We start from the raw sequence: 56,074 nt of genomic DNA on the forward strand, positions 1-56,074 counted from the left end.
ATGGATTATGGAAGTATAGCATATGGATCAGCAGCTCAGACACCTTTAAAAAAGTTAGATGTAATCCAGGCCCAAGCCCTAAGAATATGTCGTGGAGCACTCAGGCCCTCTGTGGTGGCAGCGATGCAGGTAGAGTTGAGAGAGATGCCGCTGAATTTAAGAAGACAACAGCTATTCATGACATATTGGGTAAATCTACAAGGACATACGTTTACACATCCTACAAAATTGGTGCTCCTAAAGTGCTGGGAACATGAACAAAATCTGAATACAAGCTTTGGATGGATAGACAATTGCATGGTGAGAGAGACTGGGTTGTTTGGGAGGGAGTTTATCCCCTCTGTGGTTCTTCCTGATATCCCACCTTGGTGTCTTCCTCAACTAGTGTTAGATCTAGGGTTGCTTGAGAGGTTAAGAGATGTTGAGGAAGTAGTTGATTCAGTTGTAAGTTTACATTTAAGGACACAATACGATGCTTTCTTGAATATATTCACAGATTGATCTAAGGACCCTAAAACTGGGAGCACAGGAGCAGCTTTTAGTGTTCCTGAGTTTAGGGCGGCAGTGGCGCAATGAGCAACAGATCATTTATCTGTTCACACAATGGAGTTGTTGGTCATACTATTGGCTCCAGCGTGGGTGGAGGAGGCCAGACAGAGCAGTCATCTGCTCGGACTCCTATGCAGCACTGATGAGCTTAAATTCATGTGTGTCTCAGAGCAGACAGGATGTTTTGTACAAGGTTTTGCAGTGTTTGTATATGGTGAAACAGATGGAGAATGTGTGATGTTCCCTCTGCATACCAGCTCATGTGGGAGTAGAGGGGAATGAGGAAATGGATATTACCAAGCAAGCTCTTAAACATCCTTATGTTGAGATGGATTTGTCGATCAGTAAAGCATAAACCAAGGGATTAATAAGAACAGTGGTTAAAAATAAGTGGCAAGAGTTGTGGAACAGGGAGCGTAAGGGAAGACACCTGTATAACGTCCAGGAAAAGGTGGGGGCAGGAAGGTCCTCAGGCCGAGAGAGACGGGAGGAAAGTGGAGTCACAAGGCTGAGACTGGGACACACAAGGCTAAATAGTACATTGAAAGTGGTGGCGAAACATCCGACTGGCAGTTGTAATCATTGTCAAGAGAAGTTGGAGGCAATGTTCTATTTCAGTGCCAGAAATATGTGAGAGAAGGGGAGCGATTGTTATTAGATTTGAGGAGTAATGGGGTTGAAGAGACAGGATTAAGTGAACTGCTGTGGAAATCTTCAGGGGATGTAGCATTGAATTATGTGTTTCGTTTCCTTAAGGAGACGAGATTATTGGGTAGGATTTAGACCTTCACTGTCACTGGTCTACACTCCAGTCCAGTTGGTGGCGGTAATACACCTTAAAGTTGGTTGCCAACCGCTATATAAATCTCCCAGAAGAAGAAAGGACCTGGAACAATACCCCACTCCGGGAAGTATTTTGCTTGGCCAACAAAAAAAATCTGCTGGTAGGAGAAACGTGATATCTCAGCCCGCCTGCCTCGTTCTTCGTCAAGGTAGTTTACAATCTGGCTAGCTAGCTAACAATTTAGCTAGTCGGTTTATTTATTTTAACAACAGATTGCACAAATGTGAAGAGTTTAAATGCAAGGCAACCAGCCAGCTAAAAGTATTTGAATGAATGCTGCGGTGGATGTAGCTAGCTACAACAGCTAGCTAACGTTAGCTGCTAATGCGTATCCATTTGGTCCAGCTCGCTGTTTCTTGTCAAGTTTATACAATGTTACACTGACTGACACCCTCTCAGTTGTTACATTTTACATCACCCAGTCGTCGCGCACTAAATTGTGACATGCAGTGAGCAACGTTACAGAACATAGAAGTAACGTTGGAAACAAACGTATCCAGGACATAAATTATTCCCATGGCAGCCCCAGGTCTGCAACCCGGGTCCTACGTCTAGTTATTTTATTTATTTTTTATTTCAACTGTATTTAACCAGGTAGGCTAGTTGAGAAGAAGTTCCCATTTGCAACTGCGACCTGGCCAAGATAAAGCATAGCAGTGTGAACAGACAACACAGAGTTGAGCTAGCTCAGCCACACAGTCCAAATTGGCTATATCGTAATGGAAACAAATTTATTTTGGGCCTTTAATGGAAGTTTAGGTAGGGTTAGTCATAAAGTCAACGTTGTGGTTTGGTTTAACAGATTTTAAGATAAATTGTAGCAATAGGCAGGGTTTATTAATGGTTGTGCGCAGTGGCGTCAGTTCCGCTAAACCAAGCGAGCTAAGGCCCCGTTACATGTCACCTTGTCAAACCTGTTTTACGGGTAGTCAAATTCTCAAAGAAAAACCTCCATGCAGAGCATGTGTGTTAACTTATTTTTGCATTTGCTTGTCTGCATTATTCTCCAGGGAAGGAACAGTGGTTAAAAATAAGTGGCAAGAGTTGTGGAACAGGGAGAGTAAGGGAAGACATCTGTATAACATCCAGGAAAAGGTGGGGGCAGGAAGGTCCTCAGGCCAAGAGAGAAGGGAGGAAAGTGTAGTCACACAAGGCTAAATAGTACATTGAAAGTGGTGGGGAAACGTCCGATTGGGCTCCAGAGTTGCACAGCGGTCTAAGGCACTGCATCTCAGTGCAAGAGCATCACTAGTACCTGGTTCAAATCCTTGCTGTATCACATCTGGCTGTGATTGGGAGTTCCATAGGGCGGCGCACAATTGGCCCAGCGTCGTCAGGATTTAGCCGGAGTAGGCCGTCATTGTAAATTAGAATTTGTTCTTAACTGACTTGCCTTGTAAAATAAAGGTTAAATGTATAAAAAGAGAAACATGCAAATATTGAAGCATTAATCAACAAAGTGGCTCTGAGAATATTGAAACATTGTATCAAGGAAACAAACAACAATAGTATCAATCAACAATATCATCGATACTCTTTTATCCTTTGTATATACCATAAGGATCAGGCAACATGCACTAACCACTCCTGGGACATTAATAGAAAAAAAGGGACTCGTCATCTAGCTCTAACGACACTCCAGATATAACTCCTTTGGCAGGGTCCTGTTCCGAAGATGAATACAGGTTTCTTCCGACATGGGCAATTTTGCTAGACCCAGTGCATGCTTCTATTCTTCATCTCCGTAATTAACTAAAACAAGACCACTTCTAGTCACTTTGATTGAATCCACCTTTCCCACTGCTCTCTTCACGGTCCTCGATAGTACAAATGTACCTCCCAAATGAATCTTGTCCAGAAAACGCAGTCCATCTGAAAAGGCTTTATTGGAACCATCTTTGTCTTCCACTATAACTTTTGCTAATTTCGTCCCATTCTTCGATTTCTCCATTTTCCTTTAATTGTCACACACTTCACTTGCCGCACTTTCAGATTCAAGCAACATTTCCATGGATGCTGACATTTTTTTAACCTTCATCCATCCTCTCCTCAATCAGGCCACTGAAGTATATTAAGAGCAGCAGTTCAAATCTTCTTCTTTGGGATTGGGTCAGGGGATCGCATTCAACTTAAATGTGCATACACTGCCACCTATTGTACTAAAGTGAGGCCAGTCATGGCCTACCTATATTAAATTATCTTCATTATTCCTGTTCCTAAAAATGTACCAACACCTATATACCACTATTTCATAAACGTATAAATTACCACCCCATTAACTCTTCAACAGTAAAATCTCATGCACCCAGCTACTTCTCTGCAGTTTCCACCTAAACTCATTAACAACCCACTACTAACAGCCTGGGAGGTCAGCACACCACCCTTCAACACATCCTGTAATTAATTTGAAGTCAAATCTTGTGTACCCAAATACTTACCTGCAGCTGCCACCATAACATCTATTTCCTGTGATTTAGTTTCCACTTCTGCAGTACAGTTGATAACCATTGCAATGAACGCTAAGACGCCAACCTAACTGAAGCATAACTCACTCTGTACCCTATCCCTCAAAACTGGCACAAATCTACTACTCACTGGGATCCTCTCAGGATCCCTCACCCTTGACCCATCCTCCTGCACTTTCTTCACTGCCTCGGGATATGACACCCTCTGCGCTACTCTGACCTTTGCAATTTCAACCTGCTTCAATTGCACCGGACATTTCTGATCTCCAGCAACATGAGCACCCCTAAAATTGACAACTTTATCCACCGAAACTTCACAATCCTCTGTCCCATGCCCTCCTGCACACTTCCCACATCTTTGAATTTCCCTCTTCACACTGCTGCAGCATGACCATAAACATTGCATCTGAAACAGCGCGGTGGATTCTCCACAAAAGCTTTAACAGGAGAACGGATGTATCCTAACATTACATGATTTTGTCTGGTAGAGACTGACTCAACTCAAAAGAACTGACAATGACTCCTCTGGTTCAGCACGCTCCCCACTGGGTCTGTCGAACCAAACGGCGGGCATCGCAAACACCCAGATTTTTCAACTTCAATTGCTCCACCTCTGCACTTAACGCTACCCCAGAAATCACTCCTTTCAATGGTGCCCTATTCCTAAGAGCAAAGCAAGAAACAGATCTTGACCCAAGTTGCTTGACACAAAGTGTCTTCTCCCGCTGGTCAGAAGTAACACGAACAAATATCACAATTCCACTACAGGTTACCTTCACGGATTCAACTACACCCAACTCCTTTCTTACCCACCGTGAAACCACAAATGGATCCACATAAAGGCAAGGCTCCACTTTCTGCAAAAATGTACTACTACTGGTCCAGATTCCTCTTTATCATGTCTTATGCCATTTTTCCTCAACACACATCTTCCCACTTCACTTGGCTGTTCTTCCTCACTGTCCATAACGATGTCTATCCATTCACCACGCTCTTTCCGCGCCTTCATCCGCCGCATTGCTTGCAAAGCACTCAATGATACCATTTCTCCAAAACCCAACGTCTGTTCCTTAGCCTACTGGCTACCTCTCCATGCTTCCTCAGTCTCTTTCCGTATGCTATCTGGTTCAAATATTACAATCAGAAACAACATTTATAGGACACATGAGCAGAGGACAGGTGCTTCTAATCAGTGTAATTGGTCCTCTGCATATCAGGGATGGCCTCTAGTCTACCTGTATGTGTTAAAATCACAAGGAGAAGGAAATATAGATTTTTTAAATTTGTATTATTTCACCTTTATTTAACCAGGTAGGCTAGTTGAGAAAAAGTTCTCATTTGCAACTGTGACCTGGCCAAGATGAAGCATAGCAGTGTGAACAGACAACACAGTTACACATGGAGTAAACACTAAACAAGTCAACATGCAAAGAGCAGAAAAGTAAATAAATAAAAACAGTATGGGGATGAAGTAGGTCAATTGAGTGGGCTATTTACCGATGGACTATGTACAGCTGCAGCGATCGGTTAGTTGCTCAGATAGCAGATGTTTAAAGTTGGTGAGGGAGATAAGTCTCCAACTTCAGCAATTTTTGCAATTCGTTCCAGTCGCAGGCAGCAGAGAACTGGAAGGAAAGGCGGCCAAATGAGGTGTTGGCTTTAGGGATGATCAGTGAGCTACACCTGCTGGAGCGCGTGCTACGGGTGGGTGTTGCCATCATGACCAGTGAACTGAGATAAGGCGGAGCTTTACCTAGCATAGACTTGTAGATGACCTGGAGCCAGTGGGTCTGGCGACGAATATGTAGCGAGGGCCAGCCGACGAGAGCATACAGGTCGCAGTGGTGGGTGGTATAAGGTGCTTTAGTTACAAAAAGGATGGCACTGTGATAAACGGCATCCAGTTTGCTGAGTAGAGTATTGGAAGCTATTTTGTAGATGACATCGCCGAAGTCGATCGGTAGGATAGTCAGTTTTACTAGGGTAAGTTTTGCGGCGTGAGTGAGCTTTGTTGTTAAATAGAAAGCCGACTCTAGATTTGATTTTAGATTGGAGATGTTTGATATGAGTCTGGAAGGAGAGTTTACAGTCTAGCCAAGCACCTAGGTACTTATAGATGTCCACATACTCAAGGTCGGAACCATCCAGGGTGGTGATGCTAGTCGGGCGTGCGGGTTCAGGCTGCGAACAGTTGAAAAGCATGCATTTGGTTTTACTAGCATTTAAGAGCAGTTGGAGGCCACGGAAGGAGTGTTGTATGGAATTGAAGCTCGTTTGAAGGTTAGATAGCACAGTGTCCAAGGAAGGGCCAGAAGTATACAGAATGGTGTCGTCTGCATAGAGGTGGATCAGGGAATCGCCCGCAGCAAGAGCAACATCATTGATATATACAGAGAAAAGAGTCGGCCCGAGAATTTAAGGGGGGGCAAGCATGGCCAGCCGTTGAAATGCTTGTTGAAGTTTTCTATTATCATGGATTTATCGGTGGTGATCGTGTTACCTAGCCTCAGTGCAGTGGGCAGCTGGGAGGAGGTGCTCTTGTTCTCCATGGACTTTAGTGTCCCAGAACTTTTTGGAGTTAGTGCTACAGGATGCAAATTTCTGCTTGAAAGAGCTAGCCTTTGCTTTCCTGACTGAATGCGTGTATTGGTTCCTGACTTCCCTGAACAGTTGCATATCGCGGGGACTATTCGATGCTATTGCAGTCCGCCACAGGATGTTTTTTGGCTGGTCGAGGGCAGTCAGGTCTGGAGTGAACCAAGGGCTATATCTGTTCTTAGTTCTGCATTTTTTTGAACGGAGCATGCTTGTCTAAGATTGTGGGAAGTTACTTTTAAAGAATGACCAGGCATCCTCAACTTACGGGATGAGGTCAATATCCTTCCAGAATACCCGGGCCAGGACGATTAGAAAGGCCTGCGCGCAGAAGTGTTTTAGGGAGCGTTTGACAGTGATACAGTGATACCGTAGCAGATACAGGCAATGAGGCAGTGATCGCTGAGATCCTGACTGAAGACAGCAGAGGTGTATTTGGAGGGCAAATTGGTCAGGATAATGTCAATTAGGGTGCCCATGTTTACGGATTTAGGGTTGTACCTGGTGGGTTCCTTGATGATTTGTGTGAGATTGAGGGCATCTAGCTTAGATTGTAGGACTGCTGGGGTGTTAAGCATATCCCAGTTTAGGTCACCTAACAGAACAAACTATGAAGCTAGATGGGGGCGATCAATTCACAGATGGTGTCCAGGGCACAGCTGGGAGCTGAGGGGGGTCGGTAGCAGGCGGCAACAGTGAGAGTAATTTTTAAAATTGGAAGTTCGAACTGTTTGGGCATAGACCTGGAAAGTATAACAGAACTTTGCAGGCTATCTCTGCAGAAGATTGCAACTCCTCCCCCGTTGGCAGGTCTATCTTGACGGAAAGTGTTATAGTTGGGTATGGAAATCTCAGAATATTTGGTGGCCTTCCTAAACCAGGATTCAGACACGGCAAGGACATCATGGTTGGCAGAGTGTGCTAAAGCAGTGAGTAAAACATGTGCTCTGGTTAGTCACGTTGTTTGAACTGGCGAGAGCTATTCGAGCTGAAGGTTAGCTGATGACCGCTGGCAATGGTTTGCTGACTGATAGCTGGTAGTTAGCTGGCTAGCTTCAGTTGAGGGATTCCAGATCCGAAGTAAATATACATACTTTAGAAAAAGAAAAAAAAGCAGATCCACGCTACATTGGATGAGGTGGGTTGCAGGAGAGTATTTAGATGTTGAGTTTTAGCAAAATATTTTAAAAGATATGCGAAGAAAAATATGTTAAAAAAAACGATATATACAAGGGACAGGACAAAGACGTCTGACTGCTACGCCATCTTGGATCACATAGAGCATAGTATAAGGGCAATTGGGAGTAATATCAGGCGTGAACGTTCATGAGTCAATTGCCTTGTATCGACTCACTTGGGTACATAATATCAACAGGGCGGTTCAGGAATATTGATATTGGAACTAGTGATGCACCGATATGAAATTTTTGACCGATATCTGATATTTTAGGTACACAATTGTCCCAGCGTCGTCCGGGGTAGGCCGTTATTGTAAATAATTTGTTCTTAACTGACTTGCCAAGTTAAATGAAGGTTAAACACACACACCACACTGACCAAGAAGTTATTTTGTTGGCAAAACAACATCTGTTTCAGTAGCTATATAGTTAGCTAGCTAACTATAAAGCTAATTTATAAGAGTTCTTATTTGATTAATGGTGGTTGGACACATCTGTGAAGCTAGCCACAATAAGGACTAGCCACAATTGTGGACTTTGTGGTTAGCCTTCAAAATAAAAGTATGGCATAATTCTACTATTTGCATCACTGTCAATGACATACTTTTATTTTGAAGGAAAACTGCAAATTCCACTATTGTGCCTAATCCTTATTGTGGCAAGCTTCACAACACACAACCCAGTCCTGTCAGCGTCACTAGCCAGATGAAGCTAGCTGGTTAGTTATTTATTTTCATGAACTGAAGTTCAATTTCAATAGGTGAACAACAAGTGGCAACCAAGCTAATACTTACAAGTATTCCTTGTATTGGTGCTAGCTAGGTAGCTAGCTACCCCAGAACTTGCAGTCAAACAAATTATGCTTTATTACCAACACGGTATTGTAAACACATCGTTCGTGGCCAGTGTTTGCTTGTTTGCTGACTGTTTTGTACAGCTTCTACCCCCCCCAAGTCATAAGACTCTTGAACAGCTAATCAAATGGCTACTCAGACCCCTCTTTTATGCGGCTGCTACTCAGTGTATTATCTTTGCACAGTCATTTTAACTCTATCTACATGTACATATTACCTAAATTAATTAACCGTTGCCCCTGTACATTGACTCTGTACTGGTACCCCCTGTATATAGTCCCGCTATTGTTATTTTACTGTTCTGTATTATTTACTTTTATTTTCTATTTGGTTTCTATTTTTTACTTAACCAACAATGCAGTTTTAGAATAAAGAAGTGTTAAGGGCTTGTAAGTAAGCATTTCACTCTAAGGTTCTATACAACACCTGTTGTTTTCGGCGCATGTGGCAAATAACGTTTGATTTGATAAAAAAGGCACAGCATACCAACATCAACCTCATTCCAACTGTAAAGAATGGTGTAGCGAGCCTCATGGTTTGGGGCTGCTTTGCTGCTGGGACAGCTTTCTATCAGATGGAAAAATGAAATCCCAAGTTTAACAAAACAATTGCCGGAGAATGTAAGGCTATCTGTCTGCCAATTGAAGCGGAACAGAAGTTGGGTGATGCAACAGCACAATGACCCAGAACACAGTAAATCAACAACAGAATGACTTCGACAGAATAAAAAACAAGATCTGGAATGGTCCAGTCAGAGTCCTGACCTCAATCCGATTGAGATGCTGTGGCATGACCTCGAGCGATTCCCACCAGACATCCCAAGAATATTGCTGAACTGAAACTGTTTTGCGAAGAGGAATTCCTTCTGACAGTTGTGCAGGTCTGATCCGCAACCACAAACATTTGGTTGAGGTTATTGCTGCCAAAGGAGGGTCAGCCAGTTATTAAATACAAGGGTTCACATACTTTTCCCACCCTGCACTGTAAATGTTTACCTTGTGTGTTCAATAAAGACATGCATTGTTTTAGTTTAAGCAGACCTTTTGTCTATTGTTGTGACTTCTTTGCAGAAATCCAGGTAATTCCAAAGGGTTCACATACTTTTTCTTGCCACTAACTGTTCACCCAATTCTTAACCCTGTCCCTGCATCCAGCGACTTGAGGGAGATCTGTCAAATGCTCAGTCTGCTATGCTTGAATCTGTTCACCCAACGACCGTGGTAAAGATTCAGCATGTTCAACCAATAACTGCTGATGACACTATGCCGATTAGCTTGGATATTCTCTCTGACTTTAAATCTCATATGGGGCTTGGGCTGTTGCACTTAACTATGTGCAGTATTTAAACACCTTTATGATAGACATTTGGGTATGAGATACTAACCCTGAAATTGGTCTCTGAAACGTGGTTAAATTAATTTAGTTCATATTATGCCATTTAACTAAATGGTTAGAACATATTTAGGTGCGACAGGTAAAAAGGTGGTGGAGTGGCCATTCATGGTACATTTAAATGTTGTGGTGGCTCAATCTCTTAAAGCTGAAATATGTAACTTTTTGGTAGAATCAACCAAATTCACGTAGAAATGTTATAAATCTGTCACTCATTGAAAGCGAGTTAAAGAAGCGCTAGATCTGTTCTGTGTGCACCATTTCTATGCTTACCGTTCTTAAATTTTGTGTTTGCGTCTTTTACTTTCAGTTTTGTACGCCAGCTTCAACCAGCTGAAAATACAATATTTTGGTTATGGGAAAATATATTTCAGAGATTTAATGGTACAATGATTCTCTACACCTCTTAAACTCAACTCTGGACCTTTTTTAAGCCAGTTCCACTGCATTGTTCCCCTCTAATCAGGGACTGCTTTAAACCTGGGACACCAGGTGTGTGCAATTAATTATTAGGTAGAACAGAAAACCAGCAGGCCCAGGACCTGTAAGAGATGAGTACCGCTGCGCTACACTATAGTTGCTTGTTTTGTCACAAACTGAGATTAGGTAAACTTAGAACTCCTCATGGTGGATGAAGTTTAGAACTTTAACTGATTTACTAGCCCCTTCAATGGTTCTTTAACTGGTCATTATGTGTGATTTTAAAATATTGATTAGTTATCCTCAGCCTCAGATCATTTTAAAGAGTATCTTTATCGATTTCAACTTAAAAGGATACTTCAGGATTTTGGCAATTAAGCACTTTGTCTACTACCCTAGAGTCAGGTGAACTTCTGGATACTATTTGCAAATCAAAGTTCATTTGTCACGTGCGCTGAATACAACAGTGAAATGCTTACTTACAGGCTCTAACCAGTGGTGCGAGGGGGGGGGGTGTGTATATGTAAGTAAAGAAATAAAACAGTAAAAAGACATTGAAAAAAGAGTATCAAGGCTATATACAGACATCTTTTAGTCAGGCTTATTGAGGTAGTATGTACATGTACAGTGGGGAGAACAAGTATTTAATACACTGCCGATTTTGCAGGTTTTTCTACTTACAAAGCATGTAGAGGTCTGTAATTGTTATCATAGGTACACTTCAACTGTGAGAGATGGAATCTAAAACAGAAATCCAGAAAACATTAATATTTGGTACAGAAACCGTTGTTTGCAATTACAGAGATCATATGTTTCCTGTAGTTCTGGACCAGGTTTGCACACACTGCAGCAGGGATTTTGGCCCACTCCTCCATACAGACCTTCTCCAGATCCTTCAGGTTTCGGGGCTGTCGCTGGGCAATACGGACTTTCAGCTCCTTCCAAAGATGTTCTATTGGGTTCAGGTCTGGAGACTGGCTAGGCCACATTCTTACGGGGCCACTGCTTAGTTGTGTGTTTCGGGTCGTGTGTTTCGGGTTGTTGTCATGCTGGAAGACCCAGCCACGACGCATCTTCTTTGCTCTTACTGAGGGAAGGAGGTTGTTGGCCAAGATCTCGCGAAACATGGCCCCATCCATCCTCCCCTCAATACGGTGCAGTCGTCCTGTCCCCTTTGCAGAAAAGCATCCCCAAAGAATGATGTTTCCACCTCCATGCTTCACGGTTGGGATGGTGTTCTTGGGGTTGTACTCATCCTTCTTCCTCCAAACACGGCGAGTGGAATTTAGACAAAAGCTCTATTTTTGTCTCATTAGACCACATGACCTTCTCCCATTCCTCCTCTGGATCATCCAGATTGTCACTGGCAAACTTCAGACAGGCCTGGACATTCACTGGCTTGAGCAGGGGGACCTTGCGTGCGCTGCAGGATTTTAATCCATGACGGCGTAGTGTGTTACTAATGGTTTTCATTGAGACTGTGGTCCCAGCTCTCTTCAGGTCATTGACCAGGTCCTGCCATGTAGTTCTGGGCTGATCACTCGCCTTCCTCATGATCATTGATGCCCCACGAGGTGAGATCTTGCATGGAGCCCCAGGCCGAGGGTGATTGACCGTCATCTTGAACTTCTTCCATCTTTTAATAATTGCGCCAACAGTTGTTGCCTTCTCACCAAGCTGCTTGCCTATTGTCCTGTAGCTCATTCCAGCCTTGTGCAGGTCTACAATTGTATCCCTGCTGTCCTTACACAGCTCTCTGGTCTTGGCCATTGTGGAGAGGTTGGAGTTAGTTTCTGTGTGTGGATAGGTGTATTTTATACAGGTAACGAGTTCAAACAAGTGCAGTTAATACAGGTAATGAGTGGAGAACAGGAGGGCTTCTTAAAGAAAAACTAACAGGTCTGTGAGAGCTGGAATTCTTACTGGTTGGTAGGTGATCAAATACTTATGTCATGCAATAAAATGCAAATTAATTACTAAAAATCATACAATGTGATTTTCTGGATTTTTGTTTTAGATTCCGTCTCACAGTTGAAGTGTACCTATGATAAAAATGACAGACCTCTACATGCTTTGTAAGTAGGAAAACCTGCAAAATCGTCAGTGTATCAAATACTTGTTCTCCCCACTGTAGGTATCGTTAAAGTGACTTTGCATATATGATGACAAGAGAGTAGCAGAAGTGCGTGGTCCTTCTGTAGCTCAGTTGGTAGAGCATGGCGCTTGTAACGCCAGGGTAGTGGGTTCGATTCCCGGGACCACCCATACGTAGAATGTATGCACACATGACTGTAAGTCGCTTTGGATAAAAGCGTCTGCTAAATGGCATATATATATATATATAAAAAGAGGGGTTGGTGATTTTCCTAAAATGGCCATACATATGGTCTCATTTCTGCATAATCAAATGTTGCACTGGCAAAAGAGTAGGCTCGGTGCGCATGAATTGCTCGTTTGGTGCAGCAGACTGCAGGGGTGTAGTGTTGCCAGGGCATCCTATCAGCCACGGTGTGTTTCATTGACCTCTTTACTGCATCTATCCTTCTAAGGTTCCAAATGTTGCACCCCCACTGACCTCATATAGCATTGACTTCCACAGAGAGCTTGTATTAGATGTGCAAATAGCTTGTGATGGGAAGAGGTACATGACACATGCCAAATTGCCTGGGGTGGTGACACTATATGCACTATAGCAAATTAGCTAACGATTTTGGCATATTTGATCATTCAACTTGCATTAACATCCTGTTTGAGTTGTGTAGCTCTGTCAGCTCCATATTGTGCTCTAGTAGAAGTGGCTCCTTGATATATCAAGGGTCAGCTGAGCTCACCATACACCTCCTAACTCATGCCTTTGTGTGTATTTCCAGGCTCACCATCACCATGGATGACCTAACCCAAGCTCTCTCGGCCAGCTTCGCCGTCTCGAAGGAGGCCAACAGCACAGCGGCCCCCCACCCACGGATGGCCCAGTACAAGACCAAGTTCAGCGTTTTGGAGCAAAGCGAACGACGACGGCGCTTTCTAGATCTGCAGAAAACGTTAGTTCCCTAACCAATTACAGGCCAAGTCCATACACAACTTGGCCTATTAGCCCCTAGGAACTTCATATGGATGTGGGCAGCTTCATCCTGCCCTCTAATAGGCTATGTGGTTTTGACTGAAGCGCTGTAGCTGTTAACAACTTCGTGACAGGGGGCAGTATTGTCACGTCCGGATGAAATGCATGCCCAAATTCAACTGCCTGCTACTCATCCCCAGAAGATAAGATGCATATTATTAGTATTTGGATAGAAAACACTCGAACGTTTTAAAACTGTTGGAATCATGTCTGAGTATACCAGAACTTATTTAGCAGGCGAAATCCAGAGGCCAAACCATTCAGATTTTTTTTTTTTTGAGGTCACTCTCTTTTCAATGGGTTTTCATTTGGAATCCAGATTTCTAAGGGACCTCCTCGCTTCCACTGGATGTCAACAGTCTTTAGAAGTTGGTTGAGATTATTCCTTTGTGTAATGAAGAAGTACGGCCATCTTGAACGAGGGTCACTTGAAGTGTATTGTTGACCAGAAAGCATGTTTCAGTTTGTTTTCTTCCTGTATTGAACATGACTTAAATTTTATCAGAAAAAATACCTAAAGTTGTATTACATGTTTCAGTTTGTTTTTGTAGTCTTTTCTGGGACCAGTGTTTATCTGGCTGGATTCATGGAATTAATTGAGCAACAGTGTAGCTTTAAAAAAAGAAGCTTTGCTATCTTGCATGTGATTTAATTTGAACTTGTTGATTTATTTTTTTATAGTAATTTATTTGAATTTGGCGCTCTGCATTTTCCCTGGCTTTTGGCCCGGTGGGACGCGTCCCACATCCCAGAGAGGTTAAGCCTGTAGCCATATCAGACTCATTACAAAAGGTCAGACAGTTTAACGGTAATTTATATCTGGATGAGTCGGAAAAGGTAGCCCTTACCTGGAAACTGATAAGCTTCTAATTTGGAATGCAGTGGCTGTACAGTAACATGCTATACATGACATCAGAGCTCAGAGTCTCCACTTCACAAATCTGTATATGTTTTGACTGACAGCCGTTCTGAATTTGAGCACCACACAACAAGAAGTTGCCCCCATCCCTCCAGCTAATTGGGCTTTTGCAAATGTTTTGTTTAGGGATGCACCAATATGATATTTTTGGTTGATACTGATATCTGATATTTTCTTTGCCAAATAAAACGATACCGATAACCGATTCTTTTTAAAAAATGTTTTTTTTAAGCATTCTAGTACAGTTAAATAGTTGAAAAACACACATTGACCAAAAAAGTTGTTTTGTTGGCATTTACTTATGTCCCCATTAGCAGTAAAACATAATCAAAACCTATTTCGTTCACTTACTTGCTGTGCTGTTTCGTTTGATCAGTCTCAACCAGGATTTCATCATACATATCAAGAGGTGAAGTTTCAGCTCTGTCCGTGGCCTCTTCCTCGGTGCACACTGTCACTGTGTCCATTTCCATCTTGTCCAGCTGTGTGTAACATTCAACGTAAACCCTGTTTCTTGTCTGCATCGAAGTAGCAGTCTTTGTACCTAGCATCGAGCATGATGGTGAGGCTCAGAGAATACCGCAAATCGCTTGTTCACAGCCTCTAGTAGAGTACTTTACCAAGTTAACCCCACGGTCTGTCGGCGGTTTTGTTGAGCAGGCATTTCAATGCCATGACAGAGGGTATCACGTCTGCTGCAGACACAGTTGAGCTTATTTCTCGAGTCCGTTGTTTGAATGGAGCGTTCATGTTTTCAAGTTTCAAGCATGTTCTCAAATGCCATTGAAATGGCAGCAGTGGTATGAGAACCAGCACATTCTTGAGCATGCAATCTGGCTTCCCTCAGTACGAAATCCTCGTCGACTCACTGTGCTGTCAGACTCCTCATGCTCATGGGGCGGACATCGCAGGTCCAAATGTCAGCCGTGAAGCTAATAGCAGTGACACTCATAGCAAGAAGTACATGGATGTGAGTGTCAACAATTCTGTGTAACTCCGGTATGGCAACATCTGAAAAATAGTGCCTACTTGGTAGTGTGTACCGGTGCTCGACCAGTCGGCGAAAGCCAACATCATCCACAACAGAGAACGGTTGATTGTCAATGGTAATAAATTCCATGATCTTGGCATTAATGGATTTCGCCTTTGAGTTGTCTTGCTGAAATGTCCTTACTCTTTAAAATGACTGCTCGATCCACACAGCAGACATTGTGGGCTAGGTTAGGAATGCTGTGTTGCACATGTAGCGCTATGTTTTTCTTGGCATCATTACTTCATCTACCTACGTTTATATAGGTATGCACGTCAGCTTTGACATCAGTTTTACACATCGCCGTTAAACTAGACATCGGGCCAATGTTAAAATTTTTAGCTTATATAGGCCGATTCCGATAGGCTCACCGATTTTTATATCGTGCATCCCTAATTTTGTTGTCTGGGTGAGGGAAATGTTGTAAATTGTTTGATGTACAGTTACAAGACGAGGTACAGTTACAAGATGACATGGTGTTATACCCTGGGTTGTCCTGAACAGAATGGTTGTATGTTGAAGAAAATTTGTTATGGACCAAGGATCTAAATGCACTCATGACTCCATTCTATGCATACCAAAATTACGATTTATTTCTCTGAATTGCTTAGTGGAAGCCTAACACTGTAAGATCGTATTTAATAATTTAGCTAGTAATGTTGGCAATAGAACAAGCGTTCAAATGATGCACACCTGACCCAAATTGACATATGCAGAACCAGTAAAAAGTGTGGACACATCTACTCATTCCAGGGTTTTTCTATTTTTGACTATTTTCTACATTGTAGAATAATCGTGAAGACACACACTATGAAATGACACATGGAATCATGTAGTATCCCAAAAAGTTTTTAAAAATCTAAATACATTTTATTTTTGACTAGCCACCCTTTCCCTTGACAGCTTTTGCGCATTCTCTCAACCAGCTTCATGAGGTAGTCACCTGGAATGGATTTCAATTAACAGGTGTGCCTTAAAATGTAATTTCTTTCCTTAATGCGTTTGAGCAAATCAGTTGTGTTATGACAAGGTAGGGGTGGTATACAGAAGATAAAAATAAAATATTATTTCATCTTTTATTTGATCAGGTAAGCCAGTTGAGAGAGAGAATACTGGAGTGCAAAAGAGCAGAAAGACAAACAAATATGGGGATGAGATAGGTAGTTGGATGGGCTATTTACAGATGTGCTGTGTACAGCTGCAGCGATCCGATCCATAAGCTGCTCTGACAGCTGACGTTTAAAGTTAGTGCGGGAGTCTCCTAACTTGAGTTTTTTTTTTTTTTTTCCTTTTTCTTAATTCGTCCCAGTCATTGGCAGCAGAGAACTGGAAGGAAAGGCGGCCAAAGTAGGTGTTGCCTCTGGGGATAACCAGTGAAATATACCTGCTGGAGCTACGGGTGGGTGTTGCTATGGTGACCAGTGAGCTGAGATAAGGCGGAGCTTTACCTAGCAAAGACTTATAGATGACCTGGAGCCAGTGGGTTTGGTGACTAATATCTATCGAGGACCAGCCAACGAGAGCTTACAGGGCGCAGTGGTGGGTAGTATATGGGGCTTTGGTGACAACTGATGGCACTGTGATAGACTGCATCCAATTTGCTGAGTAGTGTTAGAGGCTATTTTGTAAATTACATCTCCGATGTCAAGGATCGGTAGGATAGTCAGTTTGACAAGGGTATGTTTGGCAGCTTGAGTGCCATATTATGGCAAGAACAGCTCAAATAAGCAAAGAAAAATGACAGTCCATTACTTTAAGACATGAAGGTCAGTCAATCCGGTAAAGTTCAGTCGCAAAAACCATCAAGCGCTACTATTAAACTGGACCGCCACAGGAAAGGAAGACCCAGAGTTACCTCTGCTGCAGAGGATAAATTTATTGGCGTTACCAGCATCTCAAATTACAGCCCAAATAAACGCTTCAGAGTTCAAGTAACGGACACATCTCAACATCAACTGTTCAGAGGAGACTGTGTGAATCAGGCTTTCGTGGTTGAATTGCTGCTAAGAAACCACTACTAAAGGACACCAATAAGAAGAGACTTGCTTGGGCCAAGAAACACGTGCAATGGGCATTAGACTGGTGGAAATATGTCCTTTGGTCTGAGTTCAAATGTAACATTTTTGGTTCCAACCACCGTGTCTTTGTGTGGCTGCTCCAGGCTGTGTAAGGGCTATTTTACCAAGAAAGAGTGTGATGAAGTCCTGCATCAGATGACCTGTCCTCCACATTCCCCTGACCTCAACCCAATTGAGATGATTTGTATTAGCATCTGAGGTTATTCATCAATAACACAGACCCCAAAGCAAATCAGGGGGAGAAATGTATTTGAGCAGGACAAATCATAGGTGCTATGCTGAAAAGTAGACGTTCAGTCTTCCCTGTCCTTCAGTATTTCTCCACAGGAGAAGGTCAGGATGCCACTTTAACCCCCCCCCCCTAGCATGCTGTTGGTCAATCAGCAGTCGTTGCAGGACAACTTGGCCAATGGCCAAATAACAATCCCACTCCAGACTCAATGTACAGACCAATGAAAACGTGGCCCACGTAACTCTGTCATGACTGACATCTCACAGATGTTGAACTGAAAACCAACTCCTATTGATTGTTAATCCTTGTCCTCTCATCCCCTGCGTTGTGTATTTATCTTAAAAATATTCTTATTTGGGGTGAGTTGGACTGCAGTGAAGGAAAAGCAGGTAACAAGTGCTCAGCATTTGTGGGAACTCCTTCAATACTTTTGGAAAAGCATTCCAACCCTATCATATCACAACTTGATTGGCTCAAACGCATTAAGAAGGAAAGAAATCCCACAAATTAACTTTTAACAAGGTACACCTGTTAATTGAAATGCATTCCAGGTGACTACCTCATGAAGCTGGTTGAGAGAATGCCAAGACTGTGCAAAGCTGTCGTCAAGGCAAAGGATTGCTACTTTGAAGACTTTCACACTTTTTTTGCTTACCACATGATTCAATGTGTTATTTCATAGTTTTGATGTCTTCACTATTTTACAATGTAGAAAATAGTTTAAAAAAATAAAAATCCTTGAATGAGTAATTTTGTCAACTTTGGACTCTTACTGTATGTAACACTTCAGTTTTTGTTATTTAAACTTTTCTAAAAACCTGTTTTTGCTATGTCATTATGGGTGTGTTGTGTGTAGATTTGAGGGGGTAACAATTTTAATAGATGTTTGAATAAGGCTGTAATGTAACAATGTTTAAAAAGTCAAGGGGTCTGAATATTTTCAGAATAAACTATCTGATTGACATTGCAGTGGCATAAGTGCCTGAAATTAATGGTGTCCCGCATACAAATTCTGTGACGTTCAAAACAACTCTGGGACCTTTCTGGGACGATGGTTACAAAGTTCAACAACCACTGTCAATCCCAAAATGTTAAATCGTATGGGACTGATGGAAGAGATCCGAACACTTAGCTTAAAATGTTGATAAACTATTATTTCTAAGCGCAAATGTACCAAAATGCAAGTAGCAGGAAAACATTGTTCCGATGCGCACTGCACATGCCAGTGGTTGCAAATGACAGAGAATAATTTGGAGGGTAGCTCTAAAGATGCATCAACTAGCATGGGTTGCTAATATGGCTATTATTGTGACGTTGGCTATTGAAAACGTTGACATCCTACATTATATTTGTGAAATCTGACTGGTGTTTAGCCCATCTCTTATGTAATTAAAAGGAAAGTTTGGATTCATTTTCTGCTGCCTCCCTCATGTCAGCATCGGTGTGCACATGAGGCTATAGCCAATGCACATCACCTTTATCATGTGGGACAATTATTTAAGCACATTTAAAGCAACTATTTTCAAATATTATTCCAATGTTGGCCTTTTTAGAGGTACATTTTTTTTTGTTGTGTATTTCTGGCTCAGTTGACAGACCCATTCATCTATTTCAGTAGGCCCTGTACTCTTATTTGCCTATTAAATCACTGTTATGCACAAAACAATGAACCATTACCATTGTGTGTTCTCTCCCAGCTTCATGGTTTGAAAGAGGTGCGTAATTCCAGTCCATATAATAGGCCTACAGTATGCTTAGCCGAATCACTGATACAATTCCTGCCTCAAGGCTCTGCCCCTTTCTTTGTGTGCTGTCGGGAGCACCATTCGGACTGATATAAATTGCTAGTTGGACCATAGGGTGGGGGCATTACAATGAGTTTGGTCTGGGGCTGTTGGAACCGAATCTATTTTATATTTATAGCTAGCTTAACAAGTCACCTAATTAATACAGTGCCTTGCAAAAATATTCACACACCATGGATTTGTTCAAATTTTGTTACGTGGGATAAAAATGGATTTGTCATTTTTTTTTTGTTAACAATATACACAAAATACTCTTAACATTGAAGTGGAAGAAATATTCTGTCCCGATACATACAGCATCTGTAACATCCCTTAGTCAAGTCAACTACAAAGACCAGGAAGCTTCTCAAAGCCTTTTTTTTTTTTAAAGGGGCCGTGATTGGCAACAATAACAAATCAGACATTGACTATCCCTCTATGCATGGTCTAGTTAAAAAATTGTGCTGTGCATTGTATTATATCACCCAGATACCTCAAAGATAGTCGTTCTTCTGAACTGAGCTGCAGGACAGGAATGAAACTGCTCAGGGATATTACCATGAAGCCATTGGTGAACTCCATGGTTGTGATGGGACAGAACTGAAGATGGATCAACAACATTGTAGTGACTCCATAATAATGACCTGAATGACAGAGTGAAAAGAAGACCAATCTAAAAAATTATTCCAATACATGCATCTTGTATGCAACGGCACTAAAGTAATACTGGGGGGAAAAAACATGGCAAAGGGATACAAGTTTTGGCCTAAATACAAAGTCCTATGTTTGGAGCAAATCCAACACAACACATCGCTTAGTAACTGCCACCTTATTTTCAAGCTTGGTGGTGCCTGCACTAAGCTAAGGACCCTGGGACTCTGCTACTGGAGCCTGGACTTTCTAACGGGCAGCTCCGAGGTGGTAAGGGTTAGCAACACATCCGCCACGCTGATCCTCAACACGGAGGCCCCTCCCATGACTGCGTGGTTAACCAGGGCTCCAACATAAAGTTTGCTGACGACACAACAGTGGTAGGCCTGATCACCGACAACGATAACACAGCCTATAGGGAGGAGGCGAGAGAACTGGCAGTATGGTGGCATGACAACAACCTCTCCCTCAACATGATCAAGACAAAGGACCTGATCGTGTACTACAGGAAAAGGAGCACCGAACACACCCCCATTCACATTGATGGGGCTGTAGAGCGAGTAGGTTGAGATCTTCATGTTCCTTGGGGTCCACATCACCAACAAACTGTCATGGTCCAAACACACCAAGATAGTCACGAAGAGGAAACGACAATGCCTATTCCCCCTCAGGAGACTGGAAAGCTTTTGCTTGGGTCCTTAGATCCTCAAAGTTCTATAGCTGCAACATTAGAGATTGAGGGAGGCAGCAGATTTATGAATCTTTATTTTTGAAATAGATTTTATTACCACTTTGACATTAGATATTTTACAAAAAAATGACAATTCAGTCCATTTTAATCCCATTTTGTAACGCCATTCAATTGAAGAAATCCAAGGGGTCTGAATACCTTCGAATGACACTATGCAATTTGCCAACACCACCGGAGAGAAACTGACATCATTACTAATTACGTTTCCATTTCCCCTTGACTTCATGTGTGCTTTCTTTGTCTTTAGGAAAAGGCTGAATTATGTCAACCATGCACGCCGTCTGGCTGATGGGGACTGGACAGGGACAGATAGTGATGAGGAAGCAGTGGTGGTGGACAGAAAGGAGGAGGAACAGCAGAAGGAGAAGGATGCAGAGGATGATGGGATGGAGATTGAGAGGAAGAAGTTGCCAAAGTACTATGCCAACCAGGTCAGCAATATTTCTGACAATGCATTATTTTACCAGAAGCACATGACTTGCCAAAGTAGCATTTTCCTTCTGCCAGTATTTATACATCTCATTTGTTTCTGAAATATACACATCCCTTTAAATGAACTGGTTAAAGCAGTTAGGCAGGACAGAAACAGTTTTATGACAGTACTGATTTTATGATTTGAAAAGGTATTTTACAGAAAATGTATTTGTGTACTAAACTCTGTAATTCAGTCTAAATAAATCACAGGAATCCTAGTAATGTAACTGAACTGAGGTTTCCCTTCCTGTCCAGCTCATGCTGTCAGAGTGGCTAGTGGACGTCCCTCAGGAACTGGATACTGATTGGCTCATGGTGGTCTGTCCCGTGGGGAAGCGCTCTCTCATCGTCGCCTCCAAGGTAAGGACCAATCAGTGGTTCCCTTACATGTCACATTTGTATTTATTATGGATCTCCATTAGCTGCTTGCAAAAGCTCCTCTTCATGGGGTCCAGCAAAATGAAGGCAGTTATACATTTATTTATTTTCTCCCCAATTTCGATCTCGTCTCATCACTGCAACTCTCCAACCGGCTGTGGAGGTCGAAGGTCGAGTTATGTGTCCTCCAAAAACATGACCTGCCAACCCGCTCTTCATTAACGCCTGTCCCCTTAACCCGGAATCCAGCTGCACCAATGTGTCAGAGGAAACGCCTGTTAACTGAAGAGGTCAGCTTGCAGGACCCCGGCCCGCCACAAGGATTCGCTAGAGCGCGATTAGCCAAGTAAAGCCTGCCCCTAACCCGGACTCTGCTGGGACAATTGTGTGCCGCCCTATGGGTCAGCCGATCACGGCCGGTTGTGATACAGCCCGGGATCAAACCCGGGTCTGTAGTGAAGCCTCTAGCACTGCCAAGCAGTGACTTAGGCTGCTGCGTCACTCGTTAAAAATACATTACAGTACATTCACAACAGATTTCACAACATATTAAGTGTGTTCCGTAAGGTCCGTATTCTACTACCACATATCTACAACACAAAATGAATGTGTATAGTGCGTATGTTATTGTGTGTTTGTATGCATGTGTCTGTGCCTATGTTTGTGTTGCTTCACAGTCCCCGCTGTTCCATGTTTTTTAAAATCTAATTTGACTGTTTGCGTGAGTTACTTGCTGTTGAATAGAGTTCAATGTAGTCATGGCTCTATGTAGTACTGAGCGCCTCCATAGTCTGTTCTGGACTTGGACTGTGAAGAGACCTCTGGTTGCATGTCTTGTGGAGTATGGATGGGTGTCCGAGCTGTGCTCCAGTAGTTCAAACAGACAGCTCGGTGCATTCAACATGTACGTACCTCTCACAAAGTAGTCATGAAGTCAGTCTCTCCTCCACTTTGAGCCAGGAGAAATTGACATGCATATTATTGTTAGCTCTCTGTGTACATGCAAGGGCCAGCCGTGCTGCCCTGTTCTGAGCCAATTGTAATTTTAAAAGTCCCTCTTTGTGGCACCTGACCACACAGCTAAACATTAGTCCAGGGGCCACAAAACTGTAGGACTTGCCTTGACAGTGCAGCGCTTAATTATGGACAGACTTCTCCCCATCCTAGCTACTGTTCTATCAATATGTTTTGACCATGACAGTTGTGCTGAGATTCATCCAATGGCATTGAGGAGTGTACCACCTCAGTCACCGGCTTTATCAATAAGTGCATCGACGACGTTGTCCCTACAGTGACTGTACATACATATCCCAACCTGAAGCCATGGATTACAGGCAACATCCGCACCGAGCTAAAGGCTAGAGCTGCCGCTTTAACAGGAGCGGGACACTAATCCGGGCACTACAAAACCTCTTGTATGACCTCTTATAGACTATATTAGGCACAGCCTTTGGAACTTTTGTTTTCCTAGATATGGCTACTATATTGTGATCACTACATTTCGATGGATTTGGATACTGCTTTCAAATACATTTCTGTAAAGATGTGATCAATATATGTTGATGATTTTATTCCTGTGCTATTTTTAACTACCCTGATTTGATAACCTGAACCCGGTTGCACACACTAGTTACAGTTTGAAGCTTTCTCTTGAGTGGGCAGCCTGATGCAAGCCAGTCAATATTTAAATCACCCAAAAAAAATATACCTATGTTGATATCACATGCATTATCAAGCATTTCACATATGTTATCCAGGTACTGACTGTTAACACATAGTGGTCTATAGCAGCTTTGTTTCACTTTAAAAAGTCAAAGAAAAGCATGTGTCAATGAGCATGTGTAAAGGTAAGTCGAGACTGCCTGATTTACAAATCACCTTGCATCGGAAATAAATCAAATCAGTTGGTTGGTCACAAACACAGATTTGCACGTTATTGCAGATGCATTGAAATGCTTGTGTTTCTAGTTCCCAAAAGTACAGTAGAACCTAGCAAGAAAATAAAATAAACAATACACATATTATCCTGATGTATATATTTTTTTATAGTTGTACGAGCAATGTCAGACCGGAATATATAGTGTGTGTACTAGAGGTCGACCGTTTATGATTTTTTTTTTCAACGCCGATACCGATTATCGGAGGGCCAGAAAAGTCGGCATCGGCCGATTTAAAAAAAAAAAAAAAAAAAAAAAAAAAAAAAAAAAAAAAATAAAAAAAAATAAAAAAAAAAATATATATATATATATATATATATATATATATATATATAATAATTAAATAATAATTTGTAATGACAATTACAACAATACTGAATTAACACTTATTTTAACTTAATATAAAACATAAATAAAATAAATTTAGCCTCAAATAAATAATGAAACATGTTCAATTTGGTTTAAATAATGCAAAAACAAAGTGTTGGAGAAGAAAGTAATATGTAAAAAAGCTTACCATTTATGTTCCTTGCTCAGAACATATGAAAGTTGGTGGTTCCTTTTAACATGAGACTTCAATATTCCAAGGTAAGAGATTTTAGGTTGTGGTTAATATAGTATTTATAGGACCATTTCTCTCTATACCATTTGTATTTCATATACCTTTGACTATTGGATGTTCTTATAGGCACTATAGTATTGCCAGTGTAACAGTATAGCTTCCGTCCCTCTCCTCGCCCCTACCTGGGCTCGAACCAGGAACACATCAACAGCCACACTTGGTGCACACCCAGCTAACTAGCTAGCCATTTCATATTGGTTACACCAGCCATTAGGCTGATAGGCTTGAAGTCATAAACAGCGCTGTGCTTGCGAAGAGCTGCTGGCAAAACGCAAGAAAGTGCAGTTTGAATGAATGATTACGGGCCTGCTGCTGCTCAGTCAGACTGACGAGTTTCAGAAGAAAGTTATTTGTTTCTGGCCATTTTGAGCCTGTAGTCAAACCCACAAATGCTGATGCTCCAGATACTCAACTTTTTTAATCAGGACAACAGTTTTCAGCTGTGCTAATATACTTGCAAAAGTGTTTTCTAATGATCAATTAGCATTTTTTTAAATGATAAACTTGGATTAGCTAAAAAAAAAGTGCCATTGGAACACAGCAGTAATGGTTGCTGATAATGGGCCTCTGTACGCCTATGTAGATATTCCGTAAAAATCTGCCGTTTCCAACTACAATAGTAATTTACAAAATTTAACAGTGTAGCGTCTACACTGTATTTCTGATCAATCTGATGTTATTTTAATGGACAAAAAAATGTGCGCTTCTCAAAAACAAGGAAATTTCTAAGTGAACCCACACTTTTGAACGGTAGTGTATGTAAGAATGCTGTTCATTGACTAGCTCAGCATTCAACACCATAGTACCCTCCAAGCTCATCATTAAGCTTGAGGACAAAGGTCTGAAACCCGCCATGTGCGACTGGGTCCTGGACTTCCTGACGGGCCGCCCCCAGGTGGTGATGGTAGGAAACACCTTCACTTCGCTGATCCTCAATGCTGGGGCCCCACAAGGATGCGTGCTCAGCCCCCTCCTTTACACCCTTCTCACTCATGACTGCGTGGTCACGCACGCCTCCAACACAACAGTAGTAGGCCTGATCACCAACAATTAAGAGACAGCCTACAGGAAGTAGGTGAGGGCCCCCTGGGGGAGTGGTGCCAGAAAAATAACCTCACCCAACGTCAACAAAACAAAGGAGCTGATCATTGACTTCAGGAAACAGCAGAGGGAGCATCCCCCCCATCCACATATAGATGGGACTGCAGTGAATGTGGAAAGCTTCAAGTTCCTCGGCATACACATCACTGACAAACTGAAATGGTTCACACACAAAGTTTGGTGAAGAATGTGCAGCAGTGCCTCTTCAAACTCAGCAGGCTGAAGAAATTTGGCTTGGTACCTAAAACCCTCACAAATGTTTACAGATGCACAATTGAGAGCATCCTGTTGGGCTGTATCACTGTCTAGTACGGCAATTGCACCACCCGCAACCGCAGGGCTCTCCAGAGGGTAGTTCAGTCTGCACAACGCATTACCGGGGGCGAACTACCTGCCCTCCAGGACACCTAGAGCACCCAATGCCACAGGAAGGCCAAAAAGATAATCAATGACAACCACCACCTGAGCCACTGCCTTTTCACCCCGCTGTCATCCAGAAGGCGAGGTCAGTACTGTGAATCAAAGCTGGGACAGAGTGCCTGAAAAACAGCCATCTCAAGGCCATCAGACTATTAAATAGCCATCACTAGTACATTAGAGGATGCTGCTGTATATACATAGACTTAAAATCACTTGCCACTTAGTGTGTATTGTTGTGAAATTGTTAGATATTACTTGTTAGATATTACTGCACTGTTGAACCTAAAAACACAAGCATTTCGCTACACCCTCAATAACATCTGCTAAACACGTGTATGCGACAAAGAAAATTTGATTTGACTGAAATAACAATGAAAAAGTTCTCACGTCTCTGTTTCCCACCATTTGAAGGGGTCCACTGCAGCATATACCAAAAGTGGCTACTGTGTGAACCGCTTCCCTTCTCTGTTGCCTGGAGGGAACAGACACAACTCAGCAATGGGAAAAGGTACGTGGGCCTGATGCCATTTCAATCTGTAGCTTCCAATTCCTCCACCCCATCAGGGTTCACAGATTTAACTGGACTGGGTGGGGGTTTGGTTTTGTACGTATTGGCTGGTGCAATCAAATTTTCCCTTTTGAAGATTATTAAAGTACTATCTTATCAATATAGTGATGGCTCCAATTAGACCAATGGGCAAAGCAGAGCATCCACCATTATTACTTAACCAACCAATACTTTCAGATCTGTGAACACCCTGAGGTTTTGGAGCTAGGAGGGGCTAGGAATCAAAATGGAACCCAAAAAAGACCCATCCCATCTATTCTACCACTGTCCTTGCAAACTGCATCCATGCAAAAAATATATGACCACACATGGTAGTGCTAATGTTTGGTCTGTGTGCAGATTACACCATCCTGGACTGTATCTACAGTGAGGTGGAGCGGACCTACTTCATCCTGGATGTCATGTGTTGGAGGGGCCATCCTGTGTACGACTGTCCAGTAAGCACACACAGATTGATTAGCGGAGTATTGAAGTTCCAGTGGAATTACAGTGCTGTAGTACTAGTGTCTGGGATACAGATGTGCTCTTTTTGCCATGTTGACCAATTCATCAGTCATTTGGGGATTTTAGTGACAGCTTTGTTGATGATGGTGTTTGTTTTCCATCAACAGACAGAGTTCCGGTTCTACTGGCTCCAGTCGAAAGTCCAGGAGACGGATGGCATGGCTGACATTGCCAAGAGGAACCCTGTAAGAGCAATACACAATAATAAATATATTGTGTATATAGACCTTTTCAATTTAGTCCAAATGAGGATGATTAGAGGCACACAAAAAAAGTATAAATAAAAAAAGGACCAAAGATGTCACCTCCTTTTCCATGTTTATTTTGATTTGACCATGACCGCCAACACATGCAGTTTCTTTTGGTGTATTAAACTGAAGAAAAGTGTACTCGTGAGATTGTGGAAAGATAGTCATATTGTCATTAGATGATCAATTAACTGTGGCCTGTGTGCTGTCTGACAATATGGTTGTTGCTGTTTTTCTTTTTTCTCCATAGTTCAAGTTTGTGAGTCTTCAAAGCACTGCCTGCTCAACGGAAGCCATTCAGCAAGCACTTGCAACAGAGTACAACTTCAATGTAAGAACAACTCCAACTGCATACTACTTCAAATGCAGCTATTTAGTCCTATAGTACATCTGTGATTCTACTTGTAGTCTGTAAAAGGGGCAGAACAGTCTGTGATTCTCCTCATTTTGCTTCTCGACACTCTTGGGAAAGAATGAAGTGTACTTCATAGAATGAACACACATTGCTAGTCTGGGTTTCCCGGTTCAATGCGCCATCTCTCAACTTATAGCTCCCAATAGAACCTCTCTCAACCTCATTGACTTGTCTAGAGTCTGTTTTGGTGCTCAGCCCACCACCATTGAGGTTAAAGGTGAGACTGCTCTCCGGGGGCATGATGAGGCAGTTGTAACAAGCCCAAACTGAGTGGATTCTGTGTGTCCTCAGGTGGACGGACTTCTGTTTTACCACCGGCAGACCCACTACACCCCCGGCAGCACCCCTCTGGTGGGCTGGCTGCGGCCCTACATGGTCGTCGATATCCTGGGCATGGAGGTCCCGTTGGGGCCCCTCACCGCCAAGCCCGAGTATGCCAGCCACCAGCTGGCCCAGATCCGGGAGCACAAGAAGACCTCCGACCATGTCCGGCCAGGGGACCTGAACGGCCGCTACGAGCTGGAGCACCTATCCACCCCCGACCAGGAAAAGGGAGATGGCGACACCGCCACCTCGCCCCGCAGCAGACCGCTTAAGGAATCTCGCATGGAGACCTCAGAGAAGAGCACGAGTTGAAGGCCAACTCAGTTAGCTAGCTACTAAAGGCTAACTCAGTTGGCTAGCTGCTAAAGGCTAACTCTGTTCTGCTAACCAATAATATTGTAATGCTTTGCTGCTCGCCATGCCAGAAAGACAACTTACAAAAAACTTCAGACTACGTTGTGGGGAGTTTCTTTTGGACAGTTACATTGCGAGGCATTTAATGAGCGGGAGTTCAATGAAATAGCAAGTTAGTCACTGTGCTTCATTTGGAGCGCCCTGAGTTCAGGCATCGCTTGGTTCACCAGAGCTGTACACACATTTTCATTACACTGTGCTAGTTAGTGTAATGCAGTGGATTAGACTATGTAAAATGCAAGGGCCCTGTTAACGAAGCCAGTTTCCCAGACCTAGATTAAACGCATTCCTAGATTAAAAACTACTTTCAATTATATTTTTCCATTGAGACCACTGGGGCTGGGCAACTTACTTTAGTGTTGCCGAAATGAACACTGTTCTTCTGCTCATTTTGCCAGGCCTTGTGAATGGACAACTATACGTCATTGCACTTTCAGAGGTTCAATAAATAACACAGTTGGTTACACAGGCCCTTTAGACCTAAATTTACAGCGTCTGTCATGGCCAGATGTGTAACAAATGCAAAAGTTGATTAATCTGATTCTTTTAATCTGATTCTTTTAAGTGTATGTTTATTAAATTGTTTTCATTGACTTTTCAATTTTTGTTCTCAGACTTTTATTCAAGAGTTAATAATGATTAGGCATTGACCATGGATAGATGAGATGGGAATCATTAAGCTAAATCAAGATGAATTCAGTTATTTTGATTGAAATCTAACATCAACTGCTTAAAAAGCTATAGAGCAGGGGTGTCAAACATATAGCCTGTGAATTTTTAGGGAGGGACAAACTCAATATACTTTAAAATTACTAAAACCAAATCGAAACTGTGTAGAAATTATAATGGACCGACAGTTCCTTCAGAAAGTATTCACACCCCTTGACTTTTTTCCAAATGTTGTACGCCTGAATTAAAAATGAATTAAATTGAGATGTATTTTGTCATTGGCCTACACACAATACTCCATATTGTGTGTAGGCCAGCATAATTATGTTTTTTGAATTTTTTTACAAATTAATTACAAATGAAAAGCTGACTTCTTGAGCCAATAAGTTTTCATCCCCGTTGTTATGGCAAGCCTAAATAAGTTCAGGAGTAAAATGTGCTTAACAAGTCACATGGACTCACTCTGTGTGCAATAATAGTGTTTAATATGATTTTGAATGGCTACCTAATTTCTGTACCACACGCATATAATTATCTGTGAGGTCCCTCAGTCGAGCAGTGAATTTCAAACACCAATTCAACCACAAAGAACATGGAGGTTTTTCCAATGCCTCGCAAATAAGGGCACTTATTGGTACATGAGTAACAATGGATGTCATAGGAGAAAACTAAGGATGGATCAACAACATTGTAGTTACTCCACAAGACTAACCTAAATTACAGAGTAAGACGAAGGAAGCATGTACAGATTAAGAATATTCCAAAACATGCCACTCGCCATATTTTCAAGCATAGTGATGGCTGCATCATGTTATGGGTATGCATGCAATCGTTAAGAACGGGGGAGTTTCAGGATAAAAAATAAATGGAACAGAGCTAAGCACAGGCAAAATCGTAGAGGAAAACCTGGTCTGCTTTTCAACAAATACTGGGAGATGAATTCACCTTTCAGCAGGACAATCTAAAACGCAAGGCCAAATCTAGACTAGTTGCTTACCAAGAAGATATTGAATGTTCCTGAGTGGCCGATTTACAGTTTTGACTTAATTTGCTTGGAAATCTATAGTAATACTTAAATGATTGTCTAGCAATGATCAACAACCAATTTGACAGCTCTAGAAGAATTTTGAAAATGATCATGTGCAAATATTGTATAATTCCAGTGTGCAAAGTGCTAAGAGAATTACCCAGAAAGACTCATGTCTGTATCGCTGCCAAATGTGATTCTGACATGTATTGGGTGTGAATACTCACCCACTCATGGGTGTGAATACTTATGTAAAAGAGATTTCCGGATTTAATTTTCTATACATTTTGCAAAAATGTCTAAAAACATGTTTTCACTTTGTCATTATGCTGTATTGTGTAGCTTGGGTGAGACTTTCTTTTATTTATTTTTATAAATGTTGAATTAAGGCAGTAACAACAAAATGTGAAATAAGTCTGAGTATGAATACTTTCTGAAGGCACTGTATATTCATACAGTTTCTTGACTGTCCAGCTTGTAGATATTTTTTGCAAATTGACAAGGAAATATAACCACATTTCACTGTGGTCCTCTGCACCTTGTTGAAGACCACATTTTGTGTTGTGGAAAACAGTTATACAGACCGCTCTGGAACGTGACTAATTTCATTAAGACAAAATGGCGTAATCGGCTTAATTAGCATCTTCCCTCTGACGCCCCAGTATGCATGGTGACATTTGAGTAACTGTGGGGTACAGAATTGAGTTGTGTGGAAAGAGCCTGTCAACAGGAAGGAGGTGTGTGGTGAGACTGGGAACACAACCTCTGCAGCCTTACTCAGACGCTCACTGCTGACAGTACGAAAGATGCATGCAACTCAATATTAGGAAGGTGTTCCTATTACATTCCACTCCTGTCTCGACTTTTAAGTCTTTACTGAAGACTCATCTCTTCAATAGGTCCTATGATTGAGTGTAATCTGGCCCAGGGGTGTGAAGGTGAACGGCAAGGTACTGACAAACCTCCCTGGCTGTCTGTGCCTGGCCGGCTACCCTCTCTCCACTGCGATTATCTGCCTCTAACCCTATTACAGAGGCTGGCTCACTAGTTCTCTCCCACTAGTTCTCTCCCTAGGAGGGGTGGGTCACGTCGTGTCAGGCTTTTTTTTTGCTATACTTGATATGAGTGGGTTGAGTCACTGACGTGGTCTTCCTGTCCGGTTTTGCGCCCCCTCGAGCTCGTGCAGTCGGAGAGGTCTTCGTGGGCTATACTCAGCCTTCGCTCAGAGTAGTAAGTTGGTGGTCTGTTGACATCCCTCTAGTGGTGGAGCCTGTGCTTTGGCAAAGTGGGCGTGGTTTATATCCTGCCTGGTTAACCCTGTACGGGGGAATCGTCGGACGGGGCCCACAGTGTCCCCCGCTACCCCCCCCTGTCGCATTCTCCAGTATCTATACTGCAATAGTCTGTGCCGGTAGCTAGGGTCATTCTGTCCTATCTGGTGTAATTCTCTTGTCTTATCTGGTGTCCTGTGTGAACTTTAGTATGCTCCCTCTAATTCTCCCATCTCTCCCCTCCCGGAGGACCTGAGCCCTAGGACCATGCCTCAGGACTACCTGGCCTGACGACTCCTGGCTGTTTTTGACCCTCTCCCTCCCTCTCCTGCTCTACTGCACCTGCTGTTTCAACCTCTGAATGCTCGACTATGAAAAGCCAACTGACATTTATTCCTGAGGTGCTGACCTATTGCACCCTCTACAACCACTGGGATTATTATTTGACCCTGCTGGTCATCTATGAACGTCTGAAGATCTTGAAGAATGATCTGGCCTTAATGGCCATGGACTCTTATAATCTCCACCCGGCACAGCCAGAAGAGGACTGGCCACCACTCAGAGCCTGGTTACTCTCTAGGTTTCTTCCTAGCCACTGTGCTTCTACATCAGCATTGCTTGTTCTTTTAGGTTTTAGGCTGGGTTTCAGTATAAGCACTTTGTGACATCTGCTGAAAAGGCTCTATAAATACATTTGATTGCCGAAAGGCAGTCTCATTGGCAAATCAATCTTCAAATATGAACATTCTATTATTGAGCTCAAAGAGATCAGAGGATTTGATAAACCTCACAGCTATCAGCCAATCACAATGTTTTATGCAAATTAGACTTGGGAAAATTGTATAACTTAATTCATACATTTGATTGCCTAATGTTTTTTCTTGTAAATGAGAACTTGTTCTCAACTTGCCTACCTGGTTAAATAAAGGTGAAATAAAAAAAAATAATAATAATAATAATGTTCATGTTCCCATTATGACGTAATACATTTAATTGTAAACATAAACATTGGGTGCGGGAAGAACAGCGGATTCCCGTTTATTGAATGTTTTACCAATGTGATCACAGCAGAGAAGCTCTCGCCGTTCAAACCCCCCCGGGGACGGTTGAAATCTGGCGGGTAAATGCAGCCAGGGGATGGCGATGTTTCAAATAGGCCTAGCTTGTGCATCACTATCACTAGCTGTCACTAGCTAACAGGGGCGGTAGCTAACTTCATTATTCTTACATGTACTACCAAAGTTCAAGTTGGATTGGCGTGAAGATGGGCAAAGAGTTTCTTTGCGCCATATTGTTGGACCAGTGTCGGCACTATATTCCTTTTAATTCACATTGAATTTTACTTTATCATTTAAACCAAACCTATGACCTGACCCATCACCTTATGTATTACTGCCCCCATTTACAAGAAGTGGCATCCCAAAAAACACAAAAATAAACTATTTAACACAAACTTAAACTAATTCATATACAAACGGAAATAGAAATGCTTATACAACAAACTAGTAAATTATGTCTGTAAACTAATAGAAATAAAACGAATATAAAACCACAATTATAATAACCTTGCTAGGAGGGATGTAGATTGCTAAAATAATTATTATGATCACATGTACTCAATTTAAGTATTATGCCTAAGGGGACACCTATACATTTGGCAGCCAAGCACAAATGATTGGTGTAGCCTTTTATCGTCTAAACATGAAATATCTTCACGCCGAGAATAAAAACCACCAGGCTTCCATTATAGACTCAATTGAATTTTAAAATATATATATTGTTACAGGGGGGGTTTGGAAAAACGAATCCTATACAAATCATCCTCTGGAATAAGGCACATGCTGGGATAATAATTTCATAACCAATTTCTTTAGTAGTACTATAGCTGTCCATCTCCCCCTTAACTTTCCTTGCTACATTATTTTATAGGCCAAATATAACATTTCCTAAAGTAGCCTGTCTGGACGCCATCTCAAAGAGGAAGGACAAATAATACAACTGAAATGAGCATATCAAAATTGTCAATTGTAAGCAAGTCATGATGATCAGTATGTGTGTGAGGAATGATGAAGCAGCTCGATTTAAATATTGTAAGCTAACATTTTCCATGTTTAATTATTTCTCTTGTTAAGGAGTCCTCTAGCCACTTTGAACAGCATGATCTTGGATTGACACTGCATTCCCACAAGGGAATGACCGCAACAGGTCTTAACAGTATTGTTAATTGTCGTTCTTAAAATTCTAATTCTTTTAACATATGTGTTTTAGGAGGAGTGGAAGATAACCCTGGAAACCTAAAGATCTATGTGTGTTTGTAAACCACAGCTGTTCTGTAGTGGCTGTAACGGGTCCCCAAGAAAGTCCCAAGTCCTGGAGAGACTCAAGCGTGTATCTCCAATGGGTTGTAATATGCTATTGGTTTACTGTTATACAAATACTGTTAAAAGTAATAATTCATAGACCTAGAACATACATGGCCAACCTTGCTCCTAGAGATCTAGGAGTGTACTGAGTTTTCAGGTTTCAGTTCCAGCCCTGACATTCTGCTTATTATTTGTATAAGACACGTCTGTAGCTATGAAGTGCTTTGAAAGGCTGGTCATGGTCACATCAACACCATTATCCCAGAAACCCTAGACCTACTCCCATTTGCATACCACCCCAACAGACCCACAGTTGACACAATCTCTATTGCACTCCACACTGCCCTTTCACACCTGGACAAAAAGAACACCTACGTGAGAATGCTATTCATTGACTACAGCTCAGCGTTCAACACCATAGTGCCCTCAAAGCTCATCACTAAGCTAAGGACCCTGGGACTAAACACCTTCCTTTACAACTGGATCCTGGACTTCTTGATGTGCTGCCCCCAGGTGGTAAGGGTAGACAACCACATCTGCCATGCTGATCCTCAACACAGGGGCCCCTCAGGGGTGTGTGCTCAGTCTCCTCCTGTACTCCCTGTTCACCATTGACTACATGGCCAAGAACGATTCCAACACAATCATTAAGAGGAAAAGGAGGGCTTGGCATGCCCCCATTCTCATTGAAGGGGCTGTAGTGGTGCAGGTTGAGTGCTTCAAATTCCTTGGTGTCCACATCAACAACAAACTGTCATGGCCCAAACACACCAAGACAGTCGTGAAGAGGGCACGACAATGCTTATTCCCCCTCAGGAGAATGAAAAGACTTGACATGTGTCCCCAGATCCTCAAAAAGTTCTACAGCTGCACCATCGAGAGCATCCTGACTGATGGCATCACCGGCTGGTATGGCAACATCCTGGTCTCCGACCGCAAGGCACCACAGAGGGTAGTGTGTACGGCCCAGTATATCAATGGGGCCAAGCTTCCTGCTATCCAGGACCTCTATACCAGGTGTTGTCAGAGGAAGGCCTTAAAAATTGCCAAAGACTCCAGCCAACCAAGTGATCGACTGTTCTCTCTGCTACCACACGACAAATGGTACAGGAGTGCCAAGTCTATGCCCAAAAGGCTTCTTAACAGCTTCTGCCCCAAGCCAAAAAACTCCTGAACAGCTAACCAAATTGCTACTCTGTTTATTATCGATGCATAGTCACTTTACCTACATGTACATATTACCTTAATTGCCTCTTTGATTTAACTGGCTAGTTGGGCTTTGTCTCACTTTCTATTTCCTTGATTACTAACATCCCATCTCCTCACCTGTATTGTATCACAACTTTGTTGGAGCAGAAGGTGCAAGGTTCCTCCCCACTGACCTCCAATGGGTTTTGAGAAGGAGGCGATGAGAGGAATCGAGGAAGGATTCATTGAGGAAGAGTCTAGCACTCACCTATCAACTAGCTCACGTGCTACAAACTCGCCTCTGCTACACTCACTGACCACCACCTCATCCGCATCCACCTCAGCAGCCAGCAGAGCACACTGTGTGAACTGAGTTAATCTAGCACCCACAGAACACATTTTGTGGGTATTTCTTTCTGCTACATTGACTCTGATCATACAGCTGATTTATACTGTCGTAGCCATAGGAGGAAGTGAAAGGGGTGTGACTGTAGCAGGGGTTGAATTGTTGTAGCCGATGTGATGTCATTTCAAAAATGTAACTATGTGATGTGATGTCGTCCCCTCTGAGACTTTAAGTAGTGTCTCCTGTCTATCATAAATGTATGATAGACCATCCCAGTCAGCCATACAGGTATGGAACTCACACATTACATGGCTACTTTGCAGCCCATGTAAAAGGGACCCTTCACTGTGGTCACTCTCCAGGGTATTTTTCTCTTGCCTCCACTATCCATGCTGTACCCTTTTGGTTCCATTGTTTACAATGGATATGACATTATTTATGGCATGCATTCCCAATACAGACATATGTTGGGATTAGTATTGGCCTCGTGGGAATGTCCAATGCACTTGTACATGTGGCATGTAATTTCTATACTGAAACGGGATTAGCAAATCCTCACACATTGTTTACAATCTGTTCAGATGTTTTCTCCATTTGAAATTATACTATTTGAAATAGGAAAAGCACTCCTCGATCTGAATTTGTGAGTGGGAATAATTTTTCTAATAATTTGAAAGAACCAAAAGCTGACACTTTTTTTCCATTAGACAATTAATGAAGTTGACCATTTTGAAGGATACCAAATTTGACTTTTACAGCTACTGTACATGCCATCATGAAATGGATTAGTGCAAGCCCTACTAATGAAGGTAGGCCTTAAGGATGACATGCACAGGAGAGTGAGATCATTACCAAATATCACTATCATGAGGTTGTGCAGAAAGGACTTTTTAAAGATTCATTTGATTTTATTTAAAAATGTATGTTGCTTGAAATTAAGTTGCAATTCGTTTGCTTCATTTTCTGTGTCATCCTGGTGTAATTATATGCAGTTCAACATTATCACCACAAGGTGCCAGCGCTAGCATTTTTGTATTATAATCTAGTTTTACTACATGGAAACAAACTTCTAGCTAGTTCTTGTAACGTGAGGTTGGAAATACATGACAATAGCTAGTTCATTAATACTACAGTATGTTTCTTATTTGAAACTAAGTTGACAATACACCTGGTAAAATATACTTGCGTTTTGGAGAAAGCAGATGAAGAGCTAGGAGAGATTGGTGAGGGGGGAGAGAGGGATTGATAGCTAGCGGCAGAAATGACCCCACTAACTTTTGATATGAACAATGTGGCCATCAGACATTGGACTCATATGTTAGCTACATTTAGTTTATTAATATTGTTGGCTGTTGTGAGAGATTCACCTATCTAGCTGGCTAACAAGGTCAATGTATCTTTCTCTACCTTCACAGTACCTCTGGTTATTTGCTGTGCTAGCCAAATGTAACTAACACCACCAGAGCAAACGGATAATTGTTGTCTGATTTTGTTTAGTGGATCTGGTAACAGCACGTACAGTACCAGTCAAAAGTTTGGACACCTACTCATTCAATGTTTAAAAATAATAATAATAATGTTCTACATTCTAAAATAATTCAAAATAGCCACCCTTTGCCATGATGACAGCTTTGCACGCTTATGGCGTTCTCTCAACCAGCTTCACCTGGAATGCTTTTCCAACAATCTTGAAGGAGTTACCACTTATGCTGAGCACTTGTTGGCTGTTTTTCCTTCACTGCGGTCCAACTCATCCCAAACCATCTCAATTGGGTTGAGGTCGGGTGATTGTGGAGGCCAGGTCATCTGATGAAACACTCCATCACTCTCCTTCTTGGTCAAATAGCCCTTATACAGCCTGTAGGTGTGTTGGGTTATTGTCCTGTTGAAAAACAAATGATAGACCCACTAAGAGTAAGCCAGATGGGATGGCGTATCGCTGCAGAATGTTGTGGTAGCCATGCTAGTTAAGTGTGCCTTGAATTCTAAATAAATCAAAGACTGTGTCACCAGCAAAGCACCCCCACACCATTACACCTCCTACTCCATACTTCACAGTGGGAACCACACATGCGGAGATCATCCGTTCCCCTACTCTGCACCTCACAAAGACAGTGGTTGGAACCAAAAATGTCAAATTTGGACTCATCAGACCAAAGGACAGATTTACACTGGTTAATGTCCATTGCTCGTGTTTCTTGGCCCAAGCAAGTCTTTTCTTATTATTGGTGTCCTTTATGTGTGGTTTCTTTGCAGCAATTCGACCATGAAGGCCTGATTCACCTCTGAACAGTCTCCGCTGAACAATTGATGTTGAGATGGGTCTGTTACTTGAACTCTGTGAAGCATTTATTTGTGCTGCAATTTTTGAGGCTGGTAACTCAAATGAACTTATCCTCTGCAGCAGAGGTCATTCTGGGTCTTCCTTTCCTGTGGCAGTCCTTGTGAGAGCCAGGTTCATCATAGCGCTTGATGGTTTTTAAAACTGCAATTGAACATTTCCATTGACTGACCACGTCTTAAAGTAATGATGTCTTAAAGTCTTTTCTCTTTGCTTATTAGAGCTATTCTTGCCATAATAGGGACTTAGCCCTATTTGGTAAAATACCATCTCCTGTATAACAACCCTACCTTGTCACAACACAACTGATTGGCTCAAACACATTAAGAAGGAAAGAAATACCACAAATTAACTTTTAACAAGGCACACCTGTTAATTGAAATGCATTCCAGGTGACTACCTCATGAAGCTGGTTGAGGGAATGTCAAGAGTGTGCAAAGCTGTCATCAAGGCACTTTGAAAAATCTCAAATATTTAGAATTGTTTAACACTTTTTTTGGTTACTACATTATTCCATATGTGTTATTTCATAGTTATGAAGTCTTCACTATAATTCTACAATGTAGAAAAAAGTGCAAATAAAGAAAAACCCTTGAACTTTTGACTGGTACTATATGTATGTAACTTGTTTGTTCTGTTTTTTGGTTGGATCAAGAAATACGAACTTGGCATTTTGTGCTAGCTAGCCAACTAACTACATTGGACATAAATATAAACGTGACATGTAAAGTGTTGGTCCCACGTTTCATGAGCTGAAATAATGATCCCTGAAATGTTCCATACGCACAAATGTTGTGTACAAATTTGTTTACATTCCTGTTAGTGAGCATTTCTAAATTGCCACAATAATCCATCCACCTGACAGGTGTGGCATATCAATAAGTTGTTAAAACAGCATGATCATTACACATGTGCACCTTGTGCTGGGGACAATAAAAGGCCACTCTAAAATGTGCAGTTTTGTCACAACACAATGCCACAGATGTAAAAAAAAAAAAAATTGAGGGAACGTGCATTTCGCATGCTGACTGCAGGAATGCCCAACAGAGCTGTTGGCAGAGACTTTAATGTTCATTTCTATAACATGAGCCGCCTCCAACGTAATTTTAGAGAATTTGACAATACATCCAACCGGCCTCACAAACGGAGACCATGTGTATGGCGTTGTGTGGACGAGTGGTTTTCTGATGTCAACGTTGTGAAGAGAGTGCCCCATGGTGGCGGTGGGGTTATGGTGTGGGCAAGCATAAGTTACGGACAATGAACACAATTGCATTTTATCGATGGCAATTTGAATGCTCAGAGATACCGTGACGAGATCCTGAGGACCTTTGTGAGGCCCTTTTTTTAAAAGGTATCTGTGACCAATCAATTCATATCTGTATTCGCGGTAATGTGAAATCCATAGGTTAGGGCATAATGAATTTATTTACATTTTTTAAAATTTCCTGCTGAACTGTAACTCAGTAAAATTGTTTCATGTTGCGTTTATATTTTTGTTCAGTTGTGCAGGCTAGCATTTATGGAACTCTGCATGCAGCACTAGATATTTACTGCGGAATTTCTAGGTTGCACGTGCATATACAGTGCATTCGGAAAGTATTCAGACCCCTTTAATTTTTTTGTTACGTTACAGCCTTAGTCTAAATTGGATTAAATACTTTTTTCTCTCATCAATCTACCCCATAATGACCAAGTGAAACAAGTTTTTAGAAATGTTTGCAAATGTATTAAAAATAAATCATGTAAAACATAAATACCTTAATTACATAAATATTCAGACCTATTGCTATGAAACTCAACTGAGTTCAGGTGCATCCTTGAACTTGATTGGAGTCTACCTGTGGTAAATTCAATTGATTGGACATGATTTTGAAAGACACACATGTGTCTTTATAAGGTCCCACAGTTGACAGTGCATGTCAGAGCAAAAACCAAACCATGAGGTTGAAGGAATTGTCACCTCCCTGACCAAGACTCTTCCTAGAGCTGGCCGCCCAGCCAAATTGAGCAATCGGGGGAGAAGGGCCTCAATCAGGGAGGTGACCAAGAACCCAATGGTCACTCTGACAGAGCTCCAGAGTTCCTCTGTGGAAATGGGAGAGCATTCGAGAAGGAAAACCATCTCTACAGCACTCCACCAAGTAGGCCTATATGGTAGAGTGGCCAGACAGAAGCCACTCCTCAGTAAAAGGCAAATAACAGCCCGCTTGACGTTTGCCAAAAGGCACCCAAAGAACACTCAGACCGTGATAAACAAGATTCTCTGGTCTAATGAAACCAAGATTGAACACTTTGGCCTGAATGCCAAGCGTCACGTCTGGAGGAAACCTGGCACCATCCCCACAGTGAAGCATGGTGGTGGCAGCATCATGCTGTGGGGGTGTTTTTTAGCGGCAGGGACAGGAAGACTAGTCAGGATTGAGGGAAAGATACAGAGATTAGAGCAAAGTACAGAGAGATCCTTCATGAAAACCTGGTCCAGAGCGCTCAGGACCTCAGACTGGGAGCAAAGGTTCACCTTCCAACAGCACAATGACCTTAAGCACACAGCCAAGACAACGCAGAAGTGGCTTTGGGACAAGTCTCTGAATGTCTTTGAGTAGCCCAGACAGAGCTCGGACTTGAACCCGATCGAACATCTCTGGAAAGACCTGAAAATAGCTGTGCAGCGACGCTTCCCATCCAACCTGACAGAGCTTGAGAGGATCTGCAGAGAAGAATGGGAGAAACTCCCCAAATACAGATGTGCCAAGCTTGTAGCATCATGCCCAAGAAGACTCGAGGCTGTAATCGCTGCCAAAGGTACTTCAACAAAGTACTGAGTAAAGGGTCTGATTACTTTATGTAATGAATATATTTTAGTTTGTTATTACATCTTTTTATTACAGGAAAGTTCCCTCACTAACCCAGCTTGCAGTGAGAGACCTTGGACTGTCAATGATCTCTTTCAAAGCCATCTATACTGCTTTGGTGATTTTCTGTCCCCCTACTTGTCTTACTAGTGCTGTTACATTTCCCATTTTGTGTTGTGCTTTGGTTCTATGAAAGCCAATAAAATAATAAAAGTGCTGAAGCACCATTTTAATGTGTCTTAGAAATTAGGGTCATATTTCATTCAAAAAATGAAACATCTGCATATTACTCATTAGTACAAAATATATTAAATCTCTCTTGGCGCATGACTAGTCATCTCAGAATATTTCCTAGGTTGTTTTGCTATTCTAGAGTGCCTCACTTTTGGTTAAAAAAAAATATATATATATATATATATATATATACTTGTGCAAGTGTTTTCAATGTTTTGAAAGGTCAAAAGCTTATGCATGAATTCCGCTCATGTGGCCAACGTGTTTGAAGAGTCAAGTGTTCTCAGAAGAGGGTAGTTAGCTAACGGAACAACAGAGAACTTTTTTTCTCAGTCAGACAGTCGCGTCACAGTGAAAATACGACTGAAGAGAGCTGAGGCATTGTGGTTAGAGTGGTGTTAAGACATTAGTCATCCCGATACAGCATTCCAGGAACAATGTGTACCTTAGCTTACAACCACACTTTTCAAACCTTTTGTTCTCGCACTCATGCTCATTTTAATTGACACAAAGACACTTTTAGAAACTAGAGTTCAGGGTCAAACTTCAGTGCATGACCTATCATCACAACACTTCCAAGAAAATAGCTCTTTCCCTCTTCCACAGCATAATTTGAAACAGCCTTAGTTTCCATTTAGTGTGTACTTGTATGGTTACAGTCTATTAGAACTAAGTTGGATATGTATGCTTAATTCTCAGGTGGAAACATGTCTTGTAGAAGTTTTAATCTCAAAAGAAAATGTGAAAGGGACACAGGTGACGTTTAGAGATGGTGGTTTACCTTCAACTGTACTACTGGTCTGCCCAAATCCGCAACATGCTAACATGGATCACAAACAGACAAGAGTCACCATGGATTCAGATAGAAGCCCAATCCTGTGGTTCATTGCCCCTAAGCTCAATTATATTCATGAATAACTTTAGTGAAGTGGGCAACATAGCCAAAACCTTTGTGATTTACAGCACCCTACTAGCGTGGAGGGACTGTAAGAAATACCTGGGCATTTCCTCCCAAATATGTTCTCACTCGCCTATAGTATGCAACCCAGACTTGCCAAAAGCCCTGAGTGATGCCAACTTTAATATTTGGCATACTCTAGGAATCAGGACCTTTTCAGACTTATTTCATCAGAAAACCACTACACTGAAATCCTTTCAAGAGCTCTGCAGTGAATTCAATGTGCCAAGATCCCTTTTTTTATATATATATCTTCAAATTAGACATGTAATTTCCTCATTTACTTCCAAGAGGAGGTTTAGAGCTCAGCTAAATGAAGTTGAAACTCTTCTTGCTACAGCACAATCCATCAGGCAAAATCTCCTATATCTATAGACTCCTTTCTGAGAAAGGAGGCTCCTCCTTTACTCCTTTGAAAATAATCTGGGGAAAGGACCTTGGTCTGACTATCAGTGATGAGTTATGGGTGGAGTTTTGCGACAGGGTATACGGCTCCTCTACTAATGTAGACATTAAATAATCTAATTCCAAATTTTTGTACAAATTTTATTACACTCCAATGAGACTCCATAGAATGAAAACAGACATTTCTCCTAACTGTAAAATATGTACATCTGAAAGTGGAACCTATATGCATGTATTTTGGAGCTGTGGAGAGATTGACAGATTTTGGTAATCTATACATACTGCTGCACAGAAAATACTAGATGTACAGTTTGATATGACCCAGTGTATCTATCTATCTATCTTAATGCTCAGCAGGACTTTGTTCTTGATCCTGACAGAGAAAATGTGTTTATGACTATTACATATTTTGCTAAGAAATTTATTCTTCTGTTGTGGGCCTCTAATACTTCTCCTACATTTAAAATGTGGATTGACCAGATTGTTGACTTTCTCCCTCTTGAAAAGCTCACTTATGACTTCCGTAAGAGACAGCCCAAGTTTGATAGACCTTGATAGTGATAGTGATAAGAACCTTGATAGTGATAGTGATAAGAACCTTGATAGTGATAGTGATAAGAACCTTGATAGTGCTGCTGCAAGTTTTTATATATATTTTTTCTTTTTTTAATAATGATTTTTTATTGTATTCTTTTCATTTGTATTATTATTGTTAGTTATTTTTTTTATTTTTTTGTTTGTTTAAGTCTGTCACATCTGTGAATGTGGAATGTGTTTTGTTGGTTGATTGAAAAACAAGAAAACTAACTTTAAATTGAAAAAAAGATGATAGCTAATGTGGTAGTCCACATGTTAGCAAGTTGTCTCTATATATTTCTGTACACTGAAACAGGGTTTTATTTTATTAACTACAATCATAATGGTAGCGCTTTACAGAAAAAATAGTGGTTATAACATGGTAGTTGTATGGTAACAAGTATAGTTATCTATTGCGTTACGAAACCGATTAACTACCCTGCCAATATTGTTGTCTAGGGTTCTTTGGCCTAGTTAACTGGTTGTTTTGGCTGTGTGCTTAAGGTTGTCCTGTTGGAAGGTGAATCTTCGCCCCCAGTCTGAGGTCCTGAGTTCCCTGGAGCAGGTTTTCATCAAGGATCTCTCTGTACTTTTATCCGTTCATCTTTCCCTTCATCCTGACTAGTCTCCCTGTCCCTGCTGCTGAAAAACATCCCCACAGCATGATGCTGCCACCACCATACGTCATTGTACGGATGGTGCCACGTTTCAAGGAGCTCTTATTGTCAGTGCTGACATGGAAGGTAGGTGATTTGAGGGCCTGTCAATCAAGTTGTCCAAATGACAAATCTATTGTTGTCCAGTCCCTGTAACCTTGGTTTCCAACATTGACTTTCTCACACTTCATTATTTACAGATATTCTGAGGTTTCTACATTTAAACCATGAATAATGTGTAAAATCATTATTGTACCTTCCAATATACACATTGGCAGTAGTAGTAGTCATGGTAAATATACAGGTGCTCACACAAGCCATTGCAAGTCAGTCCAGTTAACCTGAACACAGATTTTATCAGCTATTATTAAAAGGGCAACTTCACCACTTTTCAAGCTCATTTTCATTATCTCCAGCACATGACCAATGTCTACACATGTGAAAAGTGATCATTTCTACGTTTTGTAGAATAAAAAGAAGTTCCCACACAAAAATACTACATCTTATTATAGAATACTATATGACTTATTATAGAATGCTGTAGAAAACTGTAGAATACTATAATACTACACACTGTACTATCCGTTGATAGTCTATACTACACACTGTAATATCCCTCGGTCGAGTAGTGCACTGTTTACTTTAGAAGTTTGTAGTTGATGGGTTCTGAATTCTAAACTTGAAAATTTGAAATATCCTTATTCATGTCACTGAGGGAGAAAGGGGAATTGTTAGATATCGGGGATCCTATGGGAAGGAGAAGGGCCACAGTCTGGTACAAGTCTACAGGACAGCCATGAGTTGGGGAGGAGTGAGGAATTTAGGCTGAGGTCAGGTCAGATGAAGTGAGGAAGAACAAATATCACTAAAGTTCCATCTAGCAACAGATGTATTGGCTATCCAGATGTTTAAGGTTGAAACTCAGTATAGGAGGAAGGGTTAAATACCAATGCTTTTGTGAATGTCTTTGTCTGTGCAGCTGTCTGACCAAGTTGGTGAATAAACTTGGTTTGAGCTTTACTAATCAATCGTCTGTGTGTTTTTACTCTTTATTTAGAACCTATATTGGAGAATTCTATACTATACACTGTAGTTTCGTATCCCTCAATCGTGTAGTCGTGCTTACTATAGAATTGTGAAGTATACTGGAGAATTCTATAGTGAAGTATCCCTCGATCATGGGAATTGATGGGAAATTATGTAAATATATCACTAGCCACTTTAAACAATGCTACCTTATCTAATGTTACTTACCCTACATTATTCATCTCATATGCATACGTACATACTGTACTCTATATCATCGACTGCATCCTTATGTAATACATGTATCACTAGCCACTTTAACTATGCCACTTTGTTTACTTTGTCTACATACTCATCTCATATGTATATACTGTACTCGATACCATCTACTGTATGCTGCCCTGTACCATCACTCATTCATATATCCTTATGTACATATTCTTTATCCCCTTACACTGTGTATAAGACAGTAGTTTTGGAATTGTTAGTTAGATTACTTGTTGGTTATCACTGCATTGTCGGAACTAGAAGCACAAGCATTTCGCTACACTCACATTAACATCTGCTAACCATGTGTATGTGACAAATACAATTTGATTTGATTTGTAGTGCTTAATTTTAGATTTTTTTTTTTGCTCAATTTGACTGCTAGCTGCTAGCTTAGTCAAGTATGTTTTGATTTGAACTTGCTGTCCTTGGGGAGCACAGGCCAGGGATTTCCTTTGAGGTTCCCCCTCGATCATGTAGTGCTTTCTATAGAATTGTGTAGTATACTGTAGAATACTACTCCACACTGTCGTATCCCTTGATTGATTTTATTTGACTATTTAAAAACACAATACAACCATAATACAAAAATACAACCAAGTGGATAGAATGCATTTAGATGTTTGTTCAAACATGTTACACATTTACAGCTAACCCACATAAAAAAATAGTATACTGTGTTCTAAATACTGTAGTATTACTATATTTATATAGTATAATATTCACTGTAGTGTTTTTGCAGACATATACTATAGTATTTACTGTAGTGTTCCACCACTGGGGTGCCAGGACAGAGAAGAGCTTGGACTGGGCTGAGCGGGAAGGGCCAAGAGACCAGAGGTGGCAGAACAGAGTGCTTGGGTTGGGGTGTAGGATTTGAGCATAGCCTGAAGGCAGGGAGGGGCAGATCCTCTTGCTGCTCCGTAGGCAAGTCCATTGTCTTGTAGTGGATACAAGCTTCGACTGTAAGCCAGTGGAGTGTGTGGGGGGAGCTGGTGACATGGGAGAACTTGGGAAAATTGAACACCAGGCGGGCTGCAGCATTCTGGATAAGTTGCAGAGGTTTGATGGCACAAGCGGGAAGCCCAGCCAGCAGCGAGTTCCAGAAGTCCAGATGGTAGATGACAAGTGCATGGATTAAGACCTGTGCCACTTCCTGTGTGAGGTAGGGTCATACTCTACAGATGTTGTAGAGCATGAACCTGCATGAGCGAGTCAATGCTTTGATGTTTGCATAGAATGACATGGTGTTGTCCAGGGTCATGCCAAGGTTCTTTGCACTACGGTAGGGGGAGACCGTAGAGTTGTCAACAGTGATGGTAAGGTTTTGGAGTGGGAAGGCCTGGAAGGAGGACAAGCTCGGTCTTTTCGAAGTTGAGCTTGAGGTGGTGGGCCGACATCCAAGTGGAGATACAGTATCTGCCAGGCATACAGAGATGTGGTTCGCCACCTAGGTGCTCTTTCCCCATTCAGAACAGCAGCTGCTGAAAAATGAGTTCCTGTATATATTGAGATTTAAATGTTTTTTTAGAGTGAAGTACATCGAAAAAATCAAGAGAAAACTGCAAGACTCAATAGAAGACAAAACCAGGAACAAACCAAAAAAGACAGGCTTTTGAAAAAGTAACTATTTTTCATAAAATTGTACAGTTATCCTAGTTAGCTGAATTGCTAGCAGAATTGTTTACTTGTTGCTAAGCAGTTGCTAGGGACTCTCCTGGAAGAAGCTAGCTAGCTTACAAAGAATAACAACCAAAAATATCTAGTTAACAGAAGAAAGGAAGACAAAACAAGGACAAAAGAAGGACAGAAGAAAAAGGAAAAGAAAGAGGACAACAAAGTGAAACAGTCAGCACTTCTATTGCAACTTCGTATTTCGTTGTCCTAACGTAGTCTACAATGCTATCTGCCCAGCAGCTAGCCAGCTAGCAAACGTCCACCGTCTACCGAATAGCAGCACTGTAGAAACTATTACACTCAACTGAACGACTTGATTAGTGTAGTGTTAGCTAGCTACATAGTTGTCTTTGCTGTCTTCGTATCCAAGATAATTGTGTAGTTTAGAGCGTGTAGTCTTAGAGTGATTATCTTAATTTACCAGGTTAGCTAGCCATCTATTTGGTCCTTAACGTAGGAGACACTGCTAGCTAGCCAACAGCTAGCCAACGTCTACTGAATAGAACTTCCGCACTCAACAACCCGGTCGCATTCCGCTAGCTCCACAGGTAGTATCTCATTTTCATTTCATTTCATTACAGCACAACGGTTTGATTTGTTTGATCGTACTAGCTACATAGCTAGCTACATAGCCGTCTGTGTATCAAAGATAATTGTGTAGTCTAGAGCGATTTTCTAGGTTAGCTAGCCAGCTCTTTCTAGGTTAGCTAGCCAGCTCTCGTTCTTTTAACGCAACGTAACTAGTAATCAACACTGCTAGCTAGCCAGCTAGCCCCGAATAGCAGCACTGTAGAAACTATTACACTCAACGGAACGACTTGATTAGTGTAGTGTAAACAACGCAGCCACTGCCAGCTAGCCAACAAAGTCAACAACGAGCCACTGCCAGCTAGCCTACTTCAGCAGTACTGTATCATTTTTAATCATTTTAGTCAATAAGATTCTTGCTACGTAAGAACTTTCTGAACATTCGAGACGTGTAGTCCACTTGTCATTCCAATCTCCTTGCATTAGCGTAGCCTCTTCTGTAGCCTGTCAACTATGTGTCTGTCTATCCCTGTTCTCTCCTCTCTGCACAGACCATACAAACGCTCCACACCGCGTGGCCATCTGATCTGGTGGTCCCAGCGCGCACGACCCACGTGGAGTTCCAGGTCTCCGGTAGCCTCTGGAACTGCCGATCTGCGGCCAACAAGGCAGAGTTCATCTCAGCCTATGCCTCCCTCCAGTCCCTCGACTTCTTGGCACTGACGGAAACATGGATCACCACAGATAACACTGCTACTCCTACTGCTCTCTCTTCGTCCGCCCACGTGTTCTCGCACACCCCGAGAGCTTCTGGTCAGGGGGTGGTGGCACCGGGATCCTCATCTCTCCCAAGTGGTCATTCTCTCTTTCTCCCCTTACCCATCTGTCTATCGCCTCCTTTGAATTTCATGCTGTCACAGTTACCAGCCCTTTCAAGCTTAACATCCTTATCATTTATCGCCCTCCAGGTCCCCTCGGAGAGCTTGATCAATGAGCTTGATGCCTTGATAAGCTCCTTTCGTGAGGACGGCTCACCTCTCACAGTTCTGGGCACTTTAACCTCCCCACGTCTACCTTTGACTCATTCCTCTCTGCCTCCTTCTTTCCACTCCTCTCCTCTTTTTCACCCTCTCACCTTCCCCCTACTCACAAGGCAGGCAATACGCTCGACCTCATCTTTACTAGATGCTGTTCTTCCACTAACCTCATTGCAACTCCCCTCCAAGTCTCCGACCACTACCTTGTATCCTTTTCCCTCTCGCTCTCATCCAACACTTCCCACACTGCCCCTACTCGGATGGTATCGCGCCGTCCCAACCTTCTCTCTCTCCCCCGCTACTCTCTCCTCTTCCATCCTATCATCTCTTCCCTCTGCTCAAACCTTCTCCAACCTATCTCCTGATTCTGCCTCCTCAACCCTCCTCTCCTCCCTTTCTGCATCCTTTGACTCTCTATGTCCCCTATCCTCCAGGCCGGCTCGGTCCTCCCTCCCGCTCCGTGGCTCGACGACTCATTGCGAGCTCACAGAACAGGGCTCCGGGCAGCCGAGCGGAAATGGAGGAAAAGACAACTCCTGCGGACCTGGCATCCTTTCGCTCCCTCCTCTCTACATTTTCCTCCTCTGTCTCTGCTGCTAAAGCCACTTTCTACCACTCTAAATTCCAAGCATCTGCCTCTAACCCTAGGAAGCTCTTTGCCACCTTCTCCTCCCTCCTGAATCCTCCTCCCCCTCCTCCCTCTCTGCAGATGACTTCGTCAACCATTTTGAAAAGAAGGTCGATGACATCCGATCCTCGTTTGCTAAGTCAAACGACACCGCTGGTTCTGCTCACACTGCCCTACCCTGTGCTCTGACCTCTTTTCCCCTCTCTCCCAGATGAAATCTCGCGTCTTGTGACGGCTTAGTTACAACCTGCCCGCTTGACCCTATCCCTCCTCTCTCTCCAGACCATTTCCGGAGACCTTCTCCCTTACCTCACCTCGCTCATCAACTCATCCCTGACCGCTGGCTACGTCCCTTCCGTCTTCAAGAGAGCGAGAGTTGCACCCTTCTGAAAAAACCTACACTGATCCCTCCGATGTCAAAACTACAGACCAGTATCCCTTCTTTCTTTTCTCTCCAAAACTCTTGAATGTGCCGTCCTTGGCCAGCTCTCCCGCTATCACTCTCAGAATGACCTTCTTGATCCAAATCAGTCAGGTTTCAAGACTAGTCATTCAACTGAGACTGCTCTTCTCTGTATCACGGAGGCGCTCCGCACTGCTAAAGCTAACTCTCTCTCCTCTGCTCTCATCCTTCTAGACCTATCGGCTGCCTTCGATACTGTGAACCATCAGATCCTCCTCTCCACCCTCTCCGAGTTGGGCATCTCCGTACCCACGCTAGGATTGCATCCTATCTGACAGGTCGCTCCTACCAGGTGGCGTGGCGAAATCTGTCTCCTCACCACGCGCTCTCACCACTGGTGTCCCCCAGGGCTCTGTTCTAGGCCCTCTCCTATTCTCGCTATACACCAAGTCACTTGGCTCTGTCATAACCTCACATGGTCTCTCCTATCATTGCTATGCAGACGACACACAATTAATCTTCTCCTTTCCCCCTTCTGATGACCAGGTGGCGAATCGCATCTCTGCATGTCTGGCAGACATATCAGTGTGGATGACGGATCACCACCTCAAGCTGAACCTCGGCAAGACGGAGCTGCTCTTCCTCCCGGGGAAGGACTGCCCGTTCCATGATCTCGCCATCACGGTTGACAACTCCATTGTGTCCTCCTCCCAGAGCGCTAAGAACCTTGGCGTGATCCTGGACAACACCCTGTCGTTCTCAACTAACATCAAGGCGGTGTCCCGTTCCTGTAGGTTCATGCTCTACAACATCCGCAGAGTACGACCCTGCCTCACACAGGAAGCGGCGCAGGTCCTAATCCAGGCACTTGTCATCTCCCGTCTGGATTACTGCAACTCGCTGTTGGCTGGGCTCCCTGCCTGTGCCATTAAACCCCTACAACTCATCCAGAACGCCACAGCCCGTCTGGTGTTCAACCTTCCCAAGTTCTCTCACGTCACCCCGCTCCTCCGCTCTCTCCACTGGCTTCCAGTTGAAGCTCGCATCCGCTACAAGACCATGGTGCTTGCCTACGGAGCTGTGAGGGGAACGGCACCTCAGTACCTCCAGGCTCTGATCAGGCCCTACACCCAAACAAGGACACTGCGTTCATCCACCTCTGGCCTGCTCGCCTCCCTACCACTGAGGAAGTACAGTTCCCGCTCAGCCCAGTCAAAACTGTTCGCTGCTCTGGCCCCCAATGGTGGAACAAACTCCTCACGACGCCAGGACAGCGGAGTCAATCACCACCTTCCGGAGACACCTGAAACCCCACCTCTTTAAGGAATACCTAGGATAGGATAAAGTAATCCTTCTCACCCCTTAAAAGATTTAGATGCACTATTGTAAAGTGGCTGTTCCACTGGATGTCATAAGGTGAATGCACCAATTTGTAAGTCGCTCTGGATAAGAGCGTCTGCTAAATGACTTAAATGTAAATGTAATGTAATGTGTCAGAAGGGTGGAAGGACAAAAGTAGTTGAGTGTCATCCACATAGAAATGATAGGATATGACGGAGCCGAGTGACTTGAGGTATAGAGAGAAGAGGAGAGGGTCTAGAACTGAGCCCTGGGGGACACCAGAGTACATGGTGCAGACACAGATCCTCCCCATGTCACCTGGTAGGAGCGGCCTGTCATATAGGATGCAATCCAGGTGTGCAAAGCCTGAGACGCCCAGCCCTGACAGGGTGGAGAGGAGGATCTGATGGTTCACGGTATCGAAGGCAGTGGATAGATCTAGGAGGATGAGAACAGAGAGAGAGTCAGCTTGGGAGTTGTTGGGCGGCCGGACCTCACTAGTCACAGGATTTCATCTGAAGAGAAAGGGGAGAAAGAGTTCAAAGGTGTAGGGTAGTTCTGTGTGAGCGGGACCAGTGGACTCAATAGGCTGAGTGAATGAGGAGCGGATGTCATCAACCATCCGCAGAGAGGAAGGGAGGGAGGGAGGGGGTGGAGGATTAAGGAGGGATCAGAAGGTGTAAAAGAGTTTCCTAGGGTTAGAGGCAGAAGCTTGACATTTAGAATGATAGAAGGTGGCTGTAGCAGCAGATACAGAGGAAGAGAAGGTAGAGATGAGGGAGTGCAAGGTCCCTGGAAGTTTAGTTTTCCTCCATTTTCACTCAGCTGCCTGCAGCACTGTTCTGTAAACTGCAATGAGTCACTTAGCCACACAGCAGGAGGGGAGGGCCAAGCCGGCCAGGAGGAAAGGGGACAGTGTGAGTCATAAGATGCAAAAAGGGAAGAGAGTAGGGTCAAAGAGGCAGAATCAGGAGACAGGCGTGAGAAGGATTTAGCAGAAGGGAGAGATGATAGGATAGAAGAGGAGAGAGTAGTGGGAGAGAAAGAGCAAAGATTTTGACCGCGCATGACCATCTGGGTAGGGGCTGAGTGACTAGGGTTAGAGGAGAGGGAGACAGAAAAGGAAACAAAGTAGTGATCTGGAGGGGGTTGAGACCTGGAGGGGGTTGCAGTGAGATTAGTAGGCCACTAGTAAAGATGAAGTCAAGCATTTTGCCTGCCTTGTGAGTGGGGGTGGGGGGAGAGACTGTGAAAGAGTGGTGTCAAAAAAGGCAAGGTGAGGAAATAAATGTATCGAAAGACGTCGGAACGTTGAAGTCGTACGAAGAGCGGTGAGCCATCAGGAAATGAGCTTATCAAGGTGTCAAGCTCATCGAGGAACTCTCTCAAAGGGTCTACACAAAGTATGCAAACAGGGCCAACGTTTTTCGTCACACGGCTCCTTGCAATATGTTCCGTCGTTCGACAGTTTTTTTTTTCTATCTGGAAATTGAGGCACAACGTATCATTCCATTTGAAGACTGAGGGCTAAGTATTGATTGAGTCCCGCCCCTGTGTCTACATCACATATTTTCCGGAATCCCTTGTGATAATAAACACGAAAGATGGATATTCTGCTACTTCGCTTCTACTACTTTGCAAGCTTCCTTTTTTGTGCTTTTATTTCGAGATTTGCTATCTGCAAATTATGTCCGACTCTGTCCAGTTTTGAGGAGCGTCTGTGTGAGCTGGTGAGACAACACAAGAAACCGTTACAACCCTTCAATGCGGTTGTATTCAGACAAGCACGCAAAAGACAACAGCTGGCGGGAGATACCGTGTAACAACATTTACTGATGTCATAGAAAGATTCAGGACTGGTATGTTCGGAATCTGAAAAGGGTAAAGGAGAGGAGGAGTGGGGCTGGCGTGTGTGTCCCACCGATTGTCCAACAACTGGATTGGTTTCGTGTTCACATAAAAACACCAATATGCCAGATATGGCATGTACTCTTGTCAAACAAGTCCTTTTGTACGGTGTGTGTTTTTCTGATCCTATGTTTACAGACTTAGTTAGAACATGTGAAATCAGCTACTTTCTGGATGGGAGAAATTGTGTGGGAATAGTCCGTGCTTGTGATATTAGGGCTCGTTAAAACATCTGAAAACAGACACTGTGGTGTGTCAAAACAACATGGATTTGTCACATGTGCAGAATACAACAAGTGTAGACTTTACCGTGACATGCTTACTTATGAACACATTCTCAACAAAGTAAGAAAATGAACAAATAGATCAAGTAAAAAGTAGCACAATAAAATAACACAAAATAACAATAACGAGGCTATATACAAGGAGTTCCTGTACCAAGTCAATGTACAAAGTAGTTGGAGTGATTGATTGAGGTAATATTTAGGTTTGATTAGGTGAGTGATTGAACACTTTGTACATGTAGGTAGGGGTGAAAAGCATACAGACCGGGTAGTCATTTGATTAACTGTTCAGCAGTCTTATGGCTTCAGGGTAGAAGCTATTCAGAAGCCGTTGTCGTGCCCTCTTCATGACTGTGTTGGTGTGTTTGGACCATGAGAGGTACTTATTGATGTGGACACCGAGGAAGCTCTTGACCGTTTCCACTACAGCCCTGTCGATGTGAATGGGGGTGTGCTCGGCCCTCCATTTCCTGTAGTCCACGATCAGCTCATTTTGGCTGCACACAGCCAGGTTGCTGACCTCCTCCCTGTAGGCTCCTCACTGTCTCTTCGTCATCGGTAATCAGGCTTCCCATCGTCGTGTCGTCAACAAACTTAATGATGGTGTTGGAGTTGTGTGGGTGGGTGGGTGAGTAAACAGGGAGTACAGGAGAGGGCTAAGCATGCACCCCTGAGGGGCCCCCGTGTTGTTGCCTACCCTTATCTGTCAGAAAGTCCAGTATCTAATTGCAGAGGGAGGTGTTTAATCCCAGAGTCCGTAGTTTAGTAATGAGCTTAGATGGGCATTATGGTGTGGAACGCTGAGTTGTAGTCACGAAGGTGTGTGGCGAAATCCTGCACGGAGCCTTCACCATGCCCTGCCACTTTCAGAGCGCATCAGCAGTCAGGAAGGAGAAAATAAAGATAGCTCTTCCGGCTCTGTGCAAGAGCTCTCGGTTGGCGTGACAGTTTGATAGTGTGCGCAACACTGCAGAAGTCTTGTTCATTTTCAGCGTGCTCAGTTTGTAAAGTGTTTAACTCAATCGCTGGTGTTACCGCTCTAGGTCGTGGTTGTATCTTTTTGGACTGCACCGGTCATTGATCGCATGGATTAGTAGCAACTTAGTAGCAACATTGTTGCGAAGCTTTGACATACAAACCTTCAGACGGACGGACAGTGCAACTGCAAGCCTGAAGTCAACAGCTAAGACCCCCTCTGTCTCTCTTACTGTCATTTCCCCTCTATCGCTCCAGTGCTTTACACTGCAGCAGACATTCATTTTTTCCCCCAATGTGCTCCCTTTGATGTTTAGTGTCTTTGGACTATTAGTCCCCTGCCAGCTGTATTTGATGGGACATTTTAGTTGAGGGAATTTGCGTGAGAGTTATTGTTTATTGTTATTTGAACTGTATTGATTTTGTGTGGGACTGTTTACATTTGGCCAAGGAGATTTCTGGACATTTTAAGGCCTTCTTTGTTTTATCTATGAACACACACCCCACACACCCAGTGTGGAGTGCAATAGAGATTGTCTTCTGTGGATGTGTTGGGGCGGTATGTGAATTGGAGTGGGTCCAGGGTATCTGGGATGATGGTGTTGTGAGCCATGATCAGCCTTTCAAAGCATTTCATGGCTACAGATGTGAGTGCTACAGGGCGATAATCATTTAGACAGGTTACCTTGGCATTCTGGGGCACGGGGACTATGGTGTTCTGCTTGAAACATGGGTATTACAGACTGGGTCAGGGAGAGGTTGATAATGTCAGTGAAGACACTTGCTAGCTGTCCTGGTAATCTGTCTCGCCCAGTGACCTTGTGAATGTTAACCTGTTTAAAAGGTCTACGGAGAGCGTGATCACACAGTCGTCCAGAACAGCTGGTGCTCTTGTGCATGGTACAGCTCGCCTGGTAGGCCCGCGTCACTGGGAAGCTCACAGCTGGGTTTCCATTAGTAATCCATGATAGTTTGCACATCCCTGCCACATCCGACGAGCATCAGAGCCGGTGTAGTAGGATTCAATCTTAGTCCCGTGTTGATGCTTTGCCTTTTTGGCGGTTCGTCAGAAGGAGTAACCAGATTTTTTACAAGCGGACGGATTTGATTCCCGCTCTTTGAAAGCGGCAGTTCTAGTCTTTAGCTCAGTGCGGATGTTGCCTGCAATCCATGGCTTCTGGTCGTTGATGCACTTATTAATGACGCCGGTGACTGATGTGGTAAACTGCCAACTGATGAATCAGGGAACATATTCCAATCTGTGCTAGCGAAGCAGTCCTGTACATTAACATCCACTTCATCGGACCACTTTTTTATTGAGCACATCAAAGGTACCTCCTGCTTTTAAACATGAATTCAGAGGATGGAGTTATGGTCAGATTTGCCAAATGGGGGGCAAGGGAGAACTTTGTATGTGTCTCTGTCTGTAGAGTAGAGGTGATCTATAGGTTGTTTTTGCCTCTAGTTGCACAGGAGACATGAAGTAAAATAGGTTTCAGTTTCCCTGCATTAAATTCCCGAGCCACTAGGTGAGTATTTTCTTGTTTGCTTATGGCCATATACAGCTCGTTGAGCGCGGTCTTAGTGCCAGCATCTGTGTGTGGTAGTAAATAGATGTCTACGAAAAATAGATAAACTCTCTTGGTAAATAGTGTGGTCTACAGCTTATCATGAGGTATTCTAGCTCAGGTGATCAAGAGCTCGAGACTTCCTTATTATTAGAGATTGCACACCAACTCTCGATGACAGAGACACACACCCCCCTCCACTCAACTTACTGGACGCAGCTGTTCTGTACTGCCGAAATATAGAAAAATCAGATAGATGTATATGTTCCATGTACTTGTTTAGCTTGGTGAAACATAGGATATTATAGTTCATGTTGATAGGATTGTCTCGAACAGAGCTCATCCAGTTTATTTTCCAATGATTGCACGTTCGCCAATAGAATGGGAGGTAATGGCGACTTATCCACTCTCCATCGCAGTCTTGTTAGATATCCCGCACGGTGACTTCTATAGCTCCACCTCCTCCGAGGTTCAGGGATTTGGGCTTGCTCTGGGATGAGCATTATGTCCTTTTCTTCCAATTTATTGAAATAGAAGTCCTCATCCAAATCGAGGTTATTAATCTCTGTTTTGATGTCCAGAAGATCTTTTATTATGAAACAATGTCTGAAACGTTAGGTAAAAACAAAAGTTAGGATCTGCGCAAAAACACACAAAATAGCACAATTGGTCAAGATCCAGTAAAACGGAGGCCATCCCCTCTGGCGCGTGTGTGCTAAATAGATTGAGATGTTTAGGAAATCTGTTCTTTTGAGAAGGCATTTTAACTCAAAAGGAGCCCATGGAGATGTTTTGAGATTGCTTGCAATGTATTCTCCATCTACATTGTGTTGGAGGGGGATGGTGTTTTGGACTGCCTAGAGACAAAGCTGAGTCCATAGGGTCCAGGTGGTTAATCGCCCTTTGGTTCATCATCTACCCGGCATAGTTCCTCACCTCCCAGGCCCTTCGCACCAACACTCAACGTACCGTCCAGGTGCTCTCGGCCTTGCAACTCCATCAACATCGGCCCCATCGCCCTGACCCAGCTCCATGGGCCGTAAGAGGAAGACTGCTAAGGATCCTTTGGACACTGACATTATGCAGCGGGTGGATGAAACAAAGAAAAGTCAGCAGGAGTTACAGAAACATCAGCAGTCATGTATGGTGTATTTTGCTGTTGATCAATGTGTCCCGTTAGTCAGGGACATGACAATGTACTTTCACAGGACCATCGATCAGTGCCCTCCGTCTCACCCCAAAAAATGGCGTTGTGTGCTTTTCTTATTCACACAT

At 42.8% G+C, this 56,074-nt stretch overlaps 1 protein-coding gene across 1 annotated transcript; it reads left to right on the forward strand.

Annotated features, from left to right (window-relative positions):
* Positions 1–1,391: 1,391 nt before the first annotated feature.
* On the forward strand, positions 1,392–28,869 carry snupn (snurportin 1). The gene is made up of 9 exons (XM_035790471.1): positions 1,392–1,541; positions 13,168–13,338; positions 21,111–21,294; positions 21,593–21,697; positions 26,207–26,303; positions 26,703–26,800; positions 26,975–27,052; positions 27,366–27,446; positions 27,822–28,869. Exons 2-9 carry the CDS (start codon positions 13,181–13,183, stop codon positions 28,164–28,166), a joined length of 1,146 nt encoding a protein of 381 aa, XP_035646364.1. The 5' UTR covers positions 1,392–1,541; positions 13,168–13,180; the 3' UTR covers positions 28,167–28,869.
* Positions 28,870–56,074: the final 27,205 nt, after the last annotated feature.

Source organism: Oncorhynchus keta, chromosome 17, assembly GCF_023373465.1.
Source record: "Oncorhynchus keta strain PuntledgeMale-10-30-2019 chromosome 17, Oket_V2, whole genome shotgun sequence".
Lineage (NCBI taxonomy): Eukaryota > Metazoa > Chordata > Actinopteri > Salmoniformes > Salmonidae > Oncorhynchus > Oncorhynchus keta.

What these genes read in the sequence shown, in the direction of transcription:
- snupn (XM_035790471.1), top strand. Translation starts at nt 13,181, where the DNA reads ATGGATGACCTAACCCAAGCTCTCTCGGCCAGCTTCGCCGTCTCGAAG. An exon ending in CAAAGTACTATGCCAACCAG is followed by an intron (nt 21,295 to 21,592) that starts GTCAGCAATATT and finishes CTTCCTGTCCAG; the next exon opens with CTCATGCTGTCAGAGTGGCT. An exon ending in CAACTCAGCAATGGGAAAAG is followed by an intron (nt 26,304 to 26,702) that starts GTACGTGGGCCT and finishes GTCTGTGTGCAG; the next exon opens with ATTACACCATCCTGGACTGT.